The sequence below is a fragment of the Hetaerina americana genome, unplaced genomic scaffold (assembly GCF_022747635.1).
Source record: "Hetaerina americana unplaced genomic scaffold, ioHetAmer1.1.p SCAF_11, whole genome shotgun sequence".
Lineage (NCBI taxonomy): Eukaryota > Metazoa > Arthropoda > Insecta > Odonata > Calopterygidae > Hetaerina > Hetaerina americana.
The window spans coordinates 9,404,487-9,476,575 of NW_027286181.1; the positions used below are offsets into that span (position 1 = coordinate 9,404,487).

Below are 72,089 nucleotides of genomic sequence, written 5' to 3' on the forward strand. Positions count from 1 at the left end.
ATTTTAATTTTATTTTTCCCCCATGTAGCATTTATTTAATATATTCATTGATATTTTTCTATTCTAATTCTTATTTTCATATAATACCTGTAAAAATTACCTACACTCTTTGTTTTCATAGTTGATTTATTAATGCATGTAAATGAAGACGGGGTAGGTGAAAAAAGGGCATATCTGGTCTCAATCTTGCCCCAATAAAGACATTTTATCATTATTATATTAAGATAGATTTTGTAGGCATGCCTAATAGAACAATAAAAACTTTCTTTCCTTAATGCTGACTCCAGACATGGTAAGTCTATTCCCTTCGAAGTACTGCAAAAACATGGTATCTTATAATGTGATTAAATGGTTGAGGTCAATAAAATCTCACAATTATCATGGTGTCGTGTTTATTAACTTCTTAAAAAATTGTTTTAAATAGAAACTTTAAATAAACCCATCAAGGCCTTTTTTAAAATGTCAATGAACATATCAATATCACAGAATTGTACAATTCTTGATGACATGTCCAATTAGCAAGAATTGTTCCACAGGAACTCGTGGAATATTTCAACATTAGTTGCCTACTGTTCTCTGCCTTCATCCTTTTTCATTCCTTCTTTCTGTTTCTTCTGCTTCTTGGTTTCCATTTCATCAATGGGAGCAGGTTTCACAAATGGGATCTCATTTTCATAACCTAAAGATAAAAAAAGTTTAATCAAACACTATTATTGTATATTAAATCCATAAAAATGAAAAAAAATATTTAACTACTTTAGAAAAAATAAGCACCCTTGTAACCATTGAGATGAAGATAAAAGTGAAAAATGCCATGTACAATAGAGTGCCAATTAACCAAAGTCTAGTAATCCAATGGCTGGATTATCTATTGGTGCCAGCAAGAGACATTCCTTCCCTCGTAACTGTTCCCATTACCCCCCCCCCCCTCACTGCAATGTTAGCAGCTAATGACATTAAATCCAATAGGAAAATTTTCCTTCACACTCAAATAATTCACTCATGTCACTTATAGGAGTACAATTGAACCATGGATGAAACTTCTGAAACATTGCTCCATGACAGTAAAACCCAACTAAATTTTAACCAATGATCTTATTCCAGCTTTCCTCAGAAAGAGCATTAAAAGAAGTTAAGTCAGTGGCGAATTTGCTGTACAAGGTAGTTGAAAAACATTAGCTGAATAGCAATTACATAATCATTTTTTAGAGAGCAAAAGCATAGATCTACACCAAATATTTGACAGTGACTGAGGTTGGTGACCTAGATTTGTCATCAAATGCAAGCTCATATCACTTCGTAAAAATCATCCAGCTAGACCAGATGACCTCCATTTATGGTGATTACACACACAAATCCTCTAATACCTTTAATATCTAAGATCTTAAAAAAAAAAAAAAAACAAGATCTCCTGATTAAGTACGACACACACATTTCACAAAGTAATAGTAGTTGTGCATTTTCTGCCAGAGTACAAGATTTCAAGATCAACATTTAAGTGCATATATGTTTAGTCTCAAAAACTTCATAGAAGCAAGAAAATATTACAGCATTGAGTGAGATGAGCACACAAATGTGAGAGTTTCCCTCGACTGTGATTCTAATCCAGATCCCTCAATTTCTGACCAAGTGCTTTGGTCAGTTATGCCACTGAGGCATCCTCTTACACTCTCAGTCACACACTTATGGGGATCTTTGTTCAAATCATGGCCAAGAGGGAAGATTTTAGTGCAGGGAAATTCTCACATCTGTCTGCACATCAGCAGATGAGACTGCTAAAGCTACTCTGTTGCAACATTTTGCTAAAGTTTCTTTGAATTTGTAAGTCCTCTGGGAAGTGACAGCGTTTTGCAGGGGAGGATCAATGGCAGGGACTACCAGGCCCCCAGAAATAGCCTTTTCAATGGCCTGTATGCCGCTGTCCATGGAAACCAGAAGATTCTGTTCTCCACTGATTATTACCTGCCTCAGGAGATCAATAGCAGGTACTGACAGATAGCATCAAAAGACTATCATTTCTGCCACTCATAATTTTAAAAGTAAAACCCTTCATTGTTGACTTAAAAATTAATCTTTATTCATTAGACAGAAATGACTTTCTCATGTACTTTTCGTGACAGCAAAAACATTGGCACCATTGGAAAGGAAATTTCTTATCTAACAACTTCCTTAGGCAATATTTTTTTTAATCTCTGAAATTAAGCTATTCTCCAAAGATCATTACTATTTTTCAAAAAAGCAACACCCAATAATATAACTATTTGCCCTAGATGCAAGAATAAACAATCCTCAATTACTTTGTCTGAAACAAGTGTACCAAATGTAAACAAAGGATTTTCCATTTGTTCTCCACACATTTCTGCACTTATTGGCATCGCCTTCGGGATCAGTACTCCAGGTGTTAATTTTAGTAATTCAATGGATTGTGCGGGCATTGGCAGCTATAATAACATGACAGTGAATCCTAGTCTTTACACTTTTTGCCTTTAACCATATTTTTTTAATTAATGAAGCATATTCTTGGTTAGTAGCAAATGTTTTTGATTCAATGCTTGACCTGGAATAATTCAATTACCAAAGAGCCTTGACCAAATATGAGGGCGATTCGAAAAGTAAGGTCTCCTATTTTTTTTCATAAAAAATCTAATTATTCTCAACTTTGTGTACATCGTAGGATAGGTTGAGCATTTAGCTATTTTTCTACATAGTCGCCTTTTGATCAATCACTTTTTGCATCCTTGTAACCATCTTTTTCATACTGGCGTCGTACCTTTCTCCCACTGCATCACGAAGCCAACTGACGACTGCTTCTTGCACTTCCTCGTCTGACTTGAATTTCTGTCCTTCAAGGTGTTTTCTGAGAGCGGGAAAAAAGTGGTAGTAACTGGGGGCAACGTCCGGGCTGTAAGGAGGGTGGTCGATCATATCCCAGCCGAATTCATTGAGTAGGGTGGCCGTTTGATGTTACACATGTGGACGTGCATTGTCATGATGCAAACACACTCCTTTAGTGAGACACCTTGTTGTAACTGAGGACTACCGACACAATACTCTGCACAGAGAAGTGGCCACTCTCTTCATTAAGGCCTTCCTTTATCTCATGACGGGTAATTCTCCGGTTATTGCGCACCATCTCGTCAATTGGGGCAGTTGATTCCGGCAAAATCGGCCACCCCGACCGCTGCTCATCTTGGACATTTTCCCGGCCATCAAAAAACTCCTTGCACCACTTCCGCACGTTTTTGATGTCCATACACTTCCACTAAATGGCAATGAATTTATAATGGAGAAGCAGTCGTCAGTTGGCTTCATGATGGAGTCGTAGAAAGGTACGACGCTGGTATTAAATAGCTGCTCACAAGGATGCAAAAAGTGATTGATCGTCTTTTCAAATCGCCCTCGTATATTACCAAGAGAGAAAAAGTACTTGAAAGTCAAAATTTTATCATCCCTCGTTAAACTCAATTACTGCAGATAATTCGCACACTACTGCATAGAAACTTAGTAATGCTATTATCTTACCAGGAGGCATGAATGGTCTCAACAACTCAGGCACAAGTATTCCTGTTTCAGTTTGGTGTACTTCAAGAATTGCACATATAACCCTGGTGGTAGCACACATTGTGGCATTCAGCATATGAACATATGAAGTCTGTAAGAAGAAAATATATAATCCCGATAAATAATACTTATATACACATTAATTTGTAAAGAGCAACATAAAACTGAGCATTTATAGCTATAATTTACCTGAGCACCCATTTTCTTCGTCTGCCCATATCTAACTAAGAGCCTTCTAGCTTGATAATCCAGACAGTTGCTACAAGACACAAGCTCTCTAAAAGCACCTGGAATAAATACCAATATGATGCTATTAAAATGATTCTCTTAGAGTGACACACCTTTTTTGACAAAAAATCACAACATTGACTACATAATTTTTTAATACATACAACTCTATCCTAAACTGGAAATTAAATACGATTTTTACTACAATTAACTATTACTGCAGCTTTCTGAATCACTTCCAATTATTTTTTCAAATTGAAATAATTACAGCAATGATATTTTGAAATTATATGCTAGAGTGAATAATTTGACATTTTAAAAAAATTCATCGATTGTTGCATAAATAGCATAAATATATCCACACGTAGCATCCGACTTTGCAATGGAAAAGCATCAATTCTAAATACTTGAGATGGATCCAAATCAGAAAAAATGATTTTTGAGCACAATGGATATTTTCACTACTAAAAGGCATCTTGATGAAAAATTACATTTTTTACAAATAAGAAAAATTCTTTTCGTACAATGGGTATAAGTGAAATGGCATCCATATTTGCTTTATCTATGTATGAACACTGAATTGATTGATTGATTTTTAATGGTTCCTAAAAGACAAGTTTGGGACATATATGGAACACGCCACATTACTTACAAATATTTCAGACAAACACAGACAGAAATACAGTTGGAGTTTGATTACAAATGATAGTCACAAATAAACAAGAAAACAGTGAACAGGAGAAGTAACAGCATACATAGAATAAAATTATTTATCAACTGAGAGAGACATGAATTCATTCACAAAATAGAATTTATGTTTGCAAAGGAACAGATGAAATTTTGATTTAAATTACAACAAATTTTCCAATTCCCTCAGTTTTCTAGGTAATGCTTCCAGGAATTTGAAGCATGTGTTTTTAATGCCAGACTGCAAAACTTGACAACAACAGGAAGGCTTTACAACTGAACATATAGAATGAAAGATTTTTTGGTAAACACCCAGATTTCGAACTTCCTTTCCTTTCCAAGGGGCCTTTCCATTCATGGAAATGGGTTACCCCTCCTAACTCAGCATGACCTGTATCAAGACAATGTATTCTCTATTGCGGCATTCAAGAACTAGAGCCTCTGCGAGCAAATTACAAACATCGCACTTCATATTAGCAATCAGGGAAATCAAAATAGATGTTTTCAAAGAATCAAAGAAGATGTTTGATCTCAGTCATGAGGATGATTGGCTCTGTAAAATTAGCAATAAAATGTACCAGAACATCAAACATACATGATATAAGATTTTGAATGGTAAATAAAAAAATAATAGAAGAAAATGTTTAGGAATGAGAAATAACTGTTAATAATACAGAAATATAGATCCTAATCTTACTATATAATAAATGTGAAACTCCAATAGCCGTAAACAGTTTACCTTTCTAAACAAAGTAAAAATGAAATTAGTTGGCTAGCGCCACAAGTCAAGAAGGGGCAAAAGGTAAAAAAGGATAATGAGGTAGGTAAAAGGGGTAAAAGGTAAAAAAGGAGAGGATAAGAAAGGTGAATACGAATACGCGTATTTCGGCCACAAAGTAGCCCTCTTCAGCGTACTGAAGGGTAATCGTCACTACAACACAAGTCGAAGTGAGAAAGAGTAAGGGCAATCCGAAGAATATATAGTGTTACATGTGTGGGGGAGGGGGGGGTGGTGAAAAAGACAAAAGCCAATGGACGAGGCTGATGGTAGAGGAGTTTGAAACAATAGGTTATGTAGTGAGGGGGAGGGAGAATTACACGGTCACGGAAATGACCGTTGCAAAAAGGGAAAAAAGTGAAAGGGAAGCTTAACACAACCGTTAAGCGAACGTAGATGGGGGAGGGAGAAGTGAAAGGCAACCTACAACAAATAACCATTGAGGATGTGGGAAAAAACCGTTACAGAGGATGAAGGGATATATATATATTCCTAATCTTACTATTTAATCTCACTGAATATTATCTCATTTCCTAGCAGAGTAAGAAAAATTCACAGACTGCTTAGTGAGAAAGTGTACAAGATTGCATGTACATGTATACATACATTAGTCCACCATGCCCAAAACTGATACATACATTTATACTAAGCTACATATGCATTTGAATTGGCCAGAATTGCTTTTGCAGAGCATGTGGCTTACGTTCCAAGGCAATTTTATACAATCAATGAAAATCTAGGACACTTCAACTCACAAAAAATTAGCGCAGCTTATGCACCAACACGGATTCAAGGGCGCCATTCAAGAGCATTCACAATTACCTGAGCCAGGGAACCAAGCCTCTAGATCGAGCTTCTTTGATGCTGCATTGTTAAGTGCCCCAGACACTATGTTCACAATCCGATAGGGGATACCTAGCTGCTGATAGAAATCCTCAGCATTCCCTATCATTTCATCCATCATTTCCCAGGATTTGTCCTCAAGTGGAGAGGTTAGGCAGAACTGCTCCACCTGCACAGGGGAAGAAATGAGACCATATCCATCAATAGGAACTTGAAGATGCATTCTTAAATAAAACCAAAATATGTATACAATACAGCCAATTCCAGAGTTACACATTCCTTGATTACTGTACATTCACTTTAAGTAAGTAGCCACTGTTCATGAAGATGCCAGTTTACTTTAACAGTCACGATAAACCAGCACAACAAAAATTTAAGATGCATGTATTTGTGGTTAGTTGCAAGCAAATGCAGTGAAAAATACCTGAGCATCCTCCGAGGAAGTTAATAACCAATCACGAATAATATTCAGAAACAACTGTCTCTATAGTCGGAGGGTATCATGGGATTTTAAGCAAATGCTATCGACTCTCTTTAAGTTTTCACAGTTACTCGTACCCTTTGAAGAGGAAGAAACTTTGATTTCAAATTTATCATTATTATTGATCAACAAGAAGCCTGTAAATAACTCACAGAAAGTCACGTCACTTATTGATAATTGGTAGGCTGTGGAACAAAATGAAGCATACATCACCTCCACTATTTGTGCAATTTTAATGCATTGTTTCCCAATAAAGGATCAAGTAGAGAAAGTTTTGTTAAGTAGGACAAAGATATGTCCGAACAAATTAGTAATATCCCTTAAATGCATTTTTAAATGACAGCCTCAGAATTTTCCTACATTAAACGTATCAAACACTAATTTTTCCCAAGTAACTGCCAAATTTCCTGAGTTTTCCAGGTTTTTCCTGATTCACTGAGTTGGTAAAGACCCAAATAAATGTATATTACTAATATGATTAGCCTCTTTGCAGATGGAAAATTAATAACAGTTTTTTTATAACCACAAAAATAGCTGTAAACATTTTTTCATAAGTAAACAACACAATATTTCACAAAAAACATCATAATTGTACCAAGAATCAGAATTTTTAGTAGCAAGTTCGGATTTTTAATAAGAAAATGAATTAAAATGTTAAATTTAGTTACAAGCACTTAATGAAATGCCATTTCCATTCAAATCCAAATGGCAATACATTCTCAACCAATGGGTTATCCATCTCATGATGCTGCCATACCTTTTCAAACTGGTGAACTCTGAAAATTCCACGAGTATCCCTGCCATGGGAGCCCACTTCCTGTCGAAAGCATGTCGAGATCCCAGCATACCGAATAGGCAAACTTGCTTCTGGAATCCACTCACCACGATGGAATGCTGCAATAGGTTGCTCTGATGTTGCGATCAGATATTTCTCCTCTGTTTCATTGGTGTCCTCTTTACCAGCTTCCTTACCCACAACCTAGAATCAGTAAATTAATTATTTCATTAGGGTTTACTTTGAGGTGAAAAAGCTCACACACCCACACCTACAGTGCATCAACAAGTCCCATACATTGTCGGAAAACCATAATTACATCCACTTCTCATTTTTTCATTCAACTCTGGATATATAGGTCCATATCTTAAGCTGACAATCCAAACCACTCCCTCTCCTCGCATCACTAGCCGACCTCATCGCCTATCCATAATGAATTCACATTCATGTCCCACCCACACATCCTCTCGTTTCAATTCCTCTTTGAAAGATACTTGGTGTTCATCATTACCAACAGCATAGTATTCTTTCTTTCATTATCAAAATCAGTTTCTTTCTTTCAACTTTTGCAATTGCAGGAACTGCATGTAAATGGCTGTGAATAATGAACTGCTAAAGAACAAGGAGATAATCATTAGCATGATGAATAAAAGGAACGATTACTAGTGTAAACAAATAAAACCTGAAGCATAGCAACAACACTGGTGATATAGTTAAAATTACTTAAACTGGAAGATAAGAGTTCTAAATATATTTTTACCAAGTAAAAGAGGTTAGTAAAGCGTCTTTACGAGGATAAAGTAAATGAAAGTACAACAGAATATAAGAGACAAGTCCTGCATGCTCTTTAAAGGTGGCAACAGGAGAATCAACTTGGGCGGTCACATGCATGAGAACAAGAAGATTGTCCAATACCACCACCACATTCAAACACTTATTTTCACAGGAAAACTTAGGGTGACATGGTAAAAGCTAATGTTGGTGGGGAGCAGATGAAGACAGGAACAACAAAGGGCCAATGATCAACCATTAACCGCACTCATCAATGAATCGCAGTCATGGTAGGATGCATAACAGGGTTAATGTATTTAATACGGAATGAGATAAGTCACAACAAACTGAAAGTAATGAGATTCTCAAAAAGTAGGAGTTCTAAATTAAACATCTAAGAATGAGGAAATGGAATGAAGCAGGTGGAAGACTGCACTCATTAAGGTAGTATTTTGGAGGGAAATGATTGTGGTATTAGAGACCTTAGGAGAAGAATTGTGTCGGTAAAAGAAACATTTGCAAAGAGCAAATAATTGATGACAATGATGTAAAGCAAAGAGGTACAGAAAAATCATTACCAATCAATTCATCATATGGTCATTTATTGAGTCATAAAGATCTAAAACTGTGAAAGTGACAAGCATCACTTTTCACAATTACCTTGATGCTCAATGTAGTCTTGCATTTGCGAAGAAATAATGGCCTGCATCCTTCACGATAGAAGTGCAGTGTTAAGGCAGAGTGAATATATTCTTCGATCTTTAAATGTTGAACAGAGACAATGATGACAAACCATATTCTCAGTCAATTGCAGTTTGAGCTCTTCCTTATTCAGGCTTGAATAATTTCAAACTTTTCAGCTGACTCCAAAGCCCTTTATCTCCATCACAAGACTTGCCTCATTCGTTAGGAAGTCTTAGTGGACATAAATGCACACCATTAAAACAACACGTGAGACACCCAACCTTATAAACGTCAACATCAGCAGCAGACGACATACCCATTAGAGGTGATGAAACGATGAAACAGTTACACCAATAAGACACAATTCACATGAAAAAGAAACCCCAAAAAAGTATCAAACTTTTATAGGCATTTGTTCAATTCATTCTCCTTATATCTGAACACTTGCATTGATGTGACCTTCCCGGGGCTAGCACAGGAATTTGAGTCGGCTCTGTTTTTAAAGCCCTGCCTTTCCCACCCGCTGTAGATCAGACAACTTTCTGCCCGTGCCATCCATTAGACCCGGGCATGGGTGGATGAAGCTACAATTGAGAAGTAGCTGCCAGCATTCTGGCACTTGCTGGGGGGGCGAGAGTAGAGTAAGGAGGCTAATGAGGGAAAGCATAAGGATATGAGGATAGCAAAGGACCGAAAGCACCTGGAGAGCAGTGACTGGAATCCAAGAAGACTTGCTTGGGAAAGGCAAGAGGAGGAACACAATTCTGTTAACAATAATTTAAACCTTTGAATGCATGGATTTAAATTTATTTCATCCTTCAGAGCAATGCCTCAGATTGTTGTTTCTCTTTGTGTCTTGAAAAGTATGATACACTCGTATAGTATACCTAGAGCCATGCAACCTGGACGACAGGCATGAAAAAAAAAATACTTGTTATTTCAGAAAACAAGAGAAATAACCACTCATTACAAATGGGAACATTTTGCAGATGCGAAGGATAATTAAATCAAATCAATCCTGGAGGAAATAAAGAAAAGATTATTTTATGCAGACAAGTCTTTAAAAATTTGCCACTTATGCGCTATAGTGCTATTTATTGCCCTGAAATCTTTGGAACACACACACATATATATATATATATATATGTATATATACATACAATGAATCATTAGCAACAAATCAATAATCATTAATATAAGAGGTGGGCTCCAAAAGTAAGGAGACTATATTTTTATGAAAAAATATTTATTATTTTTACTTATTTATTCTTCAATATTCAAGTTGTACATTGGGACAATTGGGCTTTGGTTTTGAAATCCATAAACCCATGATTCGTCACCAGTTATGCTCCTTTTGAGCAAATCAGGATCATCATTGATGTCATTCAACAGCTCCTGAGCGATGATCATGCGATAGTTCTTCTGGCAAATTCTTTGAGCCATTATTTTATAGCAGAAAATCGCCAAGCACACCAAAACACCTTTGTATCTGTCAAAACACCTTTGTATCTGTCAAAACACCTTTGTATCTATCAAAACACCTTTGTATCTGTCAATAACATACAAATTAGGTGACATAGTAGAAGCAATAAAAAAATGTTAAGGGCATGTGGTTCAATACGACAAAATAATCGAAAATCAAATATATATGCTGCCCACGAAATTTGAAAAGTCACCTTACTTTTTGAACACACCTCGTACATATCATCTTTTCCAGAAATTAGACTACCTCCAAAGTGACAAGGGAACAGTATAAAGGACAAAGGGTTTCTAAAGGAGATCTGGCTCCAGAGAAGGCAGAAGTGGTGCAATCGGACAACATGGTGATGGCTACCAAACCGGTTGAGTGAAGAAGTGAAGAACAAAAAAACCCACATTTGGCAAAGGAAAAAATTCTCTCCCACCAAGACAATGCACAGGTGAACAATTGTGCAGTTTCTATGGCAAAAATTATTGAATTAAAGTTCGACTAATTATAACATCCACCCAACACACCTGATTTGGTCCTTAGAGAATTTTTTTAATTGTCAAAATGGAAAAATGGCTCGGCAGAAAACGATTCACGTTCAACGATGCAGTCATCACCAACACAGATGCCTATGCCCACAGGACCTTAAGAATTCCTAATTTTTGGATAACTTAAAAAAGTTGGAGAATGGCTTGGAAAAAATTATAAGGCCTAAAGGAGATGACGTTACAAAATTTTAAAAAATCTACCAAAACAATCTGTTTTTCTATTGAATAACCCACATACCTAAAGATTTCTCCTTATAAGGTTATACATTCAGAAAAATACACCACCCTAATTTATGTATCTATGGTTAGAATTTAGTAGTAGATGAGGTGGAAAGAAAAACTCCAAATAGGAAACTGCCACGACATTCAGCTGCAGAGGATTACAAATACAGATCGGCAATATTGTGGGCACAGCACGAGACACAGTGTTAGAACTCTCAATGGTTTCCTCATTCTCTGTTCTCAGGACCAGGTGACATTTAAGACAGTACACTTTAGGTCACTCAAAACATAAATAATACCCTTAGAAATAAAATGTTTTGAATAAAATTATATTTACCTTGTAAAGTTCCTCATCAAACTGAGAGAGCTGAGCAACTTCCTGCATAACATCCTTCTTCATGAAAAATGGAGTGTACAGCGGCTTGTATTTCTTGCCATACAGAATTCTTAGTGCTAGTTGAATAAGAGCTTGTTCTAGAAACACCGCAGGCCCCTAAAACAAATAAGCAGTTATTGAAAAGTATGCACCAACATGAAGTTATGTTGCCTTTCGTTATCGAATTGTGATAATATTAGGGGGTTACATCTGATAGTACATACGAGTTTATAATTTGGGCAATTATGGATTTGATGCTTTGGTGATTTGTACTGTTAGAAAATTAACATGGCATTAGACCGATACATAAAAATAGAGTGGCCTTTAAAATAAAAAGATAATTAGAAGCTTAAGTTAACAACTTCAACCTTGAAAGAATGTATTGGTTTCTCTTATTCACTGCAGTTTGGACTACTGTGACCCTTGCTATTATGCAGCCAATATTTTTAGCGCTACACTGCTCATTCATGGGTTATTTTCCTTTCACATACATGAAAACTGTGCCCAAAAAATGCAAAGGGACTTTTTTTTCTTGCCAACTGCACTACTGTTGAGATTTCATACCATTACTAGTTTACTAGTTGATATCCTTATGCTTATGAGAAAAATGCCCACATTGATGAAAATAGTACCCTAACAAGCAATAAGAATTAGCAAATAGGTGATTATTAATTCATCATTGGTAACAACGTGAATTCAATATAGCAAGAATATTAGTAGGGACCATGAGCTCGCATTACATATATCAAGCTTCAACTGCATCTGGTTGTTAGCTAGATTTCATCATGCCACATTTTTCCCCCATTCACAGTTTTTCTACATGTCCAAAGAAGTACTCTATCCCCTTGGCATTCTCTTACCATTAGATAATAACCTCTTCCACCAGAAACACTTGCACCTCGCTCAGCATCCATGCCATCTATCATGTGAATCAGATCGACGTGAGAATACTTTTTCCTCAGAGTGCAATCCCCAAACGTCCTTTCCACTCTGTTCTCATCCTGAAACAAAAATCAGGAAGACAATAATGAGTTATGCATGCAACCATGCACATTTCACAATACTACATTATTCGAAAATATACCATAAACCATAAAAAACCATAAACACCATAATCAACCCAAAGGTCGGTTTGGTAGGTGATGGTAGAGTTCACCCAGTAATAAGCCCTATACAGCTGTGAAATTCGGTAATTCTTTCCAAATCCAAAAAGCGGCTTTATCTTTCGTTAAAATGGAAAAACTTGGCTTTCGTGCGGTCATATAATTCTTCATTTTGGATGGATTGACCCCAACTGGAATCCATCCGAAGTAGACCAAAGTGTACGGGGACTCTGCTCCTTCAATATCGATTGTTAAAAAGTGGGCAGCTGAATTCAAATGAAGTCACATATCCTATAAGATCACACATGTGAAGGATGGCCAAAAACCGCACCCTCACCAGAAACCATTGAACCTGCACACGATATCCTGTTGGACAATAGGCGAGTGAAAGAGAGTGATATAGCCAAGGCCGTGGGGATATCGGAAGAAAGAATGCAAAACATCTTGCACAAAGAATTAGGGATGCAAAAGCTTTGCACAAAGTTGGTGCTGCAATTACAGAATTCTGATCAAAAGCAAATGTGCAAATGACTTTTGCAGCAATCTTTGAACCAATTCAAGAAAGAACGGACTGATTTTGAGGGGCGATTTGCCACCATGGATGAGACATGGGTCAACCATTACACACCAGAAATGAAACAGTGGTCTAAGCAGAGGGTGGAAACCAAAGGTTCAACGCCAAAGAAAGCAAAGTCAATCGCATCTGCTAGAAAGGTCATGGCCAGGGTGTTTTGGGATAGAAAAGGGATCCTGTTAATTGATTGGCTAGGGCAAATATTATTCCAACCTTCTTAACCAGATGGATGCCAACATTTGCCAGAAGAGGCTTTGCTTGAAGAAAAAAAATCATCTTTCACCAGAAAAACCTGCTGTCACCTGCTCACAAAAGTCTTTTGGTGATAGGAAAACTAAGGGATTTGAGGTACGATTAGCTCAACCATCCGCGTATTCTCCTGATTAAGCGCCCTCAGACTTCCATCTGTTCTCAAACTTGAAGAAAATTGTTTCTGGGAAGCAGTTCGGATCCAATGAAGAAGTTGAGAGCTGTAGATGAATATTTTTGCAGCCTTCCAGACTCTCACTTCTGGAGAGGAATACTGATGCTGGAGAAATGCTGGACCAAGTGTGTTGAAGTCAAGGGAGATTATGTAGAAAAATTAAAATCAGAACAATAGACAGTTAACTTCATATCCTGGTTTTTCAGCGAGGAAAGTAAATAATCTATTTAAGGAATTCACCTAGCCCATGAGCAAATGACTGTATAAAAAGCATATGGCCACATTAGATCATTTTAAATCCAATTTAATGAATTTCCTGAGGAAAATGTGCAGAATGTGCCAAATTGTATACAAGGCAATTTCGAAACATTAAGGATTTATTTTAACACTTTTGTAAACAATGAAAGTATTTGGCAACTAACCATTACGTTTAAAATATTAATAATTCGATAATGATTGGAATTTCAATATGTACAATAACTTGCAATACTAGAAGGATGAAAATTATTTTCAAAATTGTTCTCCCTTACAACAATTAGTAAGTACACCCATCTAACTCCATAAATCCAATATTTTCACCTACATGTAGGAATTTTCTTTAAAATAAAAGAGTTAAAGATCACTTCCTACCTCATCATCACTAATAGGAACTGACTTATGCAAATGATTTCCTATTTCCTTCAGGGCAGCATTCCGTTCACTCTCCAGCTGCTGCATGATCTTGTCATTCTTCACCATTTCTTCATCAACAAGCACACGAATTTTCTTGATTTGTGCAACTGTTACACTCTTCAAATTCTCAGCATTCAGGGATTCTAGGTTGTTCACCACATCCTCAGAGAGGGCATCATCTTCACCTGGACTATGCTGTTTTTTCTGAAATAAGCAAATACCATTGAATATAAAGGTGGCCAATGTATTTCATGCATAAAAATATATATTGCTAATTTAAAGGATTCTCTTTTGGCAAAATATCACTGGAGAATGGTTTACATTATGTCAAGGCATCATACCTTGGTCAAATATGGACTTCAAATTATAATTGGTATGTTAGGTCTCAACAAATTGCATCACTCAACTTCTGAGGATAACAAACAATGCTTGTTTCCTCCCACCCTTGGAAGAAATATTTTCCGAATTGCATTGTTCATTTTTTTCAAAGCACTTCAATATATTGGAATATCTATATCATATGTAAAACACCTTTTCTGTGACTTTACACACATTTATTTTTGCATTGCTGAAGTTTTCACAACATGTGCTGAGTCTAACAAAATCAGTATATTTACCAGGGGCAAAATCATGAATCTTCATAAAATACGAGGGTGGTACAATAAGTCCTTAGAAAATCCAAGAGATGGTGCTTGTAGCATCGAAAATAAATTTTTTCCATTAAATAACACTCTTAACTAGTCAGCTGTTAAAGTTTCAGCTGTATCCGTCATATAGTTTCGTTGCTGTCATCGATTGAAGTAAACAACTTTGATTTGTCTATAAAAATGAATAAAAATGAGTTTCAAGCAGTGATTAAACACTTGTATTTGAAAGGGTTGACGCCGAAAGAAATCAAAGCTGAGTTGGACGAAGTTCATGGCACATCTGCTGCTGGGCTTGCAACTGTTTACAATTGGGTGAATGAGTTTAATCGTGGTCGCACATCCACAAAAGATGACAAGGTTATCACTAGGTAGAGTAGCTTCAATTTTGCATGAAAAATTGGGCATGAAAAAAATCTCGGTCAGATGGGTGCCATGTTTACTCACAGTGGAGAATAAACGCAATCGTGTGGTCGACTCTGAGGTTGTTTTGGCACTTTTCTGTTGCAATCCTGATGAGTTTCTGCGTTGATATATAACTGTTGATGAAACATGGATAAACCACTACACCCCATAGACAAAGCAACAGTCAAAACAGTGGATTTTTGAAGGCGAATGGGCTCCGAAGAAGGCAAAGACGGTCAAGTCGGCCAGTAAGGTTATGGCCACGGTCTTTTGGGAAGCTCATAGAATCATCAGCATTGATTACTTGAAAAGTGAACAACGATAACAGGAGAGTATTATGCATCATTATAGGAAGGGCTAAGCAAAGAAATCAAGGAAAAGCGTCCTCTTCTGAAAAAGAAAAAGATTTTCTTCCATCAAGAACATGCATGGGTGCACACCTGCACAGTCGCGATGGCCAAAATTATGGCATTAAAGTTCCAATTATTACAACATCCACCGTATTCACCAGATTTGGCCCCCCGATACTATTTCTTATTTCCAGACTTGAAGAAATGGCTTGGTGAACAAAGGTTTACGTCTAACGAGGAAGTAATCGATCAAACATTTAAGCACCCTAAACCCATTCAAAAAAACTGGGTCACTCCAGAAATTAGGCATTTGTCCAGGGTATTAAGGATAAAATCACATTATAAATATCCTCTGCAGATAACATACTGCACCATGAATATTCTAACTTAAAAAAGCTGTACCATATTATGGTAAAGAAATCAAAGAAAGAATATAATGATAAACTAATCTTAAATGCAACCAATAACACAAAAATGGCATGGCATATTATTAAACAAATTCTAGATGTAATGTAGTGGAGTTACCAGACCAATTTAGGAATGATAAAAATAAACCAGCGGATCCAATTAAACTGGCAAACGAATTCAATAGCTACCGATGGTTAATGTAGGAAATTATCGGCCCATATCTAAATCCCCCAGCTAGGAAAAATATTTGAGTATGTGTTTAATAAAAGGCTAATAGAATTCCTTGAAGGTAATAACCTGCCATCCCCAAAACAATTTGGATTCAGAAAAGGGAAGTCAAGAGAGCAGGCAATTATCAATGCAGTTGACACCATCATAAAACAAATTAACTCCAAGCAGAAAGTAATGGGTGTATTCTTTGACTTGTCCAGAGCATTTGATATGGTTGAGCATGATAAACTCTTGTTCAAATGTGACCAAATGGGTATTAGAGTCACTGCACAGCACTGTTTGGGAACATACCTCAATAATCGGCAACAAAGGGTAGCTGTCCAGAAGAATGGGAATACCTTCCTCTCTTCACTATTAGGTGTTGCAAGTGGTGTTCCTCAAGGGTCAGTGTTGGGTCCAATTTTATTTCTCATTTATATAAATGACCTACCCAAAATATTACGTGTAAATCCTCTCGGTAACTGCGTCTTATTTGCAGATGATGTGAGCGTTGTGCCGTATCAGAAATCCTTTGAAGATTTGATGACTTTAGGTAAAACCATTATTCAAGACATGGGCACGTGGTGCTATAGGAATAACCTTATTCTCATTGAAAAAAAACTCAGGCCATGATATTCTCTGCAAAAACCTGCCATTCTGATAAAAGTACTTCTCAGCCTATGTCAAATGACTGTAAAATTATTAAGGACAATAAATTTTTGGGAATATATTTTGATAAATACCTGAAATGGGACCTGCACATCACAAATCAAAGTAAAAAATTAAATTCTGTGCACTATCTTCTTTCAATTCTGAAACATACTGTTAGTATGGATGTTTCAAAAACACTCTACTATGGTCTATTTTATTCTCTTGTATCAGACGGTATCATAATCTGGGGAAGTGGGTCATCAACTAAGTTAAATAAAATATTTATTATTCAAAAGAAATTGCTTAGGTCCATGTGCAATAAACCTTATAGAGCCCACTGCAGACCTCTCGTTCAAAGCCTTGGCATCTTAACAGTCCCTAGTGTTTTTATTTATAATTTGGCAAGTTTTGTAAAAAAGAACATGCCTCTATTCCCATCAAATAATGGCATACACGCCTATGGGACTAGGACAAGAAATCATCTGTGTGCAGTGTCTGCTAGCATGACGATGATGTCCAAGGGACATCGTTCTCTGAGCATCAAAATATTCAACAGGCTTCCCATTAGTTTAAAAAATGAGAAATCACTCTCTATTTTTAAAAATAAATTATTTATGTACTTAAATGAGAAATATTTTTACAGTGTGAATGACTACTTCAATTCTGGGTAATTCTGAATTTTATATTGTGTAAATTCTTAATTACGTGTGTAGGTGTAATTTTATTTTATTTTTCTTTTCTCTGGCTATTAATCCAATTACTGTACTTCTTGACGTACCCTATACGATTACATAATTGTATGATATTCTGTACCATACTATGTACTTGTCAATTGGGGAAATAAAATTATTATTATTAAAACAAATGTCTATTTTGAGGAACTTCCAAAATCCGACTTTTTAGACGGCTTAAAAAAATTGGAAAAACGCTTAAGACTATGTACAGAATTGAAGAAGATTATGTTGAAAAATAAAAAAAAATTACCCAAAAAAATTGTTTTTTCTACTTTTTTCTAAGAACTTATGGTCCCACCCTCGTATATAAATTAAATTTCTTTTTTGAATTTTGTTTGAAAAATCTGAGTCATATTTTAAGACTGATAAAATTTTAAAATATATTTCTTTAAACAAAAATATTTTTGAATTGAAAAATTATTATCTGAAGTGCATCAAGTTAGCCAGTACACAATTTATTGATTGTCTACTATGCAGAATTTTACAATGATTAAGTGATTTTGCAATATTTCTACAACTCTGCAATTTATAGCCCATAGATATTTCAAGATACTCTTCATGGTGTACACAATTCCATTGCAATTTATAATGAAACCTTTTGCTAGGTGAAGTAAATTATATCAACATTTAATGATATTAAATGAGAGTTCATAGTAGGCTAGCACATTGCTTTAAACTCGGTAAAGTTAAAGAATTTAATCCACCTTGACGTGTGAAAGTTTCATACAAGAACATATGACATCCACCTCAAATTGTAGAATAAGAAATAAAATAGTCGGGAAGTGATACATATAATAAAACTGATATTGCATACATATAATAACATGACATTCTCAAAAATCCAATTCAAAGGTACTAATTCTTGAGTAGCATGCATCTCACTAGAAAATCTACAAAGCTTAGCAAGGAAAATAAAATAATTAGTAAAACTAAATACTCCAAACTAACATAGCACTGGTTTAATCTTTAAAATTAAAAAATATTGCACTAAATCTACTAAGGCATAAAAAAATAATTTTTACTAAAAAAGTACACAATAATACCCATTGAACACTAAATGCAATAACTAACGAAAAACAAAACTAAAAATGAACCGAGGAAAAATACTGATGTTATGTACAAGGTCAGTTTCTCACCTGCCTTGGAAATGAAGACATATCATCACCAAAGCTTTTTATGTGCCTGAACCATCTTAAAACATGAGGATAAAGAGTTGGTGGAGATTCTGGGACAGAATTGAACACTTCAACATCCTCTAGTGTGGGAGAATGTCCCACTATATAACTCTGGCAAGCTAAATGGTCATTCAATACAGCTAAGTTAGTTTTTCCATCAGCACACCACCATTCCCTTGAATCCACACAAATGTTTGATTTAATTGGTTTTGACATTCCTTTCCTTTCAGCCTGAAATCAGATGATTTCTTTCAGGATTATATGAAAAGAGAAATATTAGCTCAGGTGGATTACTGCTAAATAATCATGCATTTGAATATTGAATCACATGGAAAACATAAAACATGTGATTACTCCAAGCAATTTAAATCTTTGGACTAGAAATCATGCCTTCTATACTTTAACTGGAATACATAAAATTAGTCCTGGACCAAACTAAGTTTTTCATACAAAAAATCCTGCCCCCTAGGCCAGACATTTCATTAATGTAATGTTTACAATTTTCCTCTTATATGCATAATTCCTATATACCTCTAAAGCCACTCTTTTCCCAAGATTAATATCAACGATCTGATGAATATGTTCACACAGAATAGCCATTTTCTTGGATACTTTTTTAAACCGATAACTGACAGTCAGAGGTATGATCTCTGGAATTAGAGGGAAAAGAGTTGGGGTGACAAACCATATTCAATTGCCATTAATGATCAGGGGGATTGGGGTGGTGTGGTGGCTTTTCACCCAGAGGACCAGGGTTCGCATCCCAGAGGCAGCAGATATTTTCAGTGGTATCCCATTCCTACTTAAGGTGCTTTGTGGGGAGAACTTCAAGCGAGTTGTAGTGTTACTATCTTAGAAACTACTCTTATGGATAATAATCTGCACTCTAACAGATTTGAATCAACTACCATCTATGCTTAGGAGAGGTCTCATAACAAAATCTAGTTTTGGAGCTGGCGCAAGGTTTGGGACGTAGAGAATTAACTGAGTACATTTATCCTAAGTAAGTTTTCTCCCATTTTATTTTTGAAAGATATCTGTTACCCTCTGAAAAAGGCAAATGGTTAGATCAAATTACGACGGATTTAAGCACTTATTTTACTATAGCCATAAAGGCTCTTGTCATTCGAATAAGAGTATATTTATCAGCAAATATAGTGGATATTAACAGACATTATTCAGCCGAAAATATTACTACGAGAGACAATATGTAATTAATTAATATCAAAAAACCTGCACCGCCTAAGGGAAATTACCTTCATTTTCTCTCCGATCTCTTTGCTGCATATGTTCTTTAACTTGTTCCAACCATCAGCTTTGTGTCGATCTAAAACAAGAAATGATTAATGTAACCTCAAATAGTATCATAGGTTAATGTGAATAATACGTGGTGTGTAGACACATTTGGCAATATTTAACAAGGCTTGCTAGCATCTCCTTTACTATAGATTTCTCAATCTAAATCTGAAAGCTTAGATTCAACACATACATTAAATACTCACGCTGTCTCCACTTATTGTCTTTCTCTATGACATTCTCAACCAATCCTACATCTTTGAATCGCTGTTTCTGGTTCTCCCGAACGTAGTTTGGGTCTCCTCCTTTCTCCGGGCGAAAGAGCTCGATATCCAAAACCATTGCTCTCCGGTAATGCCACCGGTTTTGTAAAACTGCACTTCAAAATTGACTGACTACACAACCTACTGAAATAACGTTGAAACCAAAGTATCGTGTTAAAAAACTTCACGCAAGCTGTGACAAACCACGACCCATTGAACCCGACAGTTGACGTGACAAACGTGGTCAACAGTCCATTCCACTCAAATCACGATTAACGATCGTCAGCATTAGGCAAGCACTTAAGCGACAGTGTTTTGTCCGGAAAAATTGAACGTAAGACGTGCGAAATATCATTTTCAAAAACGAGCCCCCAGCGCCTCGTTTCAAGTAAACTTCATCTAGTTAAATGAAAGGGCTGTGATGGAGGAATCCTACGAGGCTTTTCAAAACCCTGAGGATTTACAGAGTAAACTGTATTTTCTATTAGAACAGTTACAAAGTATGGCTAGGGAGCTACCCACGTAAGTAGTAATTTTGTGGTCAGCTGTTTATAACATTAATATTCAACATTAATTACACTGATTTTTGGATATTCTTCAGCAAATACCAACAGCGGGTACCTTATGAATTGTTATCCGGACTGGCCAATTCCTTATTGAATGACACTGTATTTGAAATTGTGAAAGGCTTGATGGATATTCAGCATGTTACAGAAAAGCACCTATTCCAGCAGAGGTTGCAGATTATAAATAAACAGCGAAGTAAGTAATACCATCGTACAATGGTTCTCTAAAGGAAGTAGCAATAACCTTATAATATGCACCTGGTTCCTACGATTTAATTGTAATTTCATTTATGTCCTAAATGAAATTTATATTTTGATATTTTTATTGTGTAACAATTTTTTACGTCGTGTAAAGTCTACAGCAGTAGTACAGTCTCGTTAATTTCGTTTTGTCATCATCTTGGTAGCGTTATAACGACTTCCAAGATGAAGAAAGGCATAAAGGAAAACGAAACCAAAATCTCCAGAAGTGTAACACCCTGTCATTTTTAGCTAAAAAAACAAAGTAGCTCTTTTAGAGGTTAGCTTTAGTGTTTTAGAGTAAGCTTTAATGTTTTAAATATTTAATTTTGCCAGTGGAAATACAAGATTTGATTTCTGGCAACTCTGCCGAAGGACAGGCATCTCTGCTAGAAACTGTCAAAAAGAAACATACGGATGAACTGAGGGTGGCAGACATGAAAATAGTTTTGCAGCTAGATCAAAAGGTAATAAATATAAAACTTAAGTCTATACCATAAATATTGTCTTTTTCTAAAATGGTTCACATCATCATTGAAAATTGTTCGACATTCTTTTCTGATTGAAGTAGCTTATTTTACTCATTCACGTTGATTCTCATCCTATACTTATTACACTAATTTTATAACGTACTCCAAAATTTGTAACCCATGGCTGAGGGACTAACTAAAGCTTAACCATCTGCTAACCTGTTTCTGTGGATTCGTCACAAACGTTCATTACATCTCAAGTTCTTCACCTGCCTCTTTTACCATTTCTTCCTGGTGCATGTTGAAAATTATGGGTAGTAATGGACACCCCTGCCTTACACCTATTACTAACTCTGCCCATCCTGGCTCTCCATCCATCCCACACACCCAAGCAGTTTGACACATTTGCAGGTTGCAGAGAAGTCATTTATCACTCCAATCTAATCCTATTTTCTGCATACATTCATCAATTCTACTCAATTTACTCTATTAAAAATCTCTTTGAAATCCAAAAACAAATGCATCCCAATGACATATGTTTCTAGATTTCAAAAACTCAGTGCTCATTCTACGAGGGTCATCCGGAAAGTAGTACCCGTTCGTGCCGCATGAAGTGCTGACGACGCGAGTAGCCGCTGGACGAGGTCAGATAGCTTCAGTGGCTTGTCTGCCTTCTCTGAGCCAAGTTGCGTGACGCTAGCATTGCCTGTGTTGTTTCTGTGATTGTTTACAATGTTTAAAAAAATTGAGAACGCCGCCAGTGATGAGGCAGTGAAGTGAGGGCAGTGATTAAATTCCTCAATGCAAGAAACGTTCGCCCATGTGATATTCATCGCCAATTAAAGGAGGTGTATGGAGACAATGTAATGGACGAGTCGTCTGTTCGGCGGTGGTGTCGCAACTTCAACATGGGGAGGGGGAACACACACGACGATGAGCGTTCGGGGGGACCGTCTGTCATTACAGACCAACTGGTGAGCTCAGTTGACGAATTCGTGAGGAACGATCGGCGCGTCACAATTGATGACATCTGTGAGCATTTTCCCAATGTTTCTCGAACAATTGTTCATGAAATTGTTAAACACCATCTGCATTATGCAAAAATTTGTGCAAGATGGGTCCCTCGCGTATCTCAATGAGCTGGCGGCGAAGGACTATGCAGCAGGAATACAGAAACTTGTCACACGTTATGACAAATGCCTTAATTTGCTTGGAGATTATGTTGAGAAGTAGTTTAAAGTATCCTCTTTCAAATAAAATTTTTTATGTTTGTTAATATTTACTTTTGTGTCTTTAATTCACGAACGGGTACTACTTTCCGGATGACCCTCGTATCTATGTTCCTCTCCATTAGTGGCCTCACTTCCATTGCATCATGCATGCCTCTCCCCTCTTTGATCTCAAACTAATCATACCCTGAGTAATCATTTGCCCTCTTCTCTATCCTCCTATTGATGATTCTGAGAACCACTTAAGATGCATGCAAAATCAAAGTAATTGTCCTATTGTTGTCTGTAATTGGCTGCTGTTGTCTTTTTTGGGTTGGGAACAAACACTGATTTGATGAAATGTTCTGGTTTAATCCCTCTCTTTTAAATATAAATACTACCCAAGAGTATAAAAGTATACTACCACATTCAATCATAAATTAAAACAATATTTACAATGTAACATTTTCTACTCAAATCTAAAGAGAATCTGCTACAACTGTAATAAATTAGCACCACTCGCCCGAAAGGAAAACTATAAATTGCTGTGATGGTTTGTGGGATAAGGGATTCTATGGCATTGGCCAAGCACTAGTGGAATTCCTTCTCCCACAAACCAGTACAGCAGTATAGTTTTCCTTTTGGATGAGTGGTACTAAATAATTATGGACATGGGAAATTTTCTTTAAATTTGTTATTTTACGAGGTAGTAGGGCTCAAGTTTCTTAGATGTTTTCTACTCAGTTGACAAATATCTCAGCAATGTACCTGATCATTGAGTCAATACTTATAGTTTATCGCAATGCTCTTAGTCTAGTTCATATTGATGCTCCATAATTTTTAATGGATATTTGTGTATATATTACATTTAATGTGTGTGTGTCTGTGCTGCATTTAATGTAACTATTGACACCACATTTGGTATCTCAATTGAGCCTATATGCATTTTTCTCACATGCGTAATATCATGTACATACACCATACTCCTGGTATTATTGTTGTATGATCTTTGGGCGAATATAATTTATTAATATTTTTACAAATTAGCCCATAACAATTCTTTCTTCCTGTTTGTCAAGTGATGAAGGGGAAGGAATAGGATAGACATGTTTGATGGAATGTGGTAGGTAGAATGTTTAAGGAATTGAAGAACAGTTTATTGTAGTGTGTAGTGTCAGGTATGTTTTATCTTAGGCAAGGCTAAGAATGGTAGTAGTGTTCAGTCCGTGTCCATTCAAAATGAACCATAGGCAGTAGACTGCCATGTAATAATATATCAAAAGGAGAGGAGTCACAGAATCGACTATGCCTCGTAGATTCAGTCAGAAGATGCGACTGTTTGAAAGAGAGAGGTTGTACAGCTAGAAGCAAAATGTCAGGAGGTTGGCCACGTGCCTTAGTTTTGTATCCTTGTTCGATTCATCCTTTGGTAATTTTCCAAGTTTCCCTTCTGGCACTCGCTTTGTTGCCTTTGTCAAAATAGATATTATGTGATGTACTAATGCAAAGGCCATGCTTTCACTGTGATCATAAATTTGTTCATATCTGTGCAAAATGAATTTGTGTCCGTCTATATGTATTTATGTGTATGTATGCATGTACGAGGGCGGTTCAATAAGTTCCCGTGTTAGAAATGAATAAACAATTTTTTCAAAAATCTTTTTTTTTCAACATAGTCCCCTATTAAAAAGATACACTTCTCCCAACGTTCGGGCCATTTTTTTAATCCCTCCAAAAAATAGGATTTGTCGAACTCTCCTAAATACGCCTCTGTCTCGGCGATAACTTCCTCGTTTGAGGTAAATTTTCTTCCCGCAAGCCATTTCTTCATGTTAGGGAATAAGAAAAAGTCGCAGGGAGCCAGATCGGGTAAATACGGAGGGGGGGGGGGGGCAGCAATTCATAATGTAGTTCATGCAGTTTTCTAAGTTGACAGCCGGATCAGCTTGTTGTCCACCGTGAGCAATCGCGGCACCCATCGGGCCGACAATTTTTTTATCGCCAACTTATCATGTAAAATATTAATTGCCGTTCCAGTCGACACACCCATGGCCACTGGGTGGCTACGTCGCGCACTTTCGTTCGTCGATCAGCGAGAATCATGGCGTGGACTTTTTGAATGATTTCCTCGGGAACCACGTCTGCTGGGCGTCCTGGTCGCTCCTCATCAGATGTTCGCCCACGTTTAAATTCGTTGAACCAATATCTAACTGTGGTCAATGATGGCCAAGTCGCCCCATAAACAGCATCCAACTTTGCTTTTATCGCCTCGCATTTCTTCTCATCCAAAAACAAAAAGCAAATTACCGAGCGGTACTGCTCTTTTTCCATCTTAGCGAAAATCACGAAACACGTCTTACTCGAATGGCTGCCAAATCCAAACTAACCTTTAAATCAGTCTGAAATTTTTTTCACTGTCGTTTGATAGATAACATAAACTTCCCTCAGGAAAGCCCTTCGTTGTTAAACACGGGTACTTATTGAACCACCCTCGTAATTACGAGGGTCATCCGGTAAGTAGTACCCGTTCGTGCCGCATGAAGTGCTGACGACGCGAGTAGCCGCTGGACGAGGTCAGATAGCTTCAGTGGCTTGTCTGCCTTCTCTGAGCCAAGTTGCGTGACGCTAGCATTGCCTGTGTTGTTTCTGTGATTGTTTACAATGTTTAAAAAAATTGAGAACGCCGCCAGTGATGAGGCAGTGAAGTGAGGGCAGTGATTAAATTCCTCAATGCAAGAAACGTTCGCCCATGTGATATTCATCGCCAATTAAAGGAGGTGTATGGAGACAATGTAATGGACGAGTCGTCTGTTCGGCGGTGGTGTCGCAACTTCAACATCGGGAGGGGGAACACACACGACGATGAGCGTTCGGGGAGACCGTCTGTCATTACAGACCAACTGGTGAGCTCAGTTGACGAATTCGTGAGGAACGATCGGCGCGTCACAATTGATGACATCTGTGAGCATTTTCCCAATGTTTCTCGAACAATTGTTCATGAAATTGTTAAACACCATCTGCATTATGCAAAAATTTGTGCAAGATGGGTCCCTCGCGTATCTCAATGAGCTGGCGGCGAAGGACTATGCAGCAGGAATACAGAAACTTGTCACACGTTATGACAAATGCCTTAATTTGCTTGGAGATTATGTTGAGAAGTAGTTTAAAGTATCCTCTTTCAAATAAAATTTTTTATGTTTGTTAATATTTACTTTTGTGTCTTTATTTCACGAACGGGTACTACTTTCCGGATGACCCTCGTATAAAGTTTATGCCTAAAATAATATGTATACGAAAATATAAGTTAAATGGAAGAAGGGACCATTAGGTCTCAATTTCGCCCAAATAAATACCTGTATCTATTGGATACACCAATTTAACCAATTAACGCTTTCTGACTGCCTCTAGCTTTGCCATCCTGACTCGGTGCACATACCTCTCCATTATAAAAAGTTTGTGATGAACCAGTGAAATGTTCATTGTCAATCTCGAATGTAGGTATGTTTAAACCATTAGTAAACAGACGAGAAGTGAAATTCTTGTGCCAATCTGAAACAAGGCACCACTGGGTTTGTGTGTAACGCAACAAGATGGATATAGATGTTTTTAAAGCATATGAACACATTATTAATATATGTATATTCATGTTGAAAACTAAGGGTATGCAAGTACTTTCATTGATGCAATCAGGTGGAGTGTTATTACCCCTTGAAACATGGAATTGGCTTGGGGGGCACTCATATCATTCCATGCACCTCTTTAAGGAGCAAAAAATAGGCAGTGAGAGTCAGTAGGTAAAGTTCCAAGGGCATTTAGTTGTAGACCTTAGTTTTAAAAAAATTTTAATTTTAACTCTTCCCTGTATCTAAATTTCTATGTTATTATTATTGTTTAGCACAGAAAAGTCATGCTCAATTAGATAGTCAATGCTGATGCTCATAGGCTCAGCGCAAGAGGTTGTAATGACCTGAGGATAACTGCCCGTAACTCAGCTGTTTGCTGTGAACCATCATTATGCTGGTATGACATTTTTGAAATCATTACCAAGAAAAGTTTGGGAAATAGAAAATTTTGTGTAATTCCATTCTAAACTTTATAAGATCCTGTGCGATTATCAATTCTATTGTGAATGAATTGTTGTCTCCCTCTATTGATAAATAATTTTTATTCTTATGTACCCTGTTACTGCTCTGGTTTGTTTTATTTGTGATTATAATTTGTGTTCAAATTCTAATAGCAATTGTATTTTGTTTGTCTGGAGTATTTGCAATCAATGTGATGTCCATACATGTGTTTAAGGAATCAATAAACATTTATTGAAAAGGTAGCAATGAGAACTGCATATTGAATTTGCACCCTCAATTATTGCATTGGTGTGCCATAAGTAATAGATTCAAATCTTATTTGCTTTGGATTTCAATGCTCTCTGTTTTATTCCCTCTTAATGCTTGATTTAATGCCTTGGTCAAAAATCCATTTAAGTAGTCCAAAAATGAACTCACGTAGGATGAGTGAAATTTAAGTGACGTCCAGTTTATATTTTTCAATATGGAATTTCCTATCTTTGTAGGCAATTGTTGCTTCATTCATGACATGAAAAACTTCCTCCTGTCATTTCATGGTGAAAATTTACTCTGTGAAGGCTTCATAGATGAAAAGTTTGTCTATTCAATTATGCAAATCTTCTAGGTAAACTTAAATGGTCTTTAGTGATTCATTTGAACAATGTGGAGACGGATAACAGCGATACTTAACAATAACCATTATGCTCATATTTTCCAGGTGAGTGACCAGCAGGTAACTCTGGAGAAGGCTGGTGTTCCAGGATTTTATGTGACAAATAACCCCTTAGAAGTTAAAGTTCAGATGCACCTCTTGGACTTCATATTTCGTATAAGCAAGTTGAAGTTACCTCAGTGAGCAAACATGCTCATATCACAATCAAAGAAATGTTGTACATATTTGATTTGTTTGTAAATAATTTGTATGTTTCTTGTGTGCTGTTTTAAATGTATTCATGAAAAAAGTTGTAATAAAAACACTCATAGTGATGGAATTGAGGCAGAAATAACTTATTACAATGAAATTGCTTAATGAGTACCATTGCTGTAGGAAAATTGTCCTCAGACAGACACTCAATTTCCTACTTGGAAGATGCTGCTTACACCTTAGCAGCATCTTCCAAGTGTTTAAGATAGGTGTGTTTCGGTTAGCATGATAATTGAAGTACCAGTATTTCGTCCAGTCCATTTTGAATCAGATTTGTTACTGACCCACTTCCACCACAGGAGGACAAACTAGTATTTCTATCTTTTTACGTGTATATTTATGGAAATTTTTCATAAATAATGACACTTTTGAATATGCACAGGGTCAGTACTATAAGTGTTGTGACTGGTTCGCTGTAGCCTCAATGGAGCGGTGAATGGGGGTTCAACCGATCAGCTCGGTAGCGGGGTCACCCACCACTCAGGTGCACTTTAGTTCAGTCGCCTCTGGGCATACATTGAGATAGGAGGTGGATTTTTGTGACGTTTGATTATTTGTGGTGTCGTCGTGCCAACATGGAGCGCACTGTTGAGCAAAGCTACACTGTGAAGTTTTGCATTAAATTTGGGAAATTCACGTCAAAGACCCTTGAACTCAATAAACAGGCTTATGGGGATGATGCCTTAAGCCACACTAGAGTTTCTGAGTGGCACAAAATGTTTGAGGAAGGCCAGGAGCTCGTCGAAGACGAGCACCGCGTCAGACGCCCGATGACTGCTCGAACCGATGCTCAGGTGGCCAAAGTGAAAAAAGTTTTGGACTCTGACAGGCATTTAACCATCGCCCTTATCAGTGAGGACACAGACCTTTCAGTCAGAACCATCCACACCATTGTAGTAGAGGATCTTGCGATGTAATTGGAAACTTAACCATGGCAAAGTGCCGTGCCACGGTGCAATTGTTGTGCGGCAGCTGCTGATGAAATTCGGCTTGGCAATGTTACCTCACCCCCCCCTTCAACCCCAACCTGGCTCCACCTGACTTTTTCTTGTCTATGTCAAGAAAAAGGGAGCTTAAAGGATATCGGAATGTATTTTGAAGATTATTAAGTAATTGCAATGATAACTGCAATAAATTTTGATTTTTGGAACCAATCGCGATACTTATTGAACAGACACTGTCAATACAGAAAAAAGCCAAGTTTTACTTTGAAATTTATGCAAATTATGTATGATCCATTTGCACTATTATTTTAAGTCAAATTTTGATCCAAAATTATGGATTCATCATTCTGTATTAAGGACACGATTGTGCATTTAAGCTTTGGTTGCACTCTGTAGAAGTTCTTCAGATTGCTCAATAAGTGCATGCAAACTGTCAGCAAATAAGATTTTATGTTGGCATATTCAGTTAAAAACATTTTATTGTAGTGTTAAAGAAATTGATAGTATTTTTCAAAAATTTTCCTTTCATTTTACAATACTCAAGAATTTTACAGCAATCAATTGGAAGTGAGAAAAAAAGCCTAATGAATTGATTGCCCATTTATATTCTTTGTCCTGTAGCACTGGTAATTTATTCTAGTTCTTATTTAGTCTCCTACGCCAACTTGCTTCATGACTGAATAAGGTTGGTTTGATTCAAATACTGCCCGAGTATGGTAAATGATAAATAAGCATTCACCCACTTTTTATGACAGTATGAGTGTAAGGGCTCATACAATGTCATTTAATTATTTTTCTAACACAGTACACAAAAGTCACAAAATAATCCGTCATTGTTTTACAGAAACATGACTCCCAGTTACAAATTTGTACGTACATCTCAAACGGCTTCACATACTATTTAATGTTGAAAATATCCATTCCAATTTCAGCAAATAACTTGTTACAGCTACCATACATTTGCTCCCTAGGGTTAAAAGTTTTATAAAAAATTGCTACCCAAGCAATGAAAATTAAGACCTTTTCAGAGAAAACAAAAGTCACCTTATCATTCTATTTCAAAATTTCATGAATGAGAAAATAAATTACACCATTTGTTAATCCAACAGCTTCAAACTGATCAAGAATTTTAACACTATGCAACAACATTGAAAAATTGTGCCCAGGACATTTGAAGTACCTGAATGTGGTCATTTAAATTAAAATGTGCATTAAAAAGTACTACTGCTGATAATTGATGGTAAACATTTTCAAAATGTGACAATCATAAAAGCATACTACTTCATAGAGCTTCAACAATGACAGGGTTACTAAACTGTAGCATGCAAATTCGCAGCAATGACAATCCACAGATAATGCAACTCCAGATTTAAGAAGCGCTTGCACCGGAGTTGCAATCTCTACAGTAAACCCGCACACTAAAATAAAAAATAATTTCAATTTGTCACTATGGAATTCAACGTGGTTTACATACTTTGCACAAAACAGGAAAAAATAATTACATCAATGGATTTTTTTTATAGTACAAAACCAACTCCCGAACAACACACAATTCCGTGGAATGAAGGCACAATTACATTTTCTATACCTACTTAGTGCCACAGCATGGCAGTATAGTAATATTTAAAAAAATTACACCAATGAGCAGTAGCTGTGGTTAATTACTGAAATGTATTTAAATTAAAGTTTAAAATTCTTTATCCAAACAAGAAATAGTTTGTGGGTATCTATTTAGAAGGGAACATAAACCTATTCTCCAACATCAAACACTTGAGAACTAATAGCTCACATAAAACAATTAACAACTTCTGATAATTTGCTCAGTCTATATACATTTGCAGGAACCACAATACTCATTAAGTGAATAACAGGTATATTAAGTATGCCAATAAACAGAGAACAAACTGACATACAGTTTTGAGAAAAACTAACACATAAGATGTTTTATGATGCCATGGGAGAAGTGGGGCTAGAGAGACACTTAAATGGCAAATTCTATAGACATAGTTAACAAAACAATGAAAGATAGGCGTTCATGCTATGTGTGATAAAATTTTTCATTAAAAACTGTCCACCCTTATAAGTCTATACAAAATAATGCACAACAGTGGCAATTAGGAAGGGAGTAAAGGAATAGATATGAAATCTCCCAGTCATCACCATTTCAGGGAATCGACTCGCAGTCAGAATTTGATCGATTCACCCAAATATTTAAGTGAACATCTTGGACTGCCCGATCAGATGATACAGTGAATGATTTGGGAGATTTATCACTTCTCACCTTGAAGATGTATTAGCAGTAGGTACAAAATGTAAACAACTCTGTCATGTTACTGACCTGATAAGTCAACTGCATCATTTGTTGTGGTAACATCGCAAAAATAAAAACATTCTCCACAGTTCAACATGGATTGAGTGAAGTGCCACTTCTAAACAAAAGAAAATTCTTTATGGGAACTTACCACAACTTTACTTCCCTCAAACAACTTTTACAAGATAAAAATCTGTGTGGCTTAAAAATAACTTCACAAAAGCCTGAAACCCATTTTAACTTATCTGTTGAGGTACTGAAGCACAATTGCTTCCAATTGACGCAGCGAGAAAATAACAGGATGAAATGCAAACTAGTAGTTTGTTCATTTCAAATTTAAGCACAATCAAATGCTGCTTCAAAAAATTCCCACTAAGCGTGTGTGTACAATATTACCACAGCCTCTTTAAAATCTTTTGGAAGGATTACAAAAGTGATTTTTATCATTTACTTACCAATATGTTTGTTAAAGTATAAAAATAATGACTAAGAGCTTTAAGGTACTGGTAATGGTAATTATGCAAGTGCTTCCCTCCTGATTAATTAAATACATTTGTGCTCCACAAATAAAGTTTTCTTATGAACAAACAATGATAATAGCAGGATTCACACTCCTTTTTTTGGGATTGTCATCTGGCATGCTGCTTCAAGTGACATTAGTTCACTACTTCTCCTGGAGCAATGCACAATATGGCAATCCCAAAAGAAGTATGATTCCAGCAATGAGACATCTTGGAAGCCTATATATCAATGATAATGGCATTTACAAGCTATGGGAAAATATTTTGTATTTCTAATCTTTTTTACCATAAACTTAAAACTACTCAACCTGGAGGTAGCAAGTGATACGTCGCTTCCCCCAAAGAAAATAGAAGATTTAATTTTCCAACACCATCACACAAAAGTAAGAATACCAATACGAAATGGGCCCAATTGGATGTGTTGGCATGCCTTAACAGCTTGAGTTTCATCCAAAAAACTTTATCTTTGAGTAGGTACGAAAGCATGTTACAAAAGATAATGTCTTTTGAGTAAAAATATGTTTTCCCTTAACTCTATAGCTCTCCTAACTATGTTCAATTTCTTCCCGCTTTACCATACAAAATTAACAAATGTGATGGAACTGCCAATTTGACAGGATATTCTTTTCTTGACTCATTTATGAATGGAATGATTGTTTGCTTATACTTGCTTTTCCAATCTGAACCAATTAAATAAACACTTGGGAGTGAAAAAAATACCTGGAGACAAAAGAAAAACCAGTGACATAACATCTCTACATGTAAATATAACAATTTCCAAACTAATAAGAACCCATCTGAATGGAATTAACTTTTGTGCTGAAAGCTTCATGAAATACAACAGAAAAAACTACAAAAATCTCCAAAGGATAAATTCATATGCAAAAATTGTCCATTCCACCCTTGAGTTCCAAATAATCAGTCATTCAGTCTTTTTGGATGGGCTCCTCTTGTCTTGCATCCCATATGAAGAAGCTTTGCTGATCTTAGTCATCCCAATCAACTTGTATAGGAGGAAGAAAACTGAAAGTTGAATGAAATACACACTATCTCAATACACCAGTTTACGTCATATGTGTAAAAGAATACATACTTAGTAGTAGTATTTAGGGGAGGCGACCGACAGCTGAGGTCATTTGCGCCATAGGGGATGGACAAGAAAGGATGAAGGGTGGAGAGAAACCCAGCGTCGGCAATATCCTACTCTTTACGAAAGGCGCCAAGGGGTCCGCAGCTTAACGTCCCTTCCGACGAACAGCGTACTCACTCAAAGTGCCCTCCACAAAGCACCTCAAGTAGGGATCGAGATACCTCTGAAAAATATTCAACACCGCCGGGATTTTGAACCCGGGCCCTCTGGGTGGGAAGCCAGAATGTTAGCCCCCGCACCATCTCGATCCCCGAATACATTCTTTCCTCCCACACCCACATCATTACAAAGTAAAACTTTAATTAACAATATCAAATTTAAAAATATAGCACTTGTTTGGTACACCAGCTTTGGTATAGCTGTTCCCATAGGAAATTGTGAAAAATAAGCAAAAGCAGGAGAATTCGAATTTCCATTCCCTATTTCTTTGGAGTTTGGGAAGAATTAAGTTAGTAATGCAACAGTCATTTTTAGGAGTTCTAACAGGAAGGACTTTTATTCATCCTTTTTCAAATGATCATTGAAAAGCAGTTATAGAACATCTAAACAATTTATTTGGCAAATATTAGAAATAATATGAATTATGTCACCTTAACATTACTTTGACATTCAAGCTTTAATGTGGAAGCTCACTATTTTTAACCTTTACTTTTCTTCCTTTTCAACTTGTCTACTGTTTGTTTGACAGTGGGTGAGTATGGTCTTGTATATATCTCCATGAAAATGCTTTAAAATGATGGCAATAAATTAATGAATCTGTTTTATTTTACTAACATTAACTTTCGGATTTCTGAACCAATTCAGTTGTGCCAGTTTGGGAATAAGGCACTACAAATACCCCAGCACTCTTGTTTCGGTCCTCAGAAAATGCTGTGAGTAGCAGTGGAGACTGGAAACTTCCATTTACCAGAAACAGTAGAAGATTTAGGCTTTAAGATTTTATAAAAGGAAAGAAGAGGCCATTATGATTTACGCTCAGTATTCAGGACGATATCTGTACTTGAACAAGAAATCCTCTTTCCTCAGATCTGTATTTGTGAATGCATGGATACCTTTTTAAATACATGCAGATGTTATTGCCGTGCCGCCATACAGAAGTGATTATTTTTCCACAAAATTGCTACACAGCTTTTGGCTGGAATATTATGGCAATGTCTTTAAGACCGCAACTGATAAGAGGGCTTCATTACCTCAGGAAAAGCTGTTAGTGAAGTAGGAAGGGATGGGAATATTACAAAAATAATGTGTATATATGAGGTAATACCCCACAGATATGGAATCAAATTCTCAACCCTAACAAAAGTTGAGCCACTGCCTTTTTTTTGCTAGCCTAAATGAAATGGCTAAGTTAAACAATAAATTTTATCCCATGCCAGTTATGTTTGCGGAAAAATTATATTTTTGTTGAGTTTTTCTTTTTAATTCCAAAATTAGCATTAAAATTTTCATAAATCCAGATTACATATTAAGGCACCAGTCCTCACCAGTATAAAACCCAAATAAAGAAGTTCTTAAAAGAATACATAAATGCATTCAATGCCTAATTGCCCATAAATCAACAATTTTGGTAATTTCTAAAAAATGAATCCAGCTACAATCAATTTATACCCTGGTTAAAAACTCTTTAACACAGGAAATCCCTCTCAGAAAAATGTCAGACATTAAAGCGGATTGCATTGCACCTATTTGCATTCAGTGACTTTAATTTATGTCCTGAAAATAATAGGACATCCATATATACAATGATGTACCCATGCTGCAGTGAACAAATGAACATTTTCCTTATTCAAAATGCTTGCCGGTTCGTTTTGCCTGTGCATTCAATGAAAAATCCTTAAGGATGAATCTGTTACAAACAAATACAAAACAATGTTAAGAGTTAAAAGGGATTAAAAAATTTTACTTACAAATGGCAATGATGCCTACACCTAAGGCAAATTGAATGGTTGAGCCAGAGGTAAGTAAACCTAGGAGAATATAGGTCATGGGACAAAGCACTGCGATTCCCCATCCAGCCGTGTTAAGAAATGAATATGGTCGCCTTGGAAGAATAAATTCATCAGTGCGAGTTACACCACTCTCTTCAAAAAAGTCTCCAGTTTTATAGAAACTATCCTGCATCTTATCCTGCCCAAAGAAAATATAAAAAAATGAACTTTTCAATTATTCCGCATGCAAAACGTCACCTTAAAAAATAGCAGAGCATTAATTATCACTTAGACTGAATACTTTCATCACTTTTAAAATTTAATTCCAATGGACAACACTTTCCGCAAACACATAAAATACAATGACCAACAGTACCTTTTTCAAATAAAGATTTTTGAGAAATTGAGCACAAGCCACCTCTTCTGCTGGAACTTCATCCATTGGAATTCTGTTTATATACATGTGGGCCATAACTTTCTTACCCATTAGCAAATTATTGAGTGTGGGCTTAATGACATCACTTCTGTTTGGAGAGAAACCACAAATGCTATCATTATCACAGAATACATGAACAAACATGAGAGGTAAATGTTAGAAAGTGGTTAAGATGGATGGAGCAAAACTCAATAAGTTATAGTTAATTACACAAAATAAATGCAGTAAGCATGTGCATCAAGTATACTACTGAAAATAAAATATTATAGCCCCAATTTGGTGACAAATTTTAAAGAATACACTGTAGTTGGGATTTGAACTGTCCTTGACTATCTTGGGTTACCTTTAGGTTTCTAGCCATCTTATTTGTATTTCAATTGTCAGCATTATTCATTTACAATCAAAAACAGCATCCTCAGCTTTAAAGTACCACAACATCCCAAAAATGCAGTCTGGTTAACTGTCTGTAAAGTGAGCTTGCACCCATGGCAAGGGAACCCAGGTGGGTTCCTCAGATTATAAAGCTAAGGGCAATGAAATACACGATAGACCCCCAAAGTTGCCAATGAAAATTTCCAGATTCTGCTCTTCAGCTGATGCCTTTTCTAATGTAAGTGAATAAAAGTGCATCACTGAAATGACAACAGAAATTCAGTATGTTTAGCCCACTTCCCCGGTGAAATTCCAGTATTTTTTAGGATGTTAGTAAACTGCATCATTCATTCGTGTATTCTATGCAACTTTATCCCAAAACCCTAGAGTAAACAACCGGTTTCAAACCATATGTAGTCAACTTATCTTATAGCCAAAATGCCATACCAATAAAAACACATGCATACCGCACTAATTTACCTATTTCCAGGCTCGGATAGCATTTGCCTTTCAAACTTTTGTCATAACTAATTGAAAACATTGCATAATTTACTATCACTTCAGTTGAGCTTGAAACAAATGTTAGATAATACCTGACTATGGAATATTGCAATCCTTTGCAACTAAATATCAATTTTCGGGTTGAAACCACCAATAAACCTGTTACTGCCAAGAACATCAGGGCTCTGCACTGTGTAAGCAAGCATCGTGCAAAGGCCTGTGTGTTTATGCCATACCATGGAAAAAACTAACAATTATCCTCACACAAAATTCAGGTGGTTTATTCTGTGATTCTGAACCCATGTAGCCTAGACTGTTGTAAGACTGTACATGGGTTGCTTCTGCAGTAGGCACACTTTGTATGCAATGATTAAGGAGATTTGGGAGACTGAAAGGTCATTCCAGCTTTAACATTTAAGCAATATATTTAATCAAGAAATTATTTTGATCACAGAAAATTCCTTCTTTTTCCTGAAATTTTCCAAACCAGTGGGTTCGCTAATTAAGATAAGATTTCTGATTTCCCTTAAGAATTCTTAGTTTTTCGTGCTACCAGAAACCTTGAAATACTAAATATATTGCAAATCATTAATTTAGGCTCACTTGATAGTTTTCACATCTGATGTACTTCTTTATTTGCAGGAAAATATTATTTTAAGTTCCACGATCGTTTCATAAACCAATTTTATTCACATAGGCAATAGCTTCACGCTTCATTTTATGGTAGCTATTCAACATGAAAAGGAGGCATGAAAGATGGATTCATAGTGTTTTGATTAGGAATGGGATGTTGAAGACTGTGCCGAGAGGAAAACGTTAGGCAAACGAGGAAGGGGATGGAATAAGATAGGCATGTTGGATGATATTAAGGGAACTTTTGCTGCTCTATAGGAAACTGAATATACTGACATTAATAAAACTGATGGCCTTGCTACTAACCTACTGCAAAAACAAACAAGCATGTCTTTCATTTTAATTGGCGATGTTATAGGATGAAAAAAAAGGGATTTTCAAACCTACAAAGCAAGTTCTGTGTACACCATTATAAAATGAAATACATAAGTCCTCCATTTAGCCTACTGGAGGATCTCTTGCAGTGATTGAAAATTAATGTCCTTGGTAAAAAGTATTCTTATATTTTAATTATACCAAAAATTTTAATTCTGCAGAATGTGAAACTCACACATTCCCAGTAGTGAAAAAAAACCCACCAAATGGAGGAATATCATATATTTCAATGCACAATGAAATGGGATTTCATACATAAATCATATTGATACAATAGGTAGTACATAATGACAAAAGCGGGATGCTGTATGTATAGAAATTTATGGCAGCTCAAATATTTAATATACCATGGGTGATAATTTACAACCAGTAGTATACTTTCCAGATATCTTTCTTGTTTAAAAACAACTTCTCTTTCAAGAACCCAAGTCCATTATAGAGTGCAATATTAAAAATCAATATGTCCCAGTGAAATAAATATAAAATCAATTGAATCATTACTGAAATATGCACTTTATTTCAACAGGGGATAACTGACATGCATTAACTTTTGAGATAATAGCGATAATCCGAATTACGAATCCTGCCAGTTTAGGTCTCACTCTTAGGGTGAGATGTAATCAATATCCCCAACATTTGAATTGGGAAAATTGGTATATGATCTTGAAAGACATCAAATACACTAATATAAAGAAATCCAAAACTGCCTTAACCACACCAGAAGCATGCAACTTGTGAATAAATTAAATGTGCCCTTGGAGGCTGCAGAATGTTTGTTTCCAAGGTTTTACTTATACATATTCTGCATGAGAAAGAAACTGGGTCAGTGCTGTAATGAAAAGTATGTTAAATAGTAGAATCAAGTTGTTTTCATTTGTGCTTGAGTTTCAAAATACATTTTCTGTCGTGCATAATTCCACAATGCAAAATGTGGTGAAAAGCTATGTCAAACGAATATTGCAAGAATTACTCACCCAAGAATGTGCATAGCACACCCACAGCAAAAAGTGTGATTTAAGTGTGATCCAAGAATTGAAATACAATGACTACATAGTAAAATCAAGTGCCAAAAGAATGACCACTTACTTCAGTTGAGAGACAAATATTTCTTTGAGTCAAAAGAAGAGACATATCAAAAGTGAAAACACAAAATCTTCAATTACTCCCGCAAGCATAACTTTCAATTACAATTTTTTTAACCCTGGTAATAACTCGCTTTCTTTTTGAGTCCTCCACCCATTCCTACCTCAATAACATAAAATGCTCATTTACCAAAACCACGGGAGTGCATATTCACTCCCCAAATGGATGAGCATGGAGACCACATGTGTCCCCCCCTCCCTCCCTATACTTGTCTGACTGAGGAACTGTGATACAGCATTTTCCCCAACTGTATGATACTGTAAACAAAGACAAGAAAGATAAAAGAAATAAAAAAGTGAAATAAAAAAACCTGGAAAAAGGTCAAGTAAATGTTTAGCGGATTGTGATTTCTGTAATGCACGTAAAGCCTTAGCGGGATCATCCAAAAGATCACGGAATCAACTGCCGATGTTTTGACGGCCGACTTTGCCATAATCCTCAGGATGTTGAGGACGACATCAGTCATCCAAATGTTGGCAGCTGAATACCGAACCCACAGGAAGACCATATAAGATTTCACGCACCGCGTTCCCACCAAATCCTGTTTTTAGCATGCATATTTTGTTCAGCTTTTTGAGCATGTCTGGTGGCTCTTACACTCTTTTAAGATTTCAGAAAGCCAACCTTGGCATTCCTTTAAATCTGTCAGTGACTGAACCACCAGAGTTTACACAACACTCATGTCTGAGGCGTGACTAAAACCTGCAACCTTTGGGCTAGCACGTGGGTGCATCACCCCCAGACCACCCAGGGCGGCTGTTAAGCATGAAGCGCACCAATACCTGGAATTATTTAACTCATCACTGAAAAAACTGCAACATCCATCCATCATGTAAGCACTCAAAAGAAAAGAATTTTCAAGCACCAAGACATGGCAAGAAGGATTTCCATATTACAAGGAAGAATACTATCGCAACCACAATGATTTACAAGCATGTTTACACCCATTAAGAGCATTTAGTTTACGCACTACAATGGCAATATAGTAAAGCAAAAAGGGCAGATATGTCACATATCCCACTGGTCTTCCTTCTACTACATTGAAATAAAAGGACAGATTTAAAATATACACACATTAGGTGGACAAAATTAATAAAATTCAATGGATGGAATTCGGGGAAAAAAACCTTCTACATAAAGAAAGAGAGAGATGAATGACAAACTGTAAAAAGACAAGTCCTCTATTCATAACTTACACATTATGATATACTTAAAAAAATATTTACATTAAGTCTATCTATTCCCAAAACTACTTCATCATTTCCAAGAAACTGCGGGAGATGCCGCAACAGTAACTTTTAACAGAATCATTCACTAATATGCATTTCAATGCAAAAATTTCAGTGTGTCAAGGCGAATGATTTTTACACTCTGAAATTGTTGCATAGAAGTACTTTCATCATGTTCATGACACCACACAATTAAAAAAAAAGAAATTTTTAATACCTTAGTCTTTCAAAGAACCACGTTACTGATAAGGCTATATACCATTTAAGTCAGCCACAGATGCTGTTGAAAATCTGGATGAAATTTTCATATTAGGATAGAGTTAAACTTAGACCAACTATTCCCACTACATTTTTTGACAAAAATATTGATTTTTTGATAAATTAAATATCGTTGGTACCCCCTGTAATATTCATAAGCATTGATTTGAAAGTTTGATAATTAATATACGATCACAGTTAAAATTCATATACAATTTGACAGTGATACCCGAAACCCATTATTGGAAAATATATCGTCATATTTTTAACTTCCCAACTTGAATAAGCTGAAAACATTCCTTTACTATTTTTCCCAATTTTTAATATCTTCAACGTCTTTTTCACTGACCAGCTTATTTATTTATCAACTTAATTGGGCGAGATTGAGATTAATAGTCCCTTCTAACACCTAACCCTTACACATGACATTGAAGAAAATTACATAAACCCAAGCCCTAGGAGGAAGAAAATCCACCTAGGTGGGAATCAAATCCGCAACCTTTGGGATGGCAGGTGAGGATATTACCCCGCCACCACTGTCATCAGCCTACCTTGTGCCAAGACGATCCATTTAAAATGGTTTTGTCAGGAGGATACTATATCGGTAAAGTTGATAAAGATTTTCATCTATTCATAATTAATTAAACAAACTTCATTCACAGATAATTTATTACAACCATGGGTTTATATTATATTGTATTGATACAACTTTTATACAACCTTTTCAAAGGGAAAATGCCCACACATACATGGGAACGCCCAGAAGTGCCTGACCTAGAGATAGCAGTAGTTGTTTGAAAAATATCACTGCATTATAAAGTATGCAATCTATTAAGCATATGCTTTAAGTTTTAAGACACTACGTTGCTTGGTATTTTTTTGGTAGCCATCAATAGTGAACGTTTTCAGTAAATTTGTGAAAATATGTGATACAATACGTTTATTTGAAAGGCCTCAGCCCAACCAATATTAAATCTGAACTGGATTCTACTTTGGGTGAGTCTGCTCCTTCGTTTACAACAGCAAAATATTGGGTAGCACAGTTTACACCAGGATGTACAAGATGTCAAGATGAGCATTGCATTAGTCGACCAAATGAGGTGACGACTCCAGAAATGGTGATGAAAATCCACAAAGTGATACTGGATGATCATCGACTGAAAGTGCGTGAGCTAGCAGACATAGTAGATATTTCAAAAAGTGCAGTACATCACATATTAACTGAAAATTTGGACATAAGAAAGCTGTGCATAAGATGGGTGCTGAGTTTGCTCACACTCGAGCAAAACCAGTAACGTGAAGAAGTTTCAACTCAGTGTTTAGCAAAGTTTCACAGCAACAAAGCAGAATTTTTACGCCGTTCCATAACCATGGATGTAACATGGGTCCATTACCTCACACCCGAGACAAAAGAACAATCGAAACAATGGATTCAAAAGGAAGAAACAGCTCCAAAGAAGGTGAAGACCGTTTCATCAGCAGGCATGGTCATGGGGTCAGTTTCTTGGGATGAGCGTGGGATATATTTCTTTGGCTATCTTAAAAAAGTAAAAACTATCAACGGCAAGTATTATGGAAGTATTATTATTAAATTATTGCAACATATGAGCAAAGAAATCCAATAAAAGCGGTCTCATTTGGCTAAGAAGAAAGTGTTGTTTCATCAAGACAATGCACCAGCTCACAAATCCCGTATTGCAATGGCCAAAATTCATGAATTAAAGTTTGAATTGCTACCTCATGCACCCTAATTGCAAAATTTAGCCCTCTTGAATTATTTTTTGTTCACAAACTTGAAAAAATAGCTTGGTGATCAAAGATTTTCCAGCCGTGAAGAAGTGATGTCAGCAGTTAATGGCTATTTAGAGGAGCAAGGCAATTCATACTATGAAAGGGTATAGAACTTATTAAATATCGCTGTGAAAAGTGTATAGAGCTGAAAAGAGATTATACTAAAATACAAATACATTTTTTTCCAAAATGTTTGTGTTTTCTTTGTTGGGTCGGGTACTTATGGGATTACCCTCGTACAATGGATATTCCATTTGAAAAATTTTCTTAAAGTTGTATTAATACAAAATTGTACACTTGATGACTTTTTTAACCTTAAATCATAAACAGATGTGCGTTTTGATGGTACTATAAATATTATAATGCCTTGAGCCAATAAAAGTATTACTACTATACGTACAAATTAAGAATAAAATACAAGGATTTTTACAATACATAACATATTTAAACAATATGCATTTTGATTTTAACTTCTTTGATAAAGCATCAGCATCCTTCGGTGTTGAAACGATTTCCATAAAAAATGTGCCAAAAATCTGATCTTTACTTAAAGTTAAAGGCTCCCTCTTTAAATTAAACCAACTAATGATCTTTTCATGTTGCTCAGTGAGAGACCGTGAGCTCCAACTGGTCTTTGAATTAAGATACCACGAGCTTAGATACAGATAGCGTTGCAGTGTGTTTTTTTCATTCATAACCTCATCATTTGATGACTGCACAATGCACCCACAGTCATCGGCCATTATTAAGACTGTCAACATCTGCTGAAAACGTATTCATAAATTTGGGTTCGTGCTTTATGGCAAAGTGCACATTTTACACACCTGCCCATTCATACTTAATGGGAATATGTGCTTTCTGAGGCTTGTTTTACACATGAGATCCTCGTTTAAGTCAACACTACCACACTGACATGGTATGCCAAAAAAGGATTCAGACTATGATCTAGGATATCATCAGATCTGCCCTACAGAAATTAGCATTTGGATAAGCTTCTTAATACTTGTTGGATCAGCAGCATAAGTAGGCCTCTAGTTAAGATAAAAGCTAAGGAGGTCTCTGAGAGAAACAAAATGGAGATTTAATATCATTAATTTCCACAAAAAATAGATGCTGGCAACAAGACAAACGTATGTTTTATATCGATGACTGGGCCCCTAATGTTTAAACACAGTAAACCCAGCTAAACTGGACTACATAAGGCCGGGGGCTGCCTGGATTGTGTGTCACATGCCAAAATCCAGGTTATCCAGGACTTTGACACATGTCACTCCATGGAACATTTTCAAACCCTGACTCAAAATGAAATGTCATCATAGCAATTCATTGAAACAAACCTGGACACAAAGTAACCGCAAGAAACTTTATGAAGGAGATACTTAAAATGTATAGATACTAAAATACAAACTATAACTATGCATTACAATTAGTATGCAGTTAAATTTGTCCTTTATCATGTACTTGATCGCTGGACCAATAAAATTATTACTATTATTTTTCTTTAGCTTGTTATGTATTTTCACAATTTGTCATCTTTAACACATAATGACAATTCGCCGTGCACTTAAAGGTTAAATATTGAATATACAACCTCATAGCCTGGACTACTTACTTTTTGAATGCCAGCTGAACTTCATAAATAGCACCGAACTTTTCCTTGAGATATGGCACACTACAAACAAAGCCTTTCGTACGAGGCGTCAAGTGATGTTTTAACTCTGGCAAACCCTTTTCTTTGGCAAATTCCAAACTAGCTTTGTGCTTTTCTGGAGTAAAACGTGTTCCTTCTGCGTATAAAAGGAGCTAAAAAAAATAAAGAGTAAGGATATGTTATTATAAGCATATGTATTTGAAAATTACAAAATTGAGTTAAACAACAAGGCAGGAATCAAAGGCTAAAAAAAGTAGCAGTACACAAAATGCACTACTGCAGTATTTTTAAGATGTAAAGGGGTAATATTCACAGCCTGTCAGCCATTGCCTAGCTTTTGAAAGCAATGTTAAAAATAAAGCAACTTGTTCCCTCAATTTGCAATTTTTCTATTGTGGATTAAAAGGAAAAGGTACTGCAAATTACGTATTTAGATACAACTGATGCTACATTTGGTGCTGTAAGGTGTGCCCAAATTGATATTTAAAAAAATCATCTTTTTTTACAATAGAGATATCACTAATTCACCAAAAAACTGCCATATTTGAATGGATATTCTATTAAGTGAAATATCAACAAAGGTTCATCCTCATGTATTAATTTAAAATGCAAGTTCTTTTACCATATATCCAATCATACATGCATATCACTCTCTTGAACATGGTTAATATGGATAATCTCTTTTTTTAAACATTGATTTGACGAACATACATATTTCAATTTACTTACTGCAGAAATGCCATTGGATGCGGTAAACTAATGGATGCATTTAAATATTTTGAGGAAGCAACATTCACAACATGATTCAAACTGTAAAGTAAAACATGCCAACTCAACATGCTGTAAACATCATTCAAGGTAAAAAAATAGCATGTGCATCCAAATAAATGTCAACCACACTTTGAATGAGACAATGATGGAACAATGCTAACATGGGCAGGGGCACACTACATATGTTGACAGCATTTGCTACCAAGGTAGGTCACAACTAATTTCAATGTAGTCACCAGTTCATCTCATTTCACAACAATAAGATGCTTTGCTAGACAACTGAACGTGACGAAAATGATAAATTATTCATTTGTCTGGTGCCAAAGAAATTAGAAGATGAGAAATTTTAACGATATTGATAAATAAAGATCACATAACAAACTAGAAACAGGAACCCTTGTAAAAAACAGCGGAAATACATCTAAAAGCAATGAATTAACTCTCATTTTTATGTCACAGAAGGGATATTTTGCCTTAAATATAAAGTTACACATAATTTGGAAGACCATCTTCAAGCTGAACTCATATTGAATGAAAATAGGAGTTATTTGTTTCCCACTTAAAAGAGGCTTTAAGTAGAAAAAATTACAATCATTCCTTACAATATGCATCAGTACCAATACATCAGTGCGGACATGCTTCAACATACCCATGTCATCTCTCAATCACAACCATCATACTTAGTCCTTTTAATTAGGCAAGCGCCTCAATTAGAGTGCTTTGCAAGCACCCCAGTAACAAGAAACCATCTCCACAACTGCTTTATGAATCAGAAATTCTAAAGGGAAACCTAAACCTTTTATCATTTGTCCTTCAAAGATCCCAAAATCTTGAATATGGACCAGCTTGTCCCATATTTTCACTTGTGATGTCCCCTGATATTTTCCTTTTACTCAGGAGAACAACAACCTTCTCCACACTTGTACCAATGCATTCTTCAACATTTATCTACATCACACAGGTTATTATTATAGTCAGAACATTTCTCTCCCTTTTTTCTTCTGGCTCTATTATCAGGCACCACTTTCTAGATAGAAAAAAAAACTAAAATTTCAACAATAAAATGAAAAATTCAACCAAAATTATTTGTGCTGCATGGAAATATATGCAAACAAGAACCTCCAAAAAAAATGAAAATGAACAACAATCTGAATCAATATAATCAGGTATGAGTGTATTCGATCAAGTGTGATCATCAAATTTTAATTTAAATAGTTTCATGCACAAAAATTTGAATGTATTTTCTATTGTCAGCATAGCATGCAAATTATTTATATTCGTTGAATTTCATTGATTTGTCGATTCAAGTATTTGCATCAATGACAGCCACTGCATGTTGTCATATGTTCAATTGGCATAAACGCCTGCCTCTGATGACGGAAAACACACTCCATAAAGGTGTTTCTTCACCTTGGGGAAGAGGAAAAAGTAACATGGGATTAGATCTGAGCTACATAGAGGGTGAGAAACACAGTTTCCATTGATTTTTGCGAGATATTCTGCAATAACAATAAATAATATCTTACTTCTAGCCTATTGTTCTGAATATGTGGCCTATTGCAATTGATATGCCTTGGAGAATTTTCGGTTCAATCCAATAATTATGCTCCATTTACAGTTGTGTACATTGGTACAACATGCTGATATACCATTCCCTAAATATAAAAAAATATCATAACCATAATTTCCAAGCAAATATCACTAATATAACTTTTTTTGCTGTTTATGGTCAAGGAGATTTCCTCTCAGAACTTTCCCGTTTGCTTTCAAGATCAAAATGACATAGCCATGTTTTATCAGCAGAGGTAGCTTTCTAAAGAAACTCCTAATCTTCCTGTAAAATCAACTTCAACTGTAAACACACAAACATCTGTTTGATTGCATATGATTAGTCTCAGAACCCACAAATGTGTTTCATGCGCAATTTTTCCGGCACCATGATGGCACCCAATAGAAGTCTAAATGTTACTGATAGTACAACTAATTCCATTCGATGATATTATCTCAGAATGACAGCAGCTGTGTAATGTTTACCTCCATGGGGGCCCAACTCTGGGTCTCTTGATCCAACTTTCTTTAAAATACTTCTTTCCCCTCTTTAATCATATAAAACCATCTGGCAGAGCTACTCGGGAGAACAGACTGTAAACTTCTTGTGACAATACATAAGTCTCTATTGACAATTTACGTAAATACAAGCAATGTTTAAATGCAATGCCTTAATGTTACCACCATGGTTGCCATAGGTGAGGTGAAAATTTTTCACTTGCAATAGCTGCTCTTGATGTAAAATACTAAATTCAAATTCATGAAACTCGTAAAACATATACGTTACACGTTAAGCTAACACCAGAACATAAAATACATTTTTGTACAATAAATTACGCAAACCAAATTTCATGGTAATTCTTCATTGTGCACTTGAGTATTTTTCAAAATTTGTTTCAGAAAGTTACCAACATCTTTTTATTTGAAGAATGACTTATTTTTTTGAACATTTTGGGAAGTCACGGATAAAGTTGGGATAAAATATACACGGACCCAGTGTACCTAGAACCCAAAAATTAAAATCCCATAATTTCAGGGAGTAAGTTCACCCAACTATTAACCACCATTTATAACTTGATATATTCTGAATTACTTGACATATTTTTCCTATTCTTGCTTGCAACACATGAATCTATTCTCTTCTATATTCGTGTACATCATTTCTTTGATGATAAAAATTAAATTGAGGACAAACATAGTGCACTTCAACCTCATAGAATCATCCCACTTAAAAATTCTCACTGTAATTTTTTCAGCATCCTGATGACTGTGAGTCAACTTTCTCACCATGTAGTTTCACCACTTCCCATCAAGTTCCAAATTTAAATAAAACACTTTAATGAAATAAAATTTAATAAATACCGGAATACTTCGAATATATTTGGATATGAATAACACACTGGATTTCAGATGCCATCAGACATTCTTCTATTGTGTTTGAATTCCCTTTGTAAATAAACAAAGCACCACCATGCAATATCAATGCAGATCCAGGTCATGATTATGAAGAGGATTAAAACTGTCACCAATATACTCGGGATAGGCGCACACTGTAGGAATGATAGTGTGCACTGTACAATGCTCAAATGTGTTATAGAAATATACCTACATAAAGCAGAAGGTGATGACTCAATTCAAGTAATAGAGTACCTTATTTGGTATGGCCACACATAGAGAGGGCACTTATGATTGGTTACGGAGCAGTTCAACTGCAGAGCCTGTTCAGAAGAGTACAATCCAAATATAAAGCACAATGGCTTTTCACACATTATAGAACAATTGAAAAGTCTTGACTGATAAAACATCATATGACATAGCATGATAAACAACTGTAGACTAAACTAAATTTATAAATTCAAAATATATTAAAGTGATAGTCCAGAAAAACCTTTTTAAAGTGTTAACATACAAAATATATGCCATGGATTAACACACACAATTAAGAGTGGACACCAAAAGCCACCCTTCCCACGGTGTCCCATCATAAAAAATTTGAAATAACGGAGAATGAGAACAGTAAATTAAAAAAATTACAGCAAGAAAGTAACATATTGAGCAAAATGATGAAATTAAATGTAAAAAAAACTTATGATTTGCATGATTAAAATTTGCAAGTCATATGAATAATCATTAAGCAGGTCATGTTGGTGATAGATAAGCGAGCAACAGGCAAGTGATAATGCATTGCAAAATTGACCAGGAAAGACTGCATTACACAGAGATCAAGAAGCTCATCCCACTGACAATACAATTGCTGACACTACTCATGGCAAAGCTATTCCTGATGAAATATCATTCTTGAGAGAAGCCTGAAAAGTTACTTAAAAACCCCAACTAAATGAATGACAACAACACAAATAGAATGTTTGAAGCATACATTTTTGTAACGATATATCAAAGTGAGGCATTATCAATTCTATTTCATCTCAAGTAATTCACCTAAATTAGCAACCTCAATTGCAATGCAATATTTAAATTGTTCCATAGGACATGTCTTGGTACAGGTTTAACTACTATTCTACTTTTTCCAAGATTATTCGGGTCTCCCACCGGGTCCATGTTCGTAGGTTTGCCGACGTTTCGATGGCCGAGTCGTCCATCGTCTTCAGGGCATGTCGGTACTCAGGTATTTGGCCGCCTTATATAGTTTGGTCAGGAGGTCAGGTTACGTCTGATTGGTCGGACGCTTTCCGCCTCTTGTTTTCCTTGATGTTCCTCAAAATGGGTTTCCACGCGTTACTGAGGGAGTATCCGCTGTCTCGGTTAATGGATTTGTTTTCGAGCCGGATCGCTATTGCTTCCTTAGTCAATCTTTCCCAAAATTTCTCTTCTCGGCAAAGGACCCTTGTCTCCTCCCACCGAATGCTATGGTCGGAGGTGATGCTGTGCTCTGCAATGGCCGACTTCTCAGGTTGGCACAGTCTGAGATGTCTCCGGTGTTCTTTTAACCTTGTAGCAATGGTCCTTCCGGTCTCTCCCACGTAGACTTGGCCGCACTCGCAGGGTATTCGGTATACTCCAGGGGTCATGAGGCCACAGGGGTCCTTAGCCCTTACTAATTCGTCCCTGAGTTTGTTAGACGGAAGTAGGTGTCAATGTTGTACCTCTTCAGTATTCTCGTGACCTTGCCCGAGACCGTGGAGACAAAGGGTAGACCCGCCCTTGCCAGTGGTTTTGGTTCGGCTTCCTTCGGTGTGGAGGCCCGAGGCTCGACGGTCCTTTTTAGCGCCAACGCGATTTCTCTCTCGCTGTAGCCATTTTGCCTGAAAGTCTTCTTAAGGTGCAGCAGCTCCTTGTGAAGACTTTCTGTGTCAGATATTGCTCTTGCTCGGTGTATAAGCGTTGATAGAACCGCCATTCTCTGGGAGGGGTGATGGTGACTTCTTCCGTTGAGGTAAAGGTCTGTGTGCGTCGGTTTGCGGTAGACGCTGTGTCCCAATGACCCGTCTGCTTTCCGGTGGATGAGTATATCGAGAAATGGAAGGCTACTGTTGACCTCCACCTCCATGGTGAACTGTATATTTGGGTGCAGGCTATTCATGTGCTCCAGGAACTGCTTGAGGGTCTCCGATCCATGCGGCCAGATGATAAATGTGTCATCCACGTACCGGAAGAAACATTTAGGTTTGAGAGGGGCTGATATTAGGGCCTTTTCTTCGAAATCTTCCATGAAGAAGTTGGCGATCACAGGAGACATGACTAAGGAAGCAATAGCGATCCGGCTCAAAAACAAATCCATTAACCGAGACAGCGGATACTCCCTCAGTAACGCGTGGAAACCCATTTTGAGGAACATCAAGGAAAACAAGAGGCGGAAAGCATCCGACCAATCAGACGTGACCTGACCTCCTGACCAAACTATATAAGGCGGCCAAATACCTGAGTACCGACATGCCCTGAAGACGATGGACGACTCGGCCATCGAAACGTCGGCAAACATACGAACATGGACCCGGTGGGAGACCCGAATAATCTTGGAAAACATTATTCGCCGGGAAAGCACCAGATCATTCTTACTATTCTACTCCTTATCACCTTTAAAAGTCATCATCAGGAAACCCTCAACAAGAAGTCTAGCATAAAAATTTCACAAAGCTCAGTTGTGAATAATAAACTCCAATGGTCATAAAAGTTTACGGCCAATGCAGTTTATTACTCAAAGATTGGCTTTTCATTTTATGAAGGCCATAACAACCCAAGCCCTCACATTAATACAAGTGTCTCTACTACCCTGCTTTCCGTTCCTCCTTAATCTTTGAACAATTAGAGAACACACACAGGGTGTACACTCCTGCATAATTCATGCATGATGGTTCAGAGGTGCCCTCTTCATCCTCGTGCAAATCTTTGTCAGAGTGAGGGCAGAATTTGACCTTGCCATCACATCTTCTGGTGATGTGACTGAAACACTGGCATTTAAAACAACACATTGGAGCATGTACGAAAGAAGTGACTGGAACCAATAAAAACCTCATGAGCACCCTAACAGGAAGCAGCATTTTAATTGCCCTGAGAAGTCATTTGTCTTTCAAATTCATTGAGTTGTACACAGAATAGGTCGTAATGACTTACGACTCCCTCACCGATGTTCTAGGTACGCTGCCACCTCCACAAGACACTGGGATGTCATGAAGCACTCTCATCTCCAAAACATCTTTTTGCTCGACACATTATTTGCTCTTTCAACGAGCATTGCACCATCTTGCAGTTCTTTTGCACTGACTTTGAGTTCCCCCATAGCAGCAGCAGACAACGGTGAATGAGGAAGGGAGGCATCACATTAAAGGTCTTCCTTTCTTCCTACCGGCACCCCATCAGCTGGTGGCATCTACATTTACCTCTTTCATGGCAGGATCTTCCAGTTAGAGGAAGGTTTTTCTATTCTTCCATTTCAAACAACAAGAAAACTAGAAGGAAACTGATTGACCGGGATTGGCTAGCTCCTGGCTGCCCATTTAAGCTGCATTAATGACCAAAGTGGTATATTGTTCCCTGGTCTATTCATATAATCTGGCACCCAGCTCAGAATTTCCTTCTTTATCTAATGGGTCTTCAGGTATGGAAAACAACTGGGTAGATTGTGAACCAGATGGCACGACCACTCATAAGTAATTGATCCATAGACGGTTGCTTGGTCGATTACCTTAGCTGAACTGGGCATTTCCTCAACACCATTTTTACTGCCTATTACAGGAAGGGATATTGTGGGAGTATTTTCCATCCCACAACCAGCCAGGGTGACTTCAAGTTGGCTTCCCTTTGCAACATGCGATGACAGCCAACATTTTTGTATTTTGTCCAAGTACGAGTATAAAACCCACAAGTTTTTGTACATCTTAATTCGGCTATACAACCTCTGCACAAGAACAATGTAGCCAGATATCTTTCTCAATTCCCAGTAATCTTCCATGCATCCAATCTAATGCATTAGCATGACTCAAAAGAGTGGGTTAGCTAGTAACATATTATTCTCATTCATTCCACAAGCCTTTCTACAAAACTGATCCATTTCCCCCTTTCAGAAAGACTAGAAGAGTTCTACATTCTCAATCAATACTTATAATCATAAATTGAGAAAAAAGTTACACATTCAAACTTCTGCAAATCCTTTTACAGAAAACAAGAACACTTAAAGAAGCCATACTGATAAAGTGCTGCAAATTTGAGAGGCAATTCCACTAAAAATACATCTATTTGATTGAGAAATAATACAATCTTGATTTCAAATCTTTTTTAAAAGAACAATTAAGGTAACTTACACAAATTTAATTTAGATAAAGGTATATTTTATTACAGCAATAATAAGTGAAGCCTCTAGACATATTTTAAAGCTTAAATTTTATAAGTTTGTTCAGTGAATTGTTACTCCTTCAGATGCATGATATAGCAAAAAATAATTTATACGACTTTATCATGAAATTCCATTATATTTGTGATGGCATTTAAAATGGTCACATGAATGGTTGCTAAAAATAAAAGAAGTTCATAGACTATGATGGGATGAAGACAGTGAATTTTCCTATCCATTATGTGCCATGCCAAACTTTAACTGACATGGTAATTACAATTCACACACACAGACATTCATAGCAGCACCTTACACATTCTCTTATGGTACAAGACAACTCACAGGCTATAGCCACCAACCAAGATCCACTTACTTCAAAATTTGCTCAAAGCAGTTTACATCCGTAATTCAACTAATCCCCAAAAATAAATTCATATGTATATCCTTTCTTAATAACTGTGGCCTATTTAATTGGATCAAAAAGAATTCCGGAAGTCTAGCAGTACAGGAACCAATAATTAGCCAAAGAAATGAACATTTTAGATTGATATTAAAAATACCAAAATATTTTAGGATTCTGAAAACCTCCAGTATGTAAAGCTAGCGAAACAAGATGCAAGAGCTGCACTAAAAAGGTAAGTTTTAAGTATATAGTTAATTACTCTACTTGTAACGCATGCTGAATGCTCTTGTGATCGTATTTTAATTAAATAATAAATAAAGGAAATGTCAATCCATTTAGATATTATCAAAAATAAAATGCTAACAAATGCATGGGGTGGGAGGGTTGGAACTCAGGAGAGAAATATATATATATATATATATATGGATGGTTTGCATAATGTCACACCTGTTGTTGATTCGCTGTAGCAGCTGATTTGTTGCTAATTCTCACAAGTCCTGCAGCCAAAATTATATGTTATCAGGGGGTTCCACAAAATAAGTATTTATTCACCTGAATCATTATGAATCCAGGACTCCTAAACTTTAATAACTACACCATCTATGATTCATATTGTCATCAAAGTGTACACGACAACAAGTTTCTCTGGTGCATTCAGTAATCCACCACCAATAATACACTTGCTTTCCCACTTTTCTTAATACACACATGACTAAGACCATCAAAAACAACAAAAAGGAAGACTTTCAATGAAGAAGACATTATAGGAATAGAGATGTAAAATAAATAAATTGATATTTAAGAATAAAAGAAATTTCCTTTATACATCAAAACATCAAATAAATGCAACATCAATATCAACATTAAAAAATAGCCAACTGAACTAACCCATATTGGATCCGGGTATTCCACCAGCTCCTTAATTTGTTTTCCTATTGTTTCCTTGTCTTTATCCCAATCTCTTTCAAGAAATATACTTTCTGCGAACTTCCATGCCCACCCTATGGTGGGAACGTATTGTATCACCTTCTTTGCATAACTCTTGCAATTCTGAAATCAATAAAGGCCAAAACTGGTTCAATTTTTAACACAAACCTTGACGTAATTCCATGTAATGTAAGAAAAGCACTGCGCCAGTGGCTAAACCCAGAAATTGAATCTTCAACAGAAATGTTTCTTCACAGAACCATGGACGGTATAATCGTGACAATTGACAGGGTTGTAACTCACATAGCGACACCACAAAAATAATAAACTTAAGTTGATTATAAACAATTATGCCTAATTATTTCAATTGTATAACCAATCCTCTGGAGCCGAGCTAAAACCCGGGCATACCTTCGCCGGTATGATAAAAATCTGGAAGACAATAATCCTAGACACGAAATTAGCATAGTAAAAATTTTAAAATCCTACCCCAAGAACACCTATCCGCTCGCAAAACATCCAACCGACCATCCAGTCAATTTCATACGTGTGATTCATCACAAGGTATCCATGTTCCTTTCCATAATATTTTATAAACTCTTCCTTGTTAATATACAATTTGATATCGGAACCAGACCACCATTCACACAGAAAAACAAGCTCTGAAAGCAAATGCAGAAGTATGGGATTACTGGGCACCAACAGACGGCTGCCATACTATGCAACAGGTAATCACTTACCGGAATATAATGAGTACTCCAAATAGTAGTTAACTTTTCTATACACATGCTTGCTGACCGGACGAATAAAAACCCACAAAAAAGACTGAAACAAGTTTATTGCAAGTCCTGAGGAAAAGAAGGTAATCGCCAGAAGCAAATGAGAAACTGGCGAACGTTTAAGGCGTATTAACATACTTTCCATTTCACTCTTGGTATTCAGATCTGAAATAAGAAATAGTGAGTAATACGGTCGCCTTTAATAACGGTGACACTAACTAAAACTTAACTATCAGGCGTGCAGTATATTCCAAGTCACGCTTTATCAACGCTAAAAACTATTTGAAGATAAGTAGATTTTCCCCGCAGATAACTAGAGTTTGTTACAACGTATCATGCCGTGACTTCCATTGCACTCTGTTTGAAATTACCAACATTAGGTAGAATTCAACTATAAGAGTTGTGGTTACTTTAAAGGACGAAGGTCAAGGGCAACTTTCAAATCCACCGACTGACCATCAATGGTATCTCCAAGTATTGGACTAAAGTCGTGCACTAGGTCTGTCTACAGAGATCAAAGTATCTATTTACCCTCCCGTGCATAGGCTACGAGGAAAAGAGATTATCTGAAGTTATTACAAAAGTCACATCCCAAACCAACACCCATATTCATGTATTAAACATGAGATGTCCACGTACTCAACGATTAAGCTTCGTGAAAAGTTTCTTCAGGTATAAAATTGAAAAATAAATTCACGAAATACTCATTGATAACAGTGCAAATTTACAGTTTAGATATAAATAAAACATATACAGTCAATCCAGCATATCGATACGAGTTTGTTTCGCAACTCGTGGTTAAAGGTGAAAAGCTGGAGGTGGCGGCAAAGTGACAAATGAGTAAAAGAAGATCTGGGCGCATATGAAAGAAAATAACTAACTGGTAGTCGTGAACCCTAAAGCCAAGACCTTATGATATGCCTTGATTTCATGAACGAGATATCTCTCAGTTCAGAGTTCGACACGATTGTGGGTATATTTTCTGAATGGATAGAGATAATATGCAATATCATTGAATTATTATATAGGTGAGGTATCCATGTTTTGCGGAAAGAGAATATATCAGCGAATTTTGAAAATGAAATATGAATGGCCTGGTAAGGCACGGGAAGCGAGAGAACCAAATTATATATGTGCCTAGTCACATTTGTCTTGCGATTTTAGTTACGTAAGTTAAGTTTATTTTGAGAGCATGGTGACCTCACCCATAAAGTTTCAGTTAACTGAACTTGTCCCACGACTATCTACCGGCCGTTGGAGCTCTGGATTTTTCAGTCATGCCAACGTAAATATTTTTTCACGAAGTAACTAAGTAATTCCCCTAAACCATTGCAGTAATCTCACTACCACGTACATATTATACTCAGTGATACTCCCTGTAATCACTTGCAATTGTAAGACCGGGATGAGTTTTGTAGTATATGATATACGGCCCTAGAAAGACAACTACACTAAAGATAGCCCAAGCGGGAGGTCGTCTTTCATAGCGAAAACGTTTTCGACAATATCTGCTCAACTGGAAAAGTACTTTTCTTGAAAATCACCAAATACACTCAGCACTCCCTACTCTATCGCGACGTAGGCATAAAACCCACACCCATAGCCTAATTTAGCATCAGGGCCCAGTGAAGTCACCACAGTCGCCCTTTCACATAAAAAATAAGAAAGTACTTCACAATATCTCCTACACCAGAAAATATTTTTTTCTAAAATTTTGCACAAGCACTAACCCCTTGATGTGCGCCTACTGTGGCCAAAGCCCGCTCCGCAGAGCGAAGAAAATTCAAATCTCTAATAAGACCAACATTGACCTACGCAGCCCCTGCGTGGATGGGACTACTCAGTAGATCCCTAATGGACAAATTAAATAGCACAGAAAGGAAGACCCTGAGGCTGGCTTTTGGGCTCCCCCCCTGGGAAGAAAATGAGAATGTATACCAAAAAACAGGCATAGAAAAACTCTCAGATCTCTTACTAACAAGGTGTAAAACATACTATGATAAGTTAAAAGAAAACCCAAATAGGGCTATGACATACACAAAAATAAATAAAATAGGCCCCTATGATAAATATAAGAGACCTAATAATGTCACACTCCAATAATAATACGGAAAATAATTAAATAAATATAAAAAGGGCAAAAACAACGATGCTGGTGGTGCTCCAGAAAGAAAAAGGAATTATATACTGAGACACAGAGCATAAGCCCAACTAGGCGACCTCTGATAAACAAAGCCGCCTAAAAACGGCAAGGCAAGTCGTGTGTGAACAGACAGAACGGGGTGGGAGTCCCAAGGGAGAAACAGCGGAGTGAGCAGATCCTCGCTCTCCCAAGCTACCTGCCGGCGCAGCGAGGAAATCATCGCCGTCAGGTGCACTCTCCCTCTCCCCCCCCCCCGCTACCTGGTGGCGCAGCGAGGAAATCCTCGCCCCCAGGTTTCGCTCGCCCTATGAGTCCAGGACCAAAGCAATCGGACGAATGCCGCGTCCACCGCGCCGCCTCCCAGCGCCAACCGAGCTCGACGCCGCACGGAGGACCGACCCGCCGCTCCGACACTCTGCCACCAGCACCTCCGACGACCACCCCGGGATCATCGCCGACCCTCGAGGACTACCGGACCTGGTTGGCCGAGGCCGCCCTTCCTCCGTGGCCGGTGCTGAGTCTCCTGACGCCGCCCACCCCGCAGTACCGCCTCCGGCCCCTGGACTCTCCAAGGACGCCCTACGCAGGGGTGCCGAGGCTGCCCCTATTTGGCTCGCCGGACCGTCGGGCTCCCGCGACCAGCCAGAAGCCGGACAGGACCCCGGCCGCCATCCAGCTGCTGCACCGGACTCCACGCGCCCTTCAGGCAAACGACACTCGACCTTCTCCCTGGGAGAAGGTCCCCTTTACTGTAACCCTGTACTGGACGGAATAAACGCCCTTCGGGGTAATCAACGGAACGGCAGGGAGGTTTTATTTTCTCCAGCGACCCCAGCCCTTGCCTGGGCAGAATGCTCACTCGCTCTCGCGTTTCGGGGCGGGTCGCACAGCCAACCCCGGACGCCAGGAACACGACACCCTCTTTCCTCTATATTCAGCCTTTCGCTTACCCCATGCTCATGGCCTAGTTTAGGACCCAGGGCCCACTATCGTCACCAGCGTCGTCCTATCATACAAAAAAACAAGGTACTTCACAATATCCTCTGAACTAAAACATATTTTTTTCAAAAATTTGGCATAAGCATTAAAATCACTATACTCTATCTGCTGCCTTTCGCTTACCCCATGCTAATGCCCTCGTTTAGTAACCAGGACCCAATAACGTCACCGCGGTCGTCCTCTCACACGAAAAAACACAAAGTACTTCACAATATCTCCTAAACCAGAACATTTTTTTCTCTAAAACTTACAATACACGCTAGGCACCACGTATACTTTCGGCAGTCTTTCGCTTAGCCCATGCTCATGGCCTAGTTTAGTAGCCAGGGCCCACCAAAAGCGACTGCGACACGACACTGAACTTAGCCCATGGAGATAGGTTTTCTTCAAGTTTGTTCTTTTATGTACTCTATATATTTCGAATACGTCCGTTTTTTTCTTCCTCGGTGTCACATAGTAGACCATATTTTTATGAAACACACACCATTTCAGCAATCTGTTTCTTAATTTATTACTTACAGCTGTTTTTTCCATTTTGCATCAATTTCCGGCCACGGATTCCTCATTTTCACAGTTCCTCCTTTATATTCACTTCTCTCCATTTTCTTTCTCCGATGTCTTGAGCTGCGAAGGGGGTTTTGATGGAAAGTTTTAAATTGTATGTATGGATAAATTTTTTTGTATTATTAGTAGTATTCATTAATACATCACGGTTTTAGTATATCTGCAAGTTATTCCACATCACCCGAAGAGGTTACCTGCTAGATGCGTTTCTTTTTGTGCTTGGAGAAGAAACGAGCAAAAAAGAGATCCCCGGGAGGCATCTCTCGCTCTCGCCGGGAGAAACCGCTCGTTCTTTCCCTTAATTAAAAAGGGAGCGTCTTCCGAAACCTACGGTAAAATAGAGGAATTTTGTCAACATTTGTTTTTAGTTTTTTACCCTTATGAAATCCTTTAATATTTCAGTATCATGAAATTACTTGTTGTGAATAAGAATATGTAATCTTCCCAAGTCATTCCGTCCCCCGCTTCTTCAGATAGACGGAATGGACCGCAGATTCTATATCATCATTGCTGCCTCCCTTTTCCTATTTTTAATTGTTGCTACGCTATCTCTTCTGAGGCTTTCCGTCCCCCGCTTCTTCAGATAGACGGGAAGCACCTTAGTGCCTGTGATAGTAGGCTAACGTATGTTGGTTAATCTTTGTATTGGAGGAAATTCAACAAAATATAATCGCCTCTCAACTTATAATGTGCGTTCAAAGCTACAGGGTTCGCCCGGAAAATAAGTGTACTGAGCTCAGGAAAAAAAATGTATTACACTTTTACATATCTTAAGCTAATATTCCTCAAAATAGGACCCTTGTGAGTCGATACACTTGTTCCAGCGGCGTTCCTATTCCTGGAACGCTCCCGCGAAGGCATCATCGGGAACCTCTCGAAGACACGTCGTCACGGCCTCTTTGACGGCGTCCAAAGTCCCGTATCGCGTTCCTTTCAAACTCCTCTTTATCTTCGGGAACAGAAAGAAGTCCGGTGGTGCCAAGTCCGGGCTGTAGGGCGGGTGCGGCAGCGTTGCCACGCCGTGCTTGGCCAAGAAGTCCGACACGACAAGCGCGGTGTGAGACGGCGCATTGTCGTGATGCAGCCGCCAGATGTTTTTGATCGCTGGCCGGACGCGGGCGACTCGTTTTCGAAGCCTGTCGAGCACTTGGACGTAAAATGCAGCATTTACAGTTTGTCGTTCAGGTACAAATTCGTAGTGGACGACTCCCCTTTTGTCAAAAAAGACAATGAGCATCGCCTTGATCCGAGATTTGCTCATGCGAGCTTTCTTTTGACGGGCTGATGATGGGGTGTGCCACTCCGCACTTTGTCTCTTCGACTCCGGGTCGTACTCAAAGATCCACGTCTCGTCACCCGAAACAACGTTCTCTAAAAAATGTGGATCATTTTTGCAGTGATCCGCAAGTTGTGTCGCGATTTCCAAGCGATTGAGTCTTTGATCATCACTGAGCACTTTCGGCACCAACTTTGCACAAATTTTTCGCATCTGTAATTGCTCCCTAATAATCTCGTGCACTATTGTTTTTGGCACATTACACTGCTCTGCTATCATCCGAACACTAAGACGACGATCAGAGTTCAGTACATCGCGAACTTTTCGCACATTTTCGTCGGTGAGTGTCGTTGATGGGCGTCCAGGCCGTGGTTCGTCGTCGACCGCTTCTCTGCCCTCCACGAACATCTTGTGCCACCGAAAGATCATGTTTCTGGACATGGCTGACTCCCCGTAAGCCTGGTTAATCATACCGACAGTTTCGGTAGACGATTTCCCAAGCTTTACCGCAAATTTGATGGAATAACGCTGCTACAAAAACTTCGGCATCGCGTTCCGTGACGTGGGTCGAGCGTGGAGGTTCGCGTTAACAGAGCTCCTCACTACACCACAGCTCAGGGCCGACTGCCTTTTTCAGCGTCGCTTGCCAACATGCCCCCCTCCAATCGCAGCCCGTCAGAGCGGTGCTGGGCGCGCCTGGAGCGGCGGGAAAAAATCAGTACACTTATTTTCCGGACGATCCCTGTAAAACGATGTACAACCAAGGGATAGCCACAAGGCCAATTAATCAGCTGTCTGCCATATCTAGTGATTGAATATCTAATGTTATCCATTTAGTGCACAGTATACACGACCAAGCCATATTTTCGTAATCGGAAGCAGTGGCAGTTTTATCTACGCAAGAAAGATGATACCATCGAGAACACACATCGCACGCGACCCACGTTGTACTTCCACAGATTTTACCCCGATCGCACAAAGGGCATATTTCGTTAACTTTACAGAGGGACTGTAATATATTTGTTTTAATTTGGTTCCGGTACTCGTCGGCATCAAACTCTTGTTCAGTTCCCATATATTTCGCGATCTAATTTATGAAAAAACACGTATGCACCCCACAGTTATAGCTATCTCTCTGTTTATTGAATGGCACCCTTATTGCTTTTAGTTTACTTGGACGTATTTTTTCCTTACTTAACGTATTCCGCTTCTTTAAGAAAGTCGTGAATAAATTGTAATGCCTGGCATAACCCATATCCGTGTTGCCCAATTGATCGAGATAACTGAATAAAAACTCCCGGAAGTTTACGACGACCAGTGATTTTGATCTTTATTGAACGGCATTAATATAATTTTCTCTTTGAACTTAAGCTTGGCGACTAAACCCTCGGACGTGAAGTTCCCTCGTCGGGCATAACTGGAATTTTCGCAAGGGATATAAATAATGTCCCTTTTGCTTTTTTCAAGAACTACGGTGGCGAAGATATCCATAGTGAAATTACAAAGCCATTGTTTTGGGGACAGCGAAAGGAAGTCTTCCAAGTACACGCGGGTATCTTTGCCAACGTATCCTAAAACGTGTGACCTTCCTAATTCCGAACAGTTATCGAAGTAACTATTATCAGAAACTATGCTATTTTCGTGGAAAGTAAGAGGCCGATGATTTATGCCTACCCTGTCACCCTTCTTAACCCAATAACTGGAATCACTTGCCTCCCCCATTGTCCCCCTTGATCTACAAAGATTTCGGGCTGCTTCACGGTCTCCACTCTGAAATCAGTGATCCCTTCTCCAGTAAAAGAAGTTACCCTTAATTTTCCTGTTCTTCGTTTCCGTTTTCCCCAAGGCTCCTCCGCCATAAACTGATCGAGACTTTCAAATTTAGTGGCCTTGCGGCGTTTACTTTGTGCGGGGGGGGTTTGTTAAAAAATTTCCTTTGCTCGAGAGAAGACATGGGGTTTGATTGCCCTCAAAAATCTACCGCACGGCAAATGTAAATTGTAATCCAGAATCGTGTTTTTCACGATTCCGAACCACCTTTCCACGCTTGCGTTACTGTATCGTGGTCCAAATGAAGGTAATTCATCTCTGCCCTTCAAAATGTTCCACCAAAGAGGTACAAACGGTAAGAAATGCTTCAAAAAGTAGATAAAAATTTAGGACTGAAAAAGGGTTTTGGATCCCAACAGCACTCAACGTCTGCATTTTCCGCAATGACAGTGAAAAGGAAATAAAAAGGACTACTCTTATAAAGGCTGCTTTTACGGACCCGAGGAATGGAAAAATCTTTCCTAATAACGGTTGAAGGAGTCACTGAGCTCTGCGAAACCATCTCTTGGATTTCACACATAGCTGCATCCACCGCCTCGCCATGCCTCTAGCATTTCAATATAATGGAGAAATAAAAAAAAAATTCTCCAAGACGCTCATGGAATTTGACGTAACCATCAAGCCAATAACAGCTGCCAAGAATTTCCTGATTTTTTTTTGGGATAAGCCTTAGCAAGATGTCGCGCCACCAAATGCATAAAATGAGTGCAGCAGATGAATACGGGAACTTCAATTTTGGCATCCGTCTTACCAATCAACATATCATAACAATCATACAAATACTGGGAGAGGGTGCAACGTGACCAAACCAAAATTACAGCATTAATAATGGCAAAACTGAAATCACTCACGATGCCATTAAATATAGGTGAATTTACTTTTTTGACGGAGCTAGCGAAATGACGGAACTGAAATAGTAAGTAGGCTATCGCATTGACATTGTGCCTATCGCTAATTAGATCCAAAATGGGAACAATTACATTTCCTATATTAACAACTCCTGCGTAATAAAGAACGCGTTTTTGAAAACCGGGAAGGCGTTTCACGACAGACTCCGTTGCATCTAGGTGGAGATATGGTCGGCTTTCTTTCGACAAGGAAGCCACAAGACGAACTTGCTTCGTTGAAAAACAGTATACTGTTAAAGGGAGTCCTAAGAATTGGATGTATCTCTCCTCATCCTTTTTTTCTGCCATAAACATTTGAATTAAATCATATACTGGATTATTGCTGAAATCCTTTTCGGCTTTGCTCTCCATCCGCGCGCGTTGTAGAATATTAAAAGAACACAAGCCTTGCAAATTCCCACTTTCCAAAGAACCCTCTTCTGAAGATAAAATCGCTCTACTTCGGAAAACAGATGGCTTTTCTTTCCTTAGTATTACTTTTGCAGCTTCTCTATCTGATCCACGAAGAGGACGACAAAATTTTTCGGTGCCATGTTTTTCTTGGCCCTTGCTGTAAACTCTTAGGAACACCTCAGTAGGTAGAATATGGGGTATCCAGCCCAGCTACGCGCGCAGAAAAGCAAGTGCGCGCGGCGGCCATCTTGGAAATCCGGTGCCGGTGCTGCCGCCTATATTGAGTTTGAAAACAAAAGCGCAACGAAAAGCGGCGCTGGAATTCCAATGTGGTTTTCGGGGGGGCCACGCGCGAGTTGGAAGGAGGAAGTACTTTGCGGCGGCGGCGGTGGTGGCGGCGTTGGGCCGGGGGGGGCTGCGTGACCGCAGTTGCCTGAAATTCTTCTGAGATGCATGCTTTTAAGAATGCTAAAATTTTATCATTGCTTTTATATTGGTATTTTTGAAAGCGAAATAATTTTACAATGGAAGCCCCGGCCCCCCTCCCCCTAACCGCGTGACCGAAGTTGCCTGAAATTCTTCTGAGATGCATGCTTTTAAGAATGCTAAAATATTATCATTGCTATTATATTGGTATTTTTTGAGAAAAAACAAAAAGCTAAAACGACAAGCGGTGTGTTTCCCCCCCCCTTCCCTTCCCATCCCTTCCCATCCCCTCCCCTCCCCTTCCCCTCCCCTCCCCTTCCCCTTTCCCTTTCCGCCGAACTTGTTCGTGCATGTTTTTTTTGGATTTTTTGCGTTCCCTTCTCTCTCCCTTTCCGACTTTCGGGGGTTTTGGAATGAAAAAATGGCGACTTGAAAAGGTCGCTTTATTTATATTAAAGTTTATTATATATATAAATATTTCTATATAGGTTTGCACTAGCGGAGTCTGTATAATTGCGACTTTAAAAGTGTGGCATACTTATATATTATTCTCGCATCCATGGCAGTGCTTTTTCAATGGTGGTGGTCCGTCGATATGTGTCCGCCCTTTATTGTAGTGTTGGTAACACAAATCGAACTCGGTACCATGGCCTCCTCTTGGCAGCCTCGACAGCAAGACATGCACCTGGCTGGGTCGGTACATTTCTAGAAAAGCGAGAGGCAGGTGTGCGACGTGTTCGTCGGAGAGTATATTAATTTCGCCCTTCGCGACAATGCATGCTCTAATGGAGTCGTTGACTCTCTCTATAATATGACTGCTCGCATCCATGGCTGTGAGCTCAATGCTCAAGTGTTCATTTGAGATGAGTATCACGCGACGCGCGGGGAGAGGGGAAAAAAGGAAACCGGAAAGGGGAGGCAGGAAACTTGCTAACCGCACTTGCCTGAAACTCTTCTGAGATGCATACTTTTAAGAATGCTAAAATTTTATCATTGCTATTATAGTAGTAGCATTATTAGAGAAATAATTATACAATGGAAGGTGAAGGAAAATGAATTAGGAAAAAAGAACAAATTTTTTTTACAACCAATTTATTCTATATATAAACAATTAAAATACACATTACAATAGGAATATGATCAATTAGAACAAACACTATAACATTACAATAGGAATATGATCAATTAGAACAAACACTATAACATTACAATTGGAATTCAAAGTAGAATAATTAAATAAATTTTAAAAATGAATTAAATTTATCATGCTGCACATTATTATGTATCCAAGCTTTTAATTTTGAACAATTTTTCACCGCACATACTAATTTCTCCGTTTTGTGAAAATCGCATTTTGTTGAAGTGGGTGGGAGCGTGCACAATTTTGGGACATTAAAATACTTTGCCAGTTCTATTACTGGACGATCAATGATTCCCGACAATAATTTACATTTTTCCAACCCTTTTGCAAAAACATATTGAAATGGCTCGGTTTCCTTTTTCAGATTAGTGTTCAATTCGTCGTAAGGTACATCGCCCGAATCATAATCCAACCCGTGCCAATTTCTAGTGAGCCACTGGTTCGTTTCCATCGCGGGAATTGGGATGCCGGGTGGCAACTGGAAAAGCCACGACCTTCGCCACTCGGATTCCAGATCCTCCATAGCCAATTCTCTGATCACCAAAACCTTTCCATCAACTCCTGCCTGGAAGTCCACAATGACTTTACTCATCCTTGTGCTCGGCATGGGTCGAACGGGAAGGGTACGTTTAGACTGGCGGTCGACCTCATGCCAAAGGTTATTCTCATGTGTTGCCCTCCCACCGTGCTTACGGCATCCCGAATGGGCGTGAAGAATTGGTCCAGCTTTGGGCTCCAATGATTGGCAACTAGGATAGCATCTATGAGTACATTTAGAATTTTTGAAAACTCTAGCCATTCCGATAAGTTTAGCAAAACAGTTTTACCCCACCGTTGATCGAGGAGAGCAGCTCCCGATTTACGAACAAACGCCACAACTTTACCACCGTTATGCGTGCCAAACTCGACGGAGAAATTCGTAAGTGGGCGGATTGTTTTCGGCTTTCCCTTCGATCTGCTTAAGAAGCCAGTAATGATCTTTTCACAGTTGCGTAGGGCGCAAAGGTCACAATCGAATAAGTCCAGCCCGCTCAACTCGTCACAGTCGTCTGGTATATTTAACAATCTCACGTAAGCCCGCCCACCGTCACTCTGCCTCAGCTGCCACGCAATGTGAATTTTCTTGCTTGCACTTAGGACGGCACCACAATAGTATAAATGTTTAATGGCAGATAGATGTTTCTCATCGACACAAGAGGTCGTGGATGATGGTTGAGGAGGAGGAGGTGGTGGTGGTGGGGAAACAGGTACCGCGTCGGGCTTATCTGCGTGTAATGCCCCAAGGATCGCGTCCTCTATTTCCCTCTCCAAAATGTCGAACGCAGCTAAACTGCAATGTTCGTATGTTTTACTTTTCTTCACCGCTCTCTTGGGCTGTATATTTTCCTTCCCTTCCGCTCCTCCTCCTGTCTTGATCTTTCGCTTGATGCGAGGGTCAGAAGCACTCTGCTGCTCCTCGGCAGGAGGCTGTATCTGATTCACCGGCTGCTGTTGTTGTTGATGATCCGGTGACGGCATGAGTTGTTCGCACTGCTGTGGATGCTGCTGCTCATGAGGAGACTGAGGAGACTGTTGCTGCTCCGGGTGCTGCTGATTATCTGACGACTGCATGATGATTGACTTAAAATTTGTTTGGCGCTTTTTATTTCTTTATATGCTTATTTCCGGACTTCTTATCTTCTTTGCATCCGGTCTTTTTTCATTATCTCTAACCAATCCGGTTACGTGTTCGTCTGGGATATTTTTTTGTGTAACAATTCGAATGTTTTTCAATTTTCTTTGAAGGCATAGTTGATTTTTTACGGAAATGATATCGTAAATATCATCCAAGTTGGTTATTATACTGGTAATTTCCCCCTCGAATTCGTCTAGAAATTGATCGGGTACTTGCGGATGTCGCGTTTCCTTGTTTATGGAAATGGTATCGTTTATATATTCCAACGTGTTCATTAATTTAGTAATTTCCTTCGCGTATATGTCTAGAAATGTATCGCCTACTCCCGGAGTTCTTTTATTTTTCCTTTTATTCCTTTTCTCGTAATGCGGCATGTTGCTCTCCGTTTGCCAGCAGACGGGTTAATGATTATTTTATTAGCTCGTGCAACCATATGTCTCAGTCTCTGCCGCCAAGCCGAAGTCTCAGCTAACGAGCAACATACTTGCGATTTTGGATGGCACTTGCGTTTGCATCTGACTTTACCGAAAAACTTTGCAAACAATACAGCGACTTTGCAATCATTTATGTGAGGGTGTGAGAAAACCCCAATGAACTGCGAAAGAGAGCGTTTGGTGGATTTGAATAGTGTGTACAAGCAGCAGTACTCCCCACACAAATCAGACTTGAAATTCTGAAGACGTGTAGTATTCGTTCGTAAGGACGAAAATCTTGAAAGAAAGATTAATATATCGGGAACGAAAGGTTGAATCGCATACGAATCGAAATATTCCTCATGTTGCGAATCGATGACGTGCACTGCAACCCAATGAATCCCCGGTTTGCTTGATGGGTCAAAATTAATTATATACACGCCAGGTTTAACATGATATTTCGGTAAAATGTCAGAGACGAAAACTCCGCGAAATGAGTCTCGTGTTAGCGGATTTTGCCTAAGAACTCTGTCAATCTCGTGAGTTTGCATGTTGTGAACCTTATGACAAAAGTAAACTTACTTCCCTATTGTTATTAATTAAAATCTCCGAATCATACTCGGCATAAACGAGGACGGTCACGGCGTTTTCTATGGGGTTCTTGAATTTGGCTTGCAAGCGTAAATTTCCCGTACGAGTTGGGGAAATGTGAGTCTCGTGCCCCGAACCGTCGCGAGTGAGATTCCACGCCATAATGAAATACCCATGCTCGAACATCTCCTTGGTCACTTGATTTCCACCGTCACTATGATGAAGCCTCAGGGCTCGGTACAGCTGACGGTATGCTCCGGTACAAAACTTTTTGGAAGTGGTATCAAAATCAGTTTTCGTACCCTCCGCAAGGGTATTCTTGATCGTCCACATAGACCGAGCAGGCATACATGCTATAATGATGAAAGTTGAAAGGATTTTTATTCCTTTTACCGAGAAATGAATTGCTATCTAACAGAACGGCGACTAGCGTGTTTGGAATTCGTCCTAATATTAAGTTATCATTGCTAAACATGCTGCTATTTGCTGGGATAGTAAATGTTTTAATTTCGACTCGCTTATAGGGTAACGTTATCGGCATTCCACTGGATAAAACAGTAGCGTGAGCCACGAGAAGGGAAGGATCTAGATCGTAATGCGTGGCATATAGTGTAGCTTCTTCAATTTTCAAAATGGAATCTCCCCCCTCTTTTTCCATCAAAAAGAAATCAGGCTTGGCGAATGATAAATCTATATCAACGTCTACATTATTGATCAACAATCTGTCTTGATGCAGCACATCCGCGTGGAGTTTCCCTTCTAATTCTAGCAAGGCACTATCCTTCAACCAAGTCTGACGTTTTACGAAACCTCTGTTCGGCAATTCAATTTTGTCCAAATCGTCGCCTTCATCGAGTGCCCATCCATCGCAAATCATGTGCGTACGAGCAGCGTCTTCACCATAGTTCAGGAGCTTTTCAATGTAACTTCTGTATCCATAGTATTCCGAGGTGGTCACCCTTTTCCCGTTCAAGGACACGTTGCAATTTTCGAACATGGAATGTAAGATGTTGTTCACGACCCCAGGTTGATTTGGGTCAACACTCGCGTAAGACTTTTCATCAGTTTTAACTAGTCTTAATTTAACATTGAGACATATGCTGCTTAGATCGAGATACCTATCTCCATTGCCTTTGATTGAAAATTTCAATTCCGAATATGTATCAATTGCGGTAATTGGTTTGTACGCTACCGTCCTGTGGCCGAGAATACTGGTTTGCATAGGAAGCTGTTTGAACAGGTCCAAACACGAAGGAATGACTTGCTCCATTTCGTTTGATGATGTAGTCCACACCCAAGCTCTAGAAAGACTGTTTATCTTTTGCGTTAAATCACGGTTTTATGAGAAAATGTCCCTTCCACCACCACGCTGCTTCCCTTTCCCCTTTTTCTTCTTCTTCGTAACGACATTCTTTTTCTTGCGGTGCGTCTTTTTCTTGCGGTTCAACTTTGTTTTCCTATCAACTTTTCTTCTCTTTCTCGTGGGAGGTGAGGATATGTCATTCATGTTGATGACAGCGTCGGCAGGTATCCTCACATTATTTGAAGCAATGCGCGGTCGCTTTGCAATACGCAAGCCTGCGCCCGCCATTCTTTCCAACTTTGCTTCGGCTCTCCTCTTAAGGCTGCTTCCTGCCTCTCCTAAACGCGTTCGTAATATTTCCCTCCCCGACTTCGAGCCGACGTCGGAAAGTGCCCCTACCCCGGCCTTCACCGCTTCCTCGCCGACTGCTCTCAACCCGGAATTAAAAAATGGTTTGACGTATCTCCACAATCCGCTGAAAAAAGACCCAAGCCCCTTTCCTCTCTGTTTGAAATGGCTCGCACGATAAACGGATCCGACATGGCCGCCTCTTTGACTCCTCGAAACGTAATATCTTATATAGCGATTCGTATCATTCGCCATCTTGATACACACTAATGAAAATTAATGATATCACTTCAATTTAAAGCGTAGTATCACCGCAGCCGGATCCAAACCATCAATAAATGGAAATGGCTTACCCATTTTATCTGTGAGAAATATCTCAATGCTATCGAATTCCCTTCGTTCGATGGGTAAATAATATGGATTTTGAAATATTTGATGTCTTCCGCTCCCTGTACTGATAACTCTCATGCATCTCGCCAACTTATCACCAATATATTGTCGTTTTATCAAATCGGTGTACACGAAGAGGGTCCCGGAATGGCTCACATCTTCAGCATCGGATCTTTTATTAGACCAGTTTACCACTCTTTTAAGGGCGCTATATTGTTCTTTTGTTATCATATGCCTATCTGTATAACCACGCCAATCCGAAGTAGCTTTCTTCTCCACTCCCACGTCTGCTTCCTCCTCCTCATTTGCACCCTTATCACCTTTGCTATTACCAACTGTAATATCATCCATGGTCGTCGTCATAGGTGGATCAGAAGTCAAACCGTCAATGGTTTTAGCAATTTCGACGTTGTATTCCGCTTGGCTGTCTGCAGGCACAGAATCTCGCATCGCATGAATCAATTCTTTCAGCGAGCCGTAATGTTGATCCAATTTCAGCACGTGATTCGGGAGGACTCTCACCGATACATCTTCCACGGGTGTTTCATATGCCTCCGGTATCAAAATCTCCACCAACCCCACGGTCCACTCTCCATTTTCCAGTAAAATCCGATGAGGGAGCCTCGTACGAAAGTGTGCGATGGTATTATCAGGAAAAAAATTACCAGAACTATCGCTGAGAAGCGTTATGTGAAAATTATCCAACATCTTGCAATCTTTTCGCGGCAGACGCCGGCACCCAACTATTAAAATCGTTACCATAACCTCTCCATTTAACGAAAAACTCCAACTTTTTTCCCTTACCCCTACGCTGGAGTATTTTATCGATCTGAAATTCGGTGTTATCACTCAACCGTACTCGAACCAACTCCTCTCCGTAACATGTTCCTTTTATATCTTCCCCGTTTAAATCTTCCAGTTGGTAGGTCGGCACCTTCAAGCCTTGTACTAAAGCCTTAATTCTGAAAACTTCAGTGGAGTAATTGGGGGTGTATCCTTTTGCGAATGGTGTCCTTTCTTTGCTGATTCGAACGTGATCACCCACTTCAAATGCTGCTTTCTTGCCCATTCTGTTTCTCAAACGTCTTGATTGGGCTAGCTTCTGTGCAACCTGAAAAGCATTTGAAACATTAACCTTCGAAGGTGGAATTCCGATACTAGAATGCACTCGATTGTTATAACTTTGGAGCAGTTTCGAGAGCACTTTCACGTAATTGTATGTGTTGTACTTTGTAAAATATTTGTACATTCTATCTTTCAACGTCCTGTTGAATCTCTCCACAACAGCTGCTTTGACTCCAGGTTGGTTGGTAGTATAGAATTTTATTCCTCTTCTCCCGAGATATGACTTGAATTTTTCGTTGGCAAATTCGGTTCCCTTGTCGCTTTGCACCTTCAACGGCCGTCTTTTCTTGAGAATAGCGTGAAAAGCTTGGATGACATCTTCAGCCTTCTTGTTCCTCAAAGGTACGGCCCAAGCATATTTAGAAAATAAGTCGATGATCGTCAAGAGATACCGATAGCCTTCGTTAAACTTCATCAAACTTCTCATGTCGTTGAGGTCACACTGCCAAGTTTCATCAATGTAAGACGCATCGTAATAATTTCGCGAAATCTTCTTTCTGATAGGTTTGTGTAATGAATATGTTTCCTGCGAATCCAGCCATTTTTGAATGGCATTCTTTGAAAATTTTCTTCCGAGAGCCTCCCACAATGCGTTCCTAGTCGAAAAACTGGCCGGATGTGATGGGTCGTAGTAAATTTTATTCAAGGATGAGAGGTCCAAGCTCGAATCTTGCCTCCTTTTTGAGAGACTTATCCCTTCCTCTTGCCGTCGTTTGACGGTGGAGTGTATGGTGGCCTTTTCGTTCGTTTTCGTCTTCCTCTTCTTGGTAAAACTGTCTCCTCCTCCTCGCTCATTCTTCCCTCCTGCTCTTCCTTTATTGGCACCTTCCCCGCCGCTGTTTCTCCTTCTCGCATTTGCTGCTCCAAGTCGTCCAGCAGGCTCTCCATCCTTTGTATTCCTTTCTCTTGGTTTTCCTCCCATTTCCCAAACTTAGCATCTGCTTGCAATAATTCCTTTCCAGAATTTATTATGCCACTCCTTGGCACCGCCTCGTCGGAATGACCATCATCATCAAATATTGACGGTGGAATGAACTGCTTATTTTTTTAATACGTTTTCTATATACGAATTCAATATTCTTCTATATAAAATCCATTTTTGCCGGTCGGGGAGGTCCTTTCCATTTAAAATCTCTCTAAGTTTTTCGTCCAGAGCTATTTCATTGTTTTCTCCAGAAATGAAATAATGATCAGGCTCGGACGGCTTAGTAATTTTTCCTCCTTTGCGGCGTGTTGACTTGAGTTGATGGTCAACGGCGGGGTGTGATAATGCATTATATTCGCTACTTTCGGCTACTGCGTCTAAGTATGAATCTAATACTTTTCGGTAATAATGCCATTTTTGCGAATCGTTCAAATCAATCCGCGTAAGAATTCCTTGCATTTGATTATCCAACTCTGTCATTTCGTTCTTAATATTCCGCCCCTTTTCATGTGTGGTGGTGGCGGTGGCGGCGGGATCCACTAACACAAACTTTTTGAAACTCATTATTTTTTTATCAAACTAGCTATTCCGCCGCTGATTAGTGGGAGTATCGCACCAAGAAGAGCTGACAAAAATCCTCCTTGTTGACTAAGTAAAACGCGTTTTCTTTTCAGGGGTGCTCTATAGCAACCTATCTCTCTGATTGCTTTTTTGTATCTGAGCAATTTTTTTCTCAACCTCGGACTAATCTTACAATTACCGTTTAATACGTTTCGACAACATTCGCTCAAAGATTTAATGACATCCGAACCTGCCGTCTTAATGATGGATCTTCTCTTCGTAGCCGAGGCCTTCTTTATCTTTTTTAAAATGTTAACATTTCGCTTTAATCTGGCTAATTTCATTTTCTTCATCTTGGGTTAACTTTGAAGGCGGTTAGTAAATTTGGTGGGACGAAAATTTCACCGATTTCGTCGGGAAATATGTTCGTTCTGAACCTCAAGCAGTCGTCCGTTTCTTGAGCAAAGTCAAGTAACAAGTAAGTGAATGGCTTCGAAGTCGCCTCCCTATATACCTCGGTGAGCGCTGCGGGATTTTCAGGATAAACCTGGCAGGCCAAATGTCTAAATTGCGACCGATCACGGAGATTTCTAAAACATACAATGTATTTTGCGTTTAGTGAAATGGTACGTGAAAAACGCGACTGATAAAAAACATTCTGGCTAATAAGAATTACGGAGATATTTGAATGATGCGAATCTTTCGTAAAAAGTTCGCTTACTCTGTTGTCACTGAAGGAGTCATGCATCAAGTCATCTATGATGTACAGAGTTGGTACCTTCTTAGGATTTGCAAAGCTTTCGGGAAGACTGAATAAGAACTGAACCTTATAAGTCTCGATTGCATTAGGTACACTTCCGTAGCTACAGCACCATATGATTTTATCTATCTTCCCATCCACCATTGACGTTAAATTTCTGAGAAACTTTAAGACAAATTCTGTTTTTCCGCTGCTCGAAGGGCCGGCCACCACACACGTAAAAGGATGCTTCCACTTGATCATGATCGAAAACAACGCGCGAGATGCGAATAGAAAAATGAACACTCCTCTCTTCAGTTTGTGCTTTTATCTTCATATTTCGAGCATGTCATGCATACGCGTCGCGAGCACCTTCAACTCTTTCGCGATCTTTGTTAACACTGGTGAATAATTCTTGGGGCATGCTATTCCGAATAGTCCTAGGTTATTTTTACCTGCTCTCACTAGAGTGTTGTTGAACTCGCTGTACTCATAGACGTTATCGTCGCGAAAAAAGTACAAGATTCCATTAGTGTATCTAAACACAGAATCGATGTCTGATGGTATTTGCGGAAACATCTTTTGATAGCGATATTGAGTTTTAGGTCTAAAATGGCATTCATCCATTTCAATGATAAAATCTTTACTGTGAAATATTAACGTCATCTCTGTATATGTGTTCACAGCTGCTTGAATATTAGCATTACGCGGCAGTCCTACGGATGACGCAGCCAAAGGGTAACCCTCTACCAATTGCATACTCGGGTATTGAATCATATAAATCATTTCCTTAATGAAAATTACAATTTCCCCGCTCGGTCTTTGATAAATTGCGGTAATATTTTTACCCGGAAGAAAGGGAAGCCAAACGGTAATCCGTTGGGGGCCAAATATAACCGAATTGCCCGCATTTTCCATATCCATGAACCAAAAATACTGACCGTGAAATATGTATAACAAGTGATTTAGTATAAGATATTTATCTATTTTTTTTAATTCGCACAACATGGGAGGGGGGTCATTTCTTTCTCGACCCATATTCCCATCCTCCACCTCGCCTCCACCACTCCCCCCTC

General features: G+C 38.2%; 3 protein-coding genes across 9 annotated transcripts; 1 reads left to right on the forward strand and 2 right to left on the reverse strand.

Annotated features, from left to right (window-relative positions):
* Positions 1 to 375: 375 nt before the first annotated feature.
* SerRS (Seryl-tRNA synthetase) lies at positions 376 to 20,602 on the reverse strand. 2 transcript variants are annotated; one of them, XM_071599213.1, is made up of 11 exons: positions 20,275 to 20,602; positions 20,029 to 20,099; positions 18,734 to 19,003; positions 14,154 to 14,399; positions 12,283 to 12,423; positions 11,384 to 11,539; positions 7,336 to 7,557; positions 6,077 to 6,266; positions 3,751 to 3,848; positions 3,523 to 3,652; positions 376 to 679 (listed from the first exon to the last, which is right to left on the reverse strand). In XM_071599213.1, the coding sequence occupies exons 1-11, from the start codon at positions 20,408 to 20,410 to the stop codon at positions 567 to 569; spliced, it is 1,773 nt and encodes a 590-aa protein (XP_071455314.1). In that variant the 5' UTR covers positions 20,411 to 20,602; the 3' UTR covers positions 376 to 566. The 2 variants fall into 2 exon arrangements, with proteins under 2 accessions (XP_071455314.1, XP_071455316.1); XM_071599215.1 differs by lacking the exon at positions 18,734 to 19,003.
* Positions 20,603 to 20,666: 64 nt separating this feature from the next.
* On the forward strand, positions 20,667 to 27,922 carry gdl (gonadal protein gdl). The gene is made up of 4 exons (XM_071599216.1): positions 20,667 to 20,853; positions 20,933 to 21,093; positions 21,474 to 21,604; positions 27,598 to 27,922. Exons 1-4 carry the CDS (start codon positions 20,753 to 20,755, stop codon positions 27,733 to 27,735), a joined length of 531 nt encoding a protein of 176 aa, XP_071455317.1. The 5' UTR covers positions 20,667 to 20,752; the 3' UTR covers positions 27,736 to 27,922.
* Positions 27,923 to 32,180: 4,258 nt separating this feature from the next.
* On the reverse strand, positions 32,181 to 54,057 carry LOC139700917 (1-acyl-sn-glycerol-3-phosphate acyltransferase gamma-like). Of its 6 annotated transcripts, XM_071599382.1 has the most exons (9): positions 53,903 to 54,057; positions 53,720 to 53,809; positions 53,225 to 53,428; positions 52,974 to 53,146; positions 52,446 to 52,607; positions 43,009 to 43,199; positions 35,035 to 35,182; positions 34,638 to 34,857; positions 32,181 to 32,603 (listed from the first exon to the last, which is right to left on the reverse strand). In XM_071599382.1, the coding sequence occupies exons 3-9, from the start codon at positions 53,406 to 53,408 to the stop codon at positions 32,503 to 32,505; spliced, it is 1,179 nt and encodes a 392-aa protein (XP_071455483.1). In that variant the 5' UTR covers positions 53,409 to 53,428; positions 53,720 to 53,809; positions 53,903 to 54,057; the 3' UTR covers positions 32,181 to 32,502. The 6 variants fall into 6 exon arrangements, with proteins under 6 accessions (XP_071455483.1, XP_071455485.1, XP_071455482.1 ...); XM_071599384.1 differs by lacking the exon at positions 53,720 to 53,809; XM_071599381.1 differs by lacking the exon at positions 53,720 to 53,809 and having other exon boundaries at positions 53,992 to 54,045.
* Positions 54,058 to 72,089: the final 18,032 nt, after the last annotated feature.

Coding starts and splice junctions, on each gene's coding strand:
- SerRS (XM_071599213.1), bottom strand. CDS start 20,410: ATGGTTTTGGATATCGAGCTCTTTCGCCCGGAGAAAGGAGGAGACCCA. Junction 7,558..11,383: donor TTGATGAGGAACTTTACAAG/GTAAATATAATT, acceptor TACTGATTCTAG/GTTGTGGGTAAGGAAGCTGG. Junction 6,267..7,335: donor GAGTTCACCAGTTTGAAAAG/GTATGGCAGCAT, acceptor TCCCCTGTGCAG/GTGGAGCAGTTCTGCCTAAC.
- gdl (XM_071599216.1), top strand. CDS start 20,753: ATGGAGGAATCCTACGAGGCTTTTCAAAACCCTGAGGATTTACAGAGT. Junction 20,854..20,932: donor ATGGCTAGGGAGCTACCCAC/GTAAGTAGTAAT, acceptor GATATTCTTCAG/CAAATACCAACAGCGGGTAC. Junction 21,094..21,473: donor GATTATAAATAAACAGCGAA/GTAAGTAATACC, acceptor TAATTTTGCCAG/TGGAAATACAAGATTTGATT.
- LOC139700917 (XM_071599381.1), bottom strand. CDS start 54,013: ATGTTTTATTTATATCTAAACT. Junction 43,200..52,445: donor AATACCCGGATCCAATATGG/GTTAGTTCAGTT, acceptor TATTTTTTTTAG/CTCCTTTTATACGCAGAAGG. Junction 32,604..34,637: donor TGTAGGCATCATTGCCATTT/GTAAGTAAAATT, acceptor TTCAACTTTCAG/TTTTCTTCCTCCTATACAAG.